The sequence below is a fragment of the Bombus huntii genome, chromosome 1 (genome assembly GCF_024542735.1).
Source record: "Bombus huntii isolate Logan2020A chromosome 1, iyBomHunt1.1, whole genome shotgun sequence".
Lineage (NCBI taxonomy): Eukaryota > Metazoa > Arthropoda > Insecta > Hymenoptera > Apidae > Bombus > Bombus huntii.
Window position 1 is genome coordinate 22,147,522 of NC_066238.1, and position 72,089 is coordinate 22,219,610.

The following is a 72,089-nucleotide window of genomic DNA, read 5'->3' on the forward strand; positions in this document are numbered from 1 at the left end:
AATATATTTCTTTAATTTTTAATACATACATGAGTTAGTAGTTCTAAATTATGAATCATCCTACCTGTGATATTACGCTTTTCCTTATAATATCATCACTCGAGTGAACAACATTAAGATCATGTAAACCATGTCATCCTATCTTACTGTGAAGATACTTAGTTATGTTATCTAACATTATAAAAATATCATCAAATTCAAGTCCTTTTATTCACATCACATGGCCACGACGATCTGGTTCTTCGTTATATAATGTTCTAAAATTTGTCGTATATATAGGATGTACAAACCGTGATATCAAGGTATCAGTTCTTCCTTCCCAAGGGACAGTTTCATTAAAATTCTGATAGAATTAAAAATTAATTATTAATATTCTAACAATCATATATGTTAAATACGTTATAGTCAACGATATATACCTGAGCGAATGTAGGGGTGATTCCTTGATAATTATAAATGTCATCAGCCCACATCATTGTGCCACTTCTTTGTACTCCAGCCTCTAGATTAACAGCCTAAACAAACATACGAAATTTTATAGAAGCTGTACAAAATATAGTATATATGCGCAATATTGAAGCGTTCAAGGGGATATAAAGGTAATGTACATCACATACACGTGTACTCTCATGCAACAAAATACAATTAGATTTAATAGTATAAGCTCTTTTATTCATCATAATAGATTGGAAATTTAAGTGTCTTACGAGGGTGAGTAAAAAGTTACCCGCTCTGTCGGTGTAGAATTTATTTTAAGCAATTGTCAAAAAAGACATACATCATTTTTTGACATAATCACTCGATTTCTGTATACACTTTGTCCATTTGCCGAAGGACCTTTGTATTTTCTCATTAAAAAATGTTTTGGGCTGAGCTGCGAACCACGAATGCATCGTCGTCTTCACCTTTTCATCAGCTTTTTCGGCATCCATCTCGCACAAACTTTTTAAAATCCAAATCTGTCGTGCACTATTGCATAAGCAGAGCCGTGGCTGATTTGCAAATGATTTGCCACATTATCCAGTGTCACTCGTCTATTCCATAGAGCATAAGTTCATGAGCACGTTCAATGTTGTCATCGTGGATGTGGACGGGCGTCCAGCTGTTTTTTCATAACACTCGTGCGATCTTCTTTGAACTTTTGTGCCCATTCAAACACACTTCGTGACAAAACACTTTCTCCATAATGTGCATTAAATCTTTGATAAATATAGGCATCAAACATAACCTCCGACCACAAGAAACGAATCACAGCATCCTGCACTGTTTTCCTGCAAATCACCATTGCAAAGCGCCATTACTCGCGCAACGGTCACAAACGAATTGACGTAACACAAAGAAACCTGCGCAGCAGCACTGAACAGATATTGACGTCATACGAAGAGTGCAGATGGATCAATACGGTCGACAGAAGTTTTAACTATCTGGAGTGCGGATAAATTTTTACTGAGAGTCGTATAGGAATCTATAATCTGTAAGTACACCTTTGGCTGAATGGAAATTTCTCTTACATATAGTCAAAAATGCTGAAACTGTGTATTGAATTGGAAAGTGATAAAAAATAAGTGAAGTTTCGAGGTTGCATGTGATTGCATGAGTACACAGGACGTTTTTAGCGAATAAAAAATAATTTTGAAAGACACGAGACTTATCTTGTATTTTATGCACTCTCTGTGTCCGAATTTCCAGAAGCTCTCTATCTTATGAAGTGTTTTAGATTAGCCGGAAAATTTTGTACGTACGTACAAGAAGTATACGATCTAAGTGGAATATTCCATTATTCTCTTGATACAACAGAAACGAAATTTACAGAACTTCTCAGAAAGTTGGTTTATTATTACCAAATTAATAGAATTAATACACGTTTATCATCTTTACATACCTAAGTCGTGGAGGTTTATCGTGCGTAAAAAATTAGTGTCGTTTCAAAGTTACATTTCGTACATTTTAAGCCTATAATTTGTAACGTACAAAACAATGTAAATTTGAGCTGTTTCTTATCTCCACAATAAGAAAATCCAACTTTACGTTTTTTACACAATGATATTTATGGAACAGTAATATCATATTATTGCATCGCTTGGAGAATGAAGTCAAGGTACGATGTGACCCTAGTGTAAACGCTGGGATACCCAGCTGTGCCGCACTTATAAGCATAAGACACAATACCTATTAAATACGAGGTTAATTCATGTTGTATCAGCAGTGGTCCGCCGCGGTCAGCCTGAAAGGATCGTTAAATTTTTAATCAAAGATACTGAAATATATCGATCGAATTGTATTGAAATTATACTTATATACAGTAATAATCTTCTATTGATTTGTGTATTGAAATACTCCAATTTATAACGTACATGTTATATGTATTTTGAGCAAAACTAAGATTAGAAGGAAATTAGATTAAATACCATAACGAGGTGTGAGAAGTGGGCAAAACTATTAAATTGTGTTTATCTATTATTTTTAATGTTTAAGACGTCGATTTGATGTTAATTCGAATCGACGTGTCTTCAGATACCGTATAGTTTGTAGTAACTCTGTAACTTAATTACCGTACAAGAATCCTCTCCACCCTGAGCATGTTCGGCGCATATTATACCATCAGTGATATCAGGTGCATTAGGAAATTTGGAATAAGCTATTTTGCATTCGGCGTTCTTAATCACTGGCATTTGTACTTCCATTAATGCATTACGTCGTGGTCGTCCTACGAAGAAAATAAGAAAGATATTTAAGACTGGAACTATTTAATTTTATTATAAAATTGATATCACTTACTATATCTTAATGCTCCCCATCCAGCAACAAGGGGGTTATAGCCGACGAAGTTGCTCTTTCGTAGGGGCTCTTTTGTACAAATGGGATATACGTACCCTGAAAAATAAAAAAATAAATGAAAATGCAGGAAACGAATGACCAAAAGTATGAGAAAGAATTATACACGCTTTATGACACAATATATGTGTACAGTAAGAAATTTCAGGATATGATACTTCAGTAATACTCAATAGCATATATATATATATATATATATATATATATATATATATATATATATATATATATATATATATATATATATATATATATATATATATATATATATATATATATATATATATATATATATATATATATATATATATTTGAGGACTTACTCGAAAATGGCACCTCCTCCACCAATCTAAGAATGACAATATTATGATTGTGTATGTTTTCTATTCCATCCATATGTGCACAATGTGCTGCGGTCAAAACATGCCTAGCCGATATCAGGGAACCTCCGCACTTCCATAGTGGTTTGTCTGGGTTTCGGGGATTACGAAAACCTAATGCAGCGATCCATGGCCAAGCGCCTAAAATGCAATAGTCATAGTTGTGAATATACATAATTTTTTCTCACATAACGGGTAACAACGATTATTACCTATTCGATATTCGATCATACAGCAGACGATAAGTACATACGTACAAATACTCTGAAATAGAGATTTGATAAAGACAGAAATTAAATTTTTATTCCAGTGGAATACAAATTATTAAATAATTCTATATAATTTCTATTTGAACTATACTGAACTATAAAGTTCAAACGTGTAATTTCTGCCCTAACAGTTTTTGATCTCTATCCATATTATTACTCCTATATCAATTTTTTATTTCAAGCAAAAAGATACTCTTCCTAACATGAAGTAAAAGAAAGAAATAATTCAAGTTAATAAGTAAAGTTACTACCGATAAAATCATAGCATTATTATTTAGTCTAATTGAAATGTACATTGATGTGCTGTTTAATGCCTTTAAAGTTCATTCTTTGCAGTAAATGGCTTATTATTAATCGGAAAGAAAGACATAAAACGTACCAAGTTCAGCTGGTTTACCATCGACCACCCTGGTATGAGAGACGTTGCTAAAACCACAGTATGGTGGTCGCAAAGCCTTATACTTATACACAGTTTTTATTAAAATTTCTCTCTTCTCTTTGTTTGGATCGTTCGGACAGCAAACGATCGTAACATTGCCCTGGTATCTGCACACTGATCGTCTATAAAAATCGGTGGCTGTACGGTACTGTATCTGCCATATTTCTTGCAGAGGTTTACATTTTCTGTAGTCAAGGCACCTGCCTTCTTGATTGTTCGGTGTGGTACATTCTGGATCAAACAATTTTAAAACATTTATACAGTTCAAAGATGCGTAAGAAAGCGACACCGATTACTCAACTTTCGAAGTAAAAAGCCGATCAAGTCCACCGGATTGCCCTACAGACACGTATTAATCCGTAAGAGTGAGTCATCATGTTGATAATAATTATCTAAAGAAACTTTTCACGTGAAAATATAAAATTTTAATTGATTAGATATTGTGTTAGCCATACTTAAGAAAGAAAATGAAAATGAATGAAATGAAAGAAAAGGACTACCTTCAACCTCATTTTTTAAATAAACACTTTGTCAGTTTTTCGGTAAATAAATTCTTAGGAATTCAGGACAGTTTTTAGTGAATCATTTTGTTTCGACCGTTCGCGGAGAGACGCGATCGCGAGATAGCACGTCAACGAGAGTTGTAAGTTCCCATTACGATTAAATAATCGACGCCACGAACTGATCGATCCCCTTATTTCGATTATGATAATAAGGGTAGTTCAACGAAATTCCACAGAATTAACACAAATAAATTAATGTTTATTTCAACAACTTATTAACTAGAAAGATATAAATGGAACAAAAAAAATGTAACTGCGTTTTGGTTGATAAGTAATGCGCGACATACCACATGTGTTGACGGTTCGACATCTCGAAAAGTTCTGAACGCCTTTCGATTTTTTTCGTTTTTTCTGGAAGGCGACCCCCACTACGTTCGGATCACGCCACATTCTTTTACGCGAGGTAAAATACGGGCCACGAGTCGACGTTTCTGGAAGTCGCCCTGCTTAATGAACCATGCGCTTGCCACTACAATGTTTGTTTGCCGGGCAGACACGACGATCCGTCTGCGACATTATAGTGCCGCGATCGATAGTTAAGAATATGACCTATTGTAAGCCGCATGGCGTAACATTCTCCCCCCGTTGAGAGGGTACCGATCAAACTAGCGAGGTGTGGTTGAAGTTCCCATCTTATTTCGTCTCGGTGGCTAGTTGTTCGGGTTTCTCGAGATCGGGTTGAATTGGCAGTGGGACAAGCCTTTTGACGCCCCGATCCAAAATGCTCTTTGCCGTCTGAACTGTAGCTGTCCGGATGACACCATCGGCGCCTGGTTGAACCTTGATAACTCGGCCCAGAGGCCAATGCATGGAGGGAACGTTGTCCTCTCTGAGGATGACGATTGTGCCCTTTTGGATGCTGTGTCCACCCTTGCTCCATTTATTGCGGTTGGTTAGCTCGTTCAAATACTCCTTATGCCAGCGGTTCCAAAAATGTTGTTTAAGCTGTTGGATATGCTGCCATTTGGAGAGTCGGTTCGATGGAATGTCTCTGAAATCTCGATCACGTAAGCACATTAATGAATCGCCAATGAGGAAATGTCCGGGAGTGAGGGCTAGGAGATCATTTGGATCGGTGGAGATAGGAGTTAGCGGGCGGGAATTGAGGACTGCTTCTATTTCTATGATAAGAGTATTACGGTGTTAAGCTCATATGTTTCTGTTTCTCCACTCGCGCTGCGCCATAATATCCTTTGATATTTCCGATCCTCTGGTCGTACGAGGAATTGCCGATACATTTTCTCGATGTCGCCAGTGAGTACGTACTGATGAGCGCGGAATCTAATTAATATACAAAATAAATTGTGAATTGATTCGAGAATATAGGATTTCCCCATTTTCATGATTATCGTGATTTTTGTATAAATATATTTTTTAAGATACTAATAATTAGGTACTTATAAATTAGTATTATCAATTATTTTGCATTTATAATTCCGCCTCTAGTATAAGTGTTAATTGAAAACTAACTTTATGTTTCAAAAAGTACTAGCAAAGTCGTTGAGTAACAAGCCACTGATGCTAACACAAATAGCATTGTCGTAATTAAATATTTCTAAATATTCATTTTTCATTTTGAACCTGTAGAAACAATTTATTATATATACTATTAGCTAAGTAATTGCATATTTAATTAAGTCGAAATATAAAACTTAGTTATTTTAATAATTTAAAAAATAAAAAACTGACAAACATTTCAATTTAATTTATGGTTGGAACAAAAGACAGTTATTTTTCATTAATTGAAATATTGCAATGCAGAGTACTTTCCAAAATACGCCGAGAGTATTCCTGATGGTGAAACGAGCGTTGCTTCATCGAACGCAGCTAAAGAAAACAACATCTATGTAGTTGGTGGTACGATGCCTGAAATAGAGGGCGCTAAATTGTACAATACCTGTACTATTTGGGGTCCCGATGGAACTTTGATAGCAAAACACCGAAAGGTAAGTAATATATTCCTTTATGGCTTTGAATTTGAAAATATTGGGGCGAAGAAAGTGACTCTATCTAGGAATAATTTAGGAATATACATATGTACATACGTATACTATAACCAATTCTATAATTTACGGTTTATAAAATACGTTATGATACGGGAAACGCCCATTTTTGTTGTAATGTGTTTGTGTTGTATAAATTTTTCACATACTTAAAATATTATTATACTTATTTTTTCTCCTTTTTAAACATTATTAAATGATAGGATTTTTTAATAAAAGAAAGTGATAAAAACGCTGTCAGTTATTAAATAAAAAATAATTAAAGTTTAGGAGTTGGTAACTTTGATATTAAATTACAAAAGTTGCAGCAATAGAATTAGCGACTACATTTTTATGTTATTAGGTACATCTATTCGACATCGACATTCCTAATAAGATTACTTTTCGAGAGAGTGATTCACTCAGTCCTGGTAACTCCCTAACGACGTTCGATGTGAAGGGCTGCAAAATAGGTATTGGCATTTGCTATGATATTAGATTCGAGGAAATGGCACGCATTTATCGGAACAAAGGTACAGTAACTTAATCGATCAATACTTAACTAGCAAAAAATTAAATATCTTTCTTAAATATATTCTATATAAAATTAATATAATCTGTAACTCTGTATAAAAAGAAGCTTAATTTAAAAAACCAGTATATTTGCTGAAAATGAAACAAATAAAAGAATTAAAAGCACAATAAGAGGACTGTCCTCGCATATTCAGAAATGATGGAATGTGAACCGTGCAACTACGAAGTTAATTGGTATTCGGTGGCTTCATATTTCCTGCTTCTCTGGGTTAGGTTGCCAAATGCTGATATATCCAGCGGCATTCAATATGACCACTGGACCACTGCACTGGTCATTACTTCAGCGTTTCAGAGCGAATGATAATCAATTATACGTTGCCTGCATATCACCGGCTCGTGTTCCTTAAGCAAGTTACGTCGCATGGGGACATACACAGTTGACCAATCCCTGGGGAAAGATTCTTTACGATTTGGAAACTCAAGAGAATATGGCAGTCACCGATATCGGTAATTTACAGCTTAAAATTAAAAGCGAGAGATCCATGATGTAATTAATTTTTAGTCTCGTTAATTTATCGATTTAGCCATCTTCCTCTGTATTTGTTGAATTTATTAGTAAGCATTACTTATTACTTCGTATGTTTCTTTTTTCTATCAGATCTAAAAGTTGTTGAGGAAGTAAGGGCTCAGATACCTACATTTTCTCAGAGACGTACAGATTTGTACGACACTGTCCGTAAGAAGGAGTAACTCTACACTAAAACAGAAAATGTTTTTTTATAATATTTCTACTACGATATCCTTTTTTTTGTGAATTATTACTAATTTCTTATCATTTGTACTAAATGAATGACTCAATTAAGAAAACCAAAACGTTATAAATAATAATCTGTATATCTTGTGTATCAACATGTAATTGGATATTATAATAATATAGGAATGCTATAATAATATAGGATAATAATATAGGAGAATAGTAATATAGAAAAAAACTACATGCTTTTAAACACCTTTAATATCGATCACATAAATTGTTATAATTCACAATGATTACGCATACATAAAAGACCCCTTGATAGTAAAATTTACGATCAAAAGGCAATTACGTATCGTTTAACAACATTTAATTTATAACACCTTTTAAACATTTAGACAGATTAACACATAACACTTCTTATATATAAACATCAATTCGAAGTTATCAGCTTGGAGAAATTGGTCGATTAATACCTGTAGATTGTCTGTCTCGATGAAAGACTTAAAGAGAGCAAAAACATGATAATGCCGCTAATATAATATTCCTTCTTTCTTGTATCTGTCTGCCTCTCAGGTCGTTTTACTAATTACAATAAGTAATTTCGCCTTCTTTGCGCTCTCTTTTAACGCATTCGAGACCGAAAGAAATTCATATCAGTCAGTAGGCAAGGGTATAGTATACATATTTTATATATAACTTATGTAGTAATGTATATATCATGTTAATTTCATATTTTTTTCAATATAGAATTATTATATATATATATATATGACTGTACATAATACATTATAGAATAACATAGTATATAATTTTATATTTTAAAAATATGAGGCATACTATTTAAGATTGTCATCGATTTAAAATCAAAGTATGAAAAGGATACCCTGGAGAGAGTAAAACACAGAATCATTCTAACTAAACATTCAGATCGTACCGACACCTAGGTATCGTCTTACAATTAAATCTCGGTCTCGAATGGATTAAAATGAAATACATACTTACAGCTTCAACATCTTCAATATCGAGAAGATTCAAACTTTACAAATAAATGTAAATTGCGATGTAAAACAACGCGATGTAAAAAGGGAAAAAGGAGGAAAGAAGGAACAGGGAAGCAAAGAGAAGAAACGAATTTTTCATTTTCTCTTGCCAGGAATATAAGATGCTAAGTAATCTTCCTAAGTAATCTCCTCCAGCTTTTTCTAGTTTGATCAATAATTATTAGTACATGTTAGGAAAACAAATAGAATTTTTGTTCTCAAGCGAGGTATAATCTAAATTTTGTATGTACACAAAAATGTTAAATATCTGTAATAAACATGGTATAATCAATTTTTTTACATAAAATTATATTGTATAGGCTATTGTTATTTAAACATTTTAAATTGGATGAAGAAAAAAAATGACGCAAATAAAACGTAGGACATTTTAATTAAAGAGACTAATATAGAGATTTATCTACTTAACTGTGATTAAATCATCTCCACTTAACGCTCTACCTCTTCTATTAATTATGCTTCGTTAAACTATGATTACAGAGGATGGGTTTTTTGATAAAATGACATTCTGACAAATATATATAGATCGATATATATAGATATAGATAGACAAATATATAGATTCTTACAACAGTAGTTATGAATGAACAGTAGTTATTGTATCAATTCCGTTCTTCAGAAGCTTCATTTGTGAAAAGACAATTCGCCAGAATATGGATTCACTGTAGTTATAGCTATAGGATTTCAATCTAGTTGACAGACTTGCTTTACGTAGAGAATATCTGTCTCTTGTTCTACCTTATCGCGATTCTCTCCTCATCTTATACGCTTTGTCGAGCAAAGTAATATTGGCATATATCTCGGCTCTGGTTACAATCATTAGTTTCCGCCTAAACGGTTAGAATCACATAGCTCGCGCTCTACTCTCGTTTATTCAACATTCAGGCCATATGGTCGCATGCGACGAGTTTTATGTTAATTCCGACCGATTACAATACCTTTCTTTCGTTTACAAGGAACGACGAGACTGGCAGTTGCGTGATTTCCAATGCAAAAGCCGCGATATCTGCACGATAACCTAACCTCAACCGATTTTGTTGTACTATTCTTACGTGGACTTCGTTTGTACCACTTTCGTAACAAAAATAGAATACGTAGAACACAGCATTCCGTTATGCGATATTGTCGATTCCTAACATCCGAAAAATCAGAGATAATTATTTCCCTACAGTTGTACATTTGTGTGAAAAATTACGAACGTAAAGTTGTTTGGTGCATGCACAGTCCTCCCCTCCGCTGCATTTGCGTGGACATGCTAGAAAGATTCACTTTTCCACGGTGAAACTGTATGTATTATAATTTCATTTTTACAAAGGTCGAACATCCTACTATGCATAAATTTAATATTAATATAAGCAGGTTTCGTGTTAAGTATTACATCTGACGTATAAGCACACGTGTGTACGAGCCTTGGTTTTAAATGTCTTATAGTAGACACCGAAAAGATTATTCAGTTGGATATCTGACTCAATATCAATATTTTACTAGGAGATAACATGTTAAGAACACGTTGGTGGATGGCATGGGAGATGATGAATGAAGACATACTTCTGTGAGATACATAAAATAGTAGTCAGAACGTATTTTGGCGCTTGGGGACAGCAACAGCTTTTTTTTTTTTTTATTTATTTGTTGGAATTACAATCAATTCTCGCGTTGAGAATTTTCAGTAATTTTTCTGGCGTGGCGCAGTGACATGGCTGTTTATTTACAATAAGTTAATACTTATTATAGATAGGTATAATTTATAAGTATTATAAGTAAGTGCATTAGCTTAATTTGGATAATTAAATGAATCTAACGTTTAGGTCTAGCGGGTAGTGCCTCTTCAGCCTGCGAATCTGGTCCGTCGTATCGAGTAGTCCAGTGATTAGGGGGTTTCGGTGTTTCTTGACTCTTTTGCTATATCTGTCGCTATATTTTGCTATTTCCTCTTTGACTGTAGGTATCTTGAGGTCGCGATGGATGGTTTCGTTGGTAACATACCAAGGTGCGTCTATTAAGGCTCTTAGCGTTTTCGATTGGAATCGTTGTAGTATTTCGATGTTGGAGTTACTTGCTGTTCCCCATCGCTTCCTATATCCCTATATTCCGTACTTGCTTCGCTTGGTACTTTTATAATTTTCGCAGTTACAATAAAAAATTTAATTCTTAACAGATTAAAGATTTAACCTCTTGCTTTATAGTGTACAATAATTTTTTTTTTTTTTTTTTTTTTGTATAGGTTATGTGATCCATAGTTTGAGTAAGCAGTACACACACACACACACACACACACACACACACACACACACACACACACACACACACACACACACACACACACACACACACACACACACACACACACACACACACACATTTACGTGACAAGCTTTCATTTCAATCTATATTTAAGATTAATATTTTATCAGTTTCTGTTCGTAACAACATCGAAGTAGTCAATAAGTTTGAGGAGTATAATTAAGGAAGCTATGAAGCAAGAGGTTAAGAACAAATTCTGAAAGAGGTTATGTACAACTCAGTAGTACTGCTTTACATTACTTTGCGAATTACTTTTCAAGCATAAAAATAGTTTAACAGCCACTTATAGTTACTTCCTTACCATTACATTCATTAAATTCGTTTGATTTTGTAAACTAAATAACCACGCTGACCAGCCTCTTATTTAAAATAGAATTATTTTGTCATATATCCAACAGTTTACTTTCTCTTCGTAAATATTATTAATAATTTTATCAATTTCGTATACTTCCATCCTTCGTATAAGTGACAATAAATCAGAAGAGCTTCATAGCAATATTGAACAACATACAGTCAACTACAGCACCATTAGATACATCCACCATACAGTCAACTACAACACCATTAGATAACAGCAATACAATAGATTATTATTTTCTACGTGTCATTGATTCATCATCATCATTTTCCATTTTTTTAGCATATGTAAAAACGTATCTGACGTAATCTTACCTCGCTCTTTGAGTACAAAAATCCATTCAAATGAAACAAAGGGAAAAGAAATAAGAAAACAAACACTCACATACGAATCTTCATTACATAACTGTATGTACTCCTCGAGGTATAATTACTCAGACACGTTACAGCGTACCTTCTTCGTTCCCTGATGGCTGATGTTGATCGTTGACGTTTATAGTGAAAGAATTTCGTCAACGGCGCCATCTGGATCCCTGTTGAAAAATTAAACTAGCCGCAACAGCACCATTAAGCTCATCACCCAGAGTAGCTTTTGTTGCTGAGTCGTGGAGGAATTATTATCATCAACGACATAAACTTTACCAGTTCCGGTAATGTTCTTCATGTGATCCAGGCATTCGAACTCGCAACATCGCTTTCCAAGACGAAATTTTTTGCATGTCTGTAGTAAAAAGAAATCGAATCTGGTCCGTCGTATCGAGTAGTCCAGTGATTAGGGGGTTTCGGTGTTTGTTGACTCTTTTGCTATATCTGTCGCTATATTTTGCTATTTCCTCTTTGACTGTAGGTATCTTGAGGTCGCGATGGATGGTTTCGTTGGTAACATACCAAGGTGCGTCTATTAAGGCTCTTAGCGTTTTCGATTGGAATCGTTGTAGTATTTCGATGTTGGAGTTACTTGGACAGCAACAGCTGGTGATACTGTCATACACCTCCATTTATAAACTTTCGAAAATCGATGTGACCTTCAAACTTTAGTGTATTCTGTTTCACAGCACAAAATGTTTCCGAAACGTACGTTTATTGTTACAATAAACTTGACTAGTGGCTCTGAAATACTATCCTTGAAAAAACAATGGGGAAATTGGAGCAAAAGCAGAAGGAAATAAACAAAGACCTTGTTGGTTCGTAAAAATAAAATATGCTACAGGAAAAACTTTTTCCAACGGATTGAGATGCGACAAGCTTTAAAAGCTATGACGCGAATCGAGCGTTTGTCTACAAGAGCGCATTTTCGGTGGATATATATGTCGGAATGACATTGATTTCTTTTTACTACAGACATGCAAGAAATTCCGTGTTGGAGAGCGATGTTGCGAGTTCGAATGCCTGGACCACATGAAGAACATTACCGGAACTGGTAAAGTTTATGTCGTTGATGATAATAATTCCTCCACGACTCAGCAACAAAAGCTACTCTGGGTGATGAGCTTAATGGTGCTGTTGCGGCTATTTTAATTTTTCAACAAGGATCCAGATGGCGCCGTTGACGAAATTCTTTCATTATAAACGTCAACGATCAACATCAGCCATCAGGGAACGAAGAAGGTACGCTGTAACGTGTCTGAGTAATTATACCTCGAGGAGTACATACAGTTATGTAATGAAGATTCATATGTGAGTGTTTGTTTTCTTATTTCTTTTCCCTTTGTTTCATTTGAATGGATTTTTTTACTCAAAGAGCGAGGTAAGATTACGTCAGATACGTTTTTACATATGCTAAAAAAATGGAAAATGATGATGATGAATCAATGACACGTAGAAAATTATAATCTATTGTATTGCTGTTATCTAATGGTGTTGTAGTTGACTGTATGGTGGATGTATCTAATGGTGTTGTAGTTGACTGTATGTTGTTCAATATTGCTATGAAACTCTTCTGATTCATTGTCACTTATACGAAGGATGGAAGTATGCGAATTGGGAGAAGTCAGGTTGAGAGATGCAAGATTTATACGCTCGTTCTGTCAGTTATCCCAGTGTCTGTTACGCGATAGAAAATGAACGAACTGAATAATAAATGCATTATCGGCATGAAGATTGCTTGATGTAGGCCACCGCTTTTTTTCTATCCTTCCGATACCATTTTTCTTTTTTTTCTTTTTTTGCGAAACACTTTGCTAGTCGTGAGAAGCAGCAATTCCCTTCTGCGAATCAATTACGGTTCACGAGAAATTGTATTATAGCCTGGAACGTATTCAAATTATCTTCAATTATTCTCGGCTGTTTCCATTTCCATTCGTCTCTTACGTAAGTACTCGTTTGATGTACGTACATAGTGAGACAATAATCGTTAACACCTTTAATGTCTTCAGTATTATAGAATAAGACGCGAAAATACGTTGAAACCTGACTTTTAGATTCGCGAGACTCTATAAGGCTTCGAAAGTCTCTTGTTTCAGGCCGAATAAAAAATTGTAGATGAAGAATTACATTGCGAGGTCTGTTAAGGAAAATTTTAAATCGTATCGTTGTAATAGGATTATTTCAGCGAGGGAAATTACGTGTTGCGTGCGAAGCCACGAGCTTTCTTTCAGGCTAATATACATAATTGTCCTATCGAACTTTCCATCTAAACCGTTGCGCTCACACGTGGATTTTGCATTTCAATTTTCTTACTTACAGTCCAGTCCAGTGAGACCAAGTTAAATTTTTCAGCCCTCCGAGGTAGAATATGTTTTATAGAGAGACGTACAACGCCATGAAGGGGAGACAGATCAATAAATTGGGTTATCTTTAAATTACTGACAATCATTTCATCGACGCGGTTTCACCGACACCGAGTCCCCCGGCAACGTCTGTCAAAGCTTATTTACCGATACACTGAAATCAACCACAATCATTTTACCGACCTCTTCCTTTGCTGACAGTTATTATACTCGCTGTCATATGTTATCGTTGATTATACATCTTTATTTACAAATTCGTTCCTGTGTATAACGAAACAAAGGAAGAAACGAAAATGATACGTTTCATGACGCATTGTTAAATTATTAATTAACGAGAGTTACATATCTACATGAATGCTTTGAAATGTCAGTTATAATTCATGAAAATGGATACAAGCCATTTTACTATACATAAATAGAATTATAAAGACATGTTACGTACTAATGCTTTTACGAAATATATTTCTGTATACGTTTGACGTTTCTGTATTATTCCTTATGTGCTTTCTGCTCTTGTGTTTAGCTCGTCGGAAGTAAAAATACGTTAAGCGAATCAGCTAATCTATTCGAGCGTTTCAACGGCTCAGTCTTCTCTTATGCAACTACCAAAAGAGAAGATAAGTCTTTGGTTATACAACATTTCATAACGTCCAAAGTAACGGGGCACTAATTAGTTGCAACTTTAAGACAGACCAGATATCAGTCATCGTCCGTAAATACATTTATTACGATCGTTTAAAGTTTAAAGAAACACCGTTATAAAGTCGTAATACGAGACAAAGCGAAGAGAAAGTAAACTGTTGGATATATGACAAAATAATTCTATTTTAAATAAGAGACTGGTCAGCGTGGTTATTTTGTTTACAAAATCAAACGAATTTAATGAATGTAATGGTAAGGAAGTAACTATAAGTGGCTGTTAAACTATTTTTATGCTTGAAAAGTAATTCGCAAAGTAATGTAAAGCAGTACTACTGAGTTGTACATAACCTCTTTCAGAATTTGTTCTTAACCTCTTGCTTCATAACTTCCTTAATTATACTCTTCAAACTTATTGACTACTTCGATGTTGTTACGAACAGAAACTGATAAAATATTAATCTTAAATATATATATATATATATATATATATATATATATATATATATATATATATATATATGTACTACTTACTCAAACTATGGATCACATAACCTATACAAAAAAAAAAAAAAAAAAAATTATTGTACACTATAAAGCAAGAGGTTAAATCTTTAATCTGTTAAGAATTAAATTTTTTATTGTAACTGCGAAAATTATAAAAGTACCAAGCGAAGCAAGTACGGAATATATGCGGAATATGAATCGCTCAACGAACCAAAGAGCGGCTCAGTGACAAAATTAGTAAAGTAAAGACCACAAATATTACAACATTATATTCTACCACAAAATAATTCTCTATACAAAAAAGGTACACAACGAATCGATTTTTCACAACGATAAGAGTCAACAGAACCAATCAAGACCAGACGAGACTCTCATAAGACAACGATATCAGAGGGATCAAATCAGCGACTTCAATCTATGTTACAGAGTATAGTTATCAAGAAAAATTGCTCTTTTCATGAAAAGTATGGTAATGATACTCTTATAACACATTGTATATCTGGCAGTCGGATGTGCCCGTGGCCATCGGAAATGTAAAGACGACGCTTTTAGAAAGTGATAGCGTCATCGCGTATTAAAAACGCGTTAGAAGAAGGACGGTTTCGCTATCCAAGGCGAATCGAAAAGTGTGCGTGTTGCGAGAATCAGAGTTGATCGAGACGTCGAAGCATAGAGTCGTTAGAATTGAGTTGCGAGTGTTGTCGAGTGTTAGAGTTGCTAGTGAGAGAGAGAGAGAGAGAGAGAGAGAGAGAGAGAGAGAGAGTTACCAAATAGTTGTCAAGTTATTTGTTGTAAATACGAGCGTTGCATTTAGTTTTCCTGTTAATCAAACATCGTTTCTCTGTCTAACTAATATCTGTATTTTCAATCCATTATTAATATATTCCGATATTACAAGTGGGGGCTCGTCCGGGATTGAATAAGACAGAGAAACGATACGATTTAACGGAGCTATTTCTGCGGGAGTAGAAAAGAATAGAATAAAATGGCAAACGTTGAAGACGAACGATTGTCGGGTGAAGAGGATTTGACGCTGGAGGAGCTGAGGAGTAAGCTCGCACAGATGAATCTGCCTATATCCGGTGCGAGATCAGTGCTGGTTGCCAGGTTGAACAGAGCGTGCAAACCTGGTCGATCTACTCCTAAGGATTCGAAGCGTGGCGAAGAACCAACAAACCAGCGAGATCTAAGAAGCAAGCAGAGAGCCGAACGCAGTCAAGAGGGAGAGGAAGACCTCGAGAAGCTGAGGACGAAAGAGCTGAGAGCGCGTCTCGTTAGCTTGGGGTTGAAGGTAACGGGAAGAAAATCCGAACTACGCGCGCGGCTACAGGCGGCCCTAGAAGGAGACGATGTATCGTCGGAAGAAGAGAGCTCCGACGAAAGTGAAGGCGAGGACGATAAACAAGGCGCGCGAGAATACAGGAGAGGCACGCGAGCGGTGTATCAGGACCGCGATGAGTAGCAGCAGAAGGTATGCGTCGGTTCGATGTTGAGTCTTAAAGACGTGGAAGACTCATTAGAGAAATTCAGCGGGGATGATCTGCTGAGGGTAAATCAGTGGGTGGAAGACTTCGAGGAAATGGCAGAAGTGTGGGGTTGGTCAGACGCCCACATGGTGGCCTATGCTAAGAAATTACTCGCAGGCTCCGCTCAGGCCTTCGTACGACAAAAACGATGCGCGAAGTCCTGGGCAAAGCTAAAAAAGGCGTTGAGGAATGAGTTTGAAAATGTAGTAAGCGACCAACAGATACATGGCGAGTTATCCCATAGAAGCAGATGAGAGTCTGCAACAATATATGTATCACATGTGCGGGATTGCAAAACAAGGAAGGGTTGATACGCAATCCTTGATAGACTACATTATTCAAGGCATTCCCGACGAGGTCGCGAACAAGACTGTGCTATACGGAGCCAGGAATATCGAGCAATTAAAAGAGCGTTTCAGGCGCTACGAAGCGATAAAAAGAGATATGGAGATGAGGACGAAATTTGAGGAGCCGAAGAGTAACAGGGTAAAGCCGGTGGCGAAGCTGTCCGAAACCGAGAGGAACAAGGAACCCGGTCGATCTGGAGATGCGAGGAAGACGCGATGCTACAATTGCTTCAAATGTAGGGAGTACGGACACATCGCATCAAGTTGCGACAATTTGGGTGAGCCCTCAAAAAAAGTTTACAGCGTGTTTCGGTCGTTACAAACAAGGCGTGGTAAGGATGTTAAGATGGAAAATTTCAAATTGAGCGCGTTGATAGACACCGGTAGTGAGCTGACTCTAATGCGAGCAGATCAGCATGTGAAAATCGGAGCGCCCAGATTAAGTCGGGAAATCGTTGGATTTGGCGGTGTCGGTTCCGGAAGGAATTTTACGCTCGGGAAATTTTCCACGAACATTATTATAGACAATGAGTCGTACTGTATAACCATACACGTAGTTCCAGACACAGTGATGCAACATTCGCTTATTATTGGCGCAGACTTTTTGGACACTGTTGAAATAAGTATAAAAGGGGGAGAATCTTTTATTAGTAGAATAAAGGACGAAAATCCCGATGAGTGTCCGGAAGTCCTCAAGATAGATGTAGAGACACAGGCGAGTGAGATAGATTTGTCACACGTTAAGGACATGCAACATAGGCTAAAAAGAGATTTGAAGAGAACCAAAGCATTGCTAAGAGACGCTCAAACGATGCTGGAGAGATCGAAAGGTGACTCGACGGGTAAAGCAGCTTTACGACAGCTGAAGAACCAGTTAGAAGATGCAGAATGCGCTAGAGCAGTTGCAGTTAAAGCGAAACAGGCACTGGAGCAAGAACCGAATGAGACGCAGGCTTCGTTGCAGGAAGTACTGCGGCAACGTTCCGAAGCAGAAGATCGTGTTAATGTAGCTAGTCGCGAACGAACTGAGCTACTGTCGCAATTGGAAGAAAATAAAGAAGAGTTAGCAGAAGTTTTGAAGAAGTATCGGGCAGCTGTGCAGCAAGTGTCGGAGGAACGGAGAATAGTGGCAAGACACGTGGTGATTGGTAAAGTGGACCACGAGATGGTGTCCTCGTCGGATTCTTGCGGCCAGCAGGAGGACTTAGCGAACATCACGAGGAGGAAGAATCTGGCTAAACAACAGCAACAGGATGTTGTTGATGATATTTGCGAATTTACTGAGAAGGATAGCGTTGCGGATGTGAGGGTTGTTTCAAGTTTTCGGATAGACTCGAAGAGAGTGAATGCAAGGCGAACGAAAAGACAAGGGAAGTCGCACGTGCGGAATCCCTCCAATAATATCGATATACAGAGGATGTGGATGACGAGGACGACGATGGGATTGTCGAGGACACGATGAACGTGAAGACCTTCGAAAAAGAAGAGATCATAGTCTCGGTAGATGGTAAGTTGTTAACGTCTTCCATGTACGAACCGAGCCTACGAAAATGTCACGATGCTGCCACGACGATCAAAGCCCCTGACAAGAGTGAAATGGGTAAACAAACAACGGAGAGGAAGATAGAGGAAGAGCGAAAGAGGAGCAGTAGCATCGAGGACGAACAGGCCGCGGTGTTCCAAGAGGAACGAGATCAGCTGCGTGCGGACGCAAAGAGACGGATTGAGGAGATCCAAATCCGAAACAAGCGGGCGTATAACAGGAGACGCAAGAAGGCGACAGCATACAGGACGGGAGATCTAGTGGCAATCGAGAGGATGCAGAGGGGTCCCGGGCTAAAGCTGCATCCGAAGTTTCTTGGACCGTATCGGGTGATAAAAGTCCTGCGAAATGACCGATGCATAGTGCAGCGAGAGGGGGAGCACGAAGGGCCACGTACAACTTCCACGGCAGCCGATCACATGAAATGGTGGAATGCTGACGATAGTGATGTAAGTGCGAGCGGCGATGATGAGCACATCTGAGGGCAGATGTGATTGTCAGGAAAGGCCGATTGTAATATCGTAGAATAGCTTTGATTGGAGATCGGCTGAAAATAGAAAAACCGTGTACGTCGTGTTTCTGTGGTTCGTTTACATTTAAGAGTGCCTACGTGACTAAAGGCACGTAGTTGGTAGTTCTTACATAGGTATGAGGGAAACAATAGACAACGTTAGAAGAAGGACGGTTTCGCTATCCAAAGCGAATCGAAAAGTGTGCGTGTTGCGAGAATCAGAGTTGATCGAGACGTCGAAGCATAGAGTCGTTAGAATTGAGTTGCGAGTGTTGTCGAGTGTTAGAGTTGCTAGTGAGAGAGAGAGAGAGAGAGAGAGAGAGAGAGAGAGAGTTACCAAATAGTTGTCAAGTTATTTGTTGTAAATACGAGCGTTGCATTTAGTTTTCCTGTTAATCAAACATCGTTTCTCTGTCTAACTAATATCTGTATTTTCAATCCATTATTAATAAATTATAATTAATCGAACAAAATTACACCTTTAATATATTCCGATATTACATTACCGTGATGTAATATTTATCATGCTTATTTTGTACGTAAAACGAATCGTTGGAATATTCCCGAAGCTAACGAAGCATTTCCCAAAAGTTAAACCGAAGAGATTAACGCGAATAGTTAAGTGAAATTTTTCCATTAACTTGCTGACCAACCGGCAAATAAAAAATCATAAAAATTGTTTCAATGTGTTGAGGTCACGCATAACTTCTTTTTTCATTGACGATTACCAAACAGGTAAAATTTCGAAATTGTACGAAGGCCACGTGACCAGATCGTATTGGAATTTGAAGTGCATGGAAAAAGACAACTCGAAGTACAAACCTTGAGCTGTACTACTCGAAGTACAAACGTGAACTAATGGATGCAGAAAAGCAATTAACGCCAAACATCCGAACAGCATCTTGGAGCCCGTCATTGTTCTGAAATAAAAGAAGTGACGAATTAAAAAGACGCAGGACTAATAATAATAAAGGAAACTTAGTTCGTATTATAAATTGAATTTACATCAGAAAAGAAGCACGATCAAGCGAAACAGATCGTAGAAATGACAAATATCATCGATATACGTTTCAGTGTAATTTCACTTTTGAAAATTATTTAGTTTAATACGATCGTATTCATCGCTCCGAAACTTTCATTGTGCTGCAATTTGTGCTGCGTCTTTTTAATTTCTCTATCTTTCTGTGTTTTCGGAAAAATTACTTGAAAGATTAAGAATTGCTTGCCTTATTTTATTTTCGATTAGTTAGGATTTGATTATTCCAGGTAAGGTTTATTATTTATAACAGGTTTTATCACTTGTTTATTATTTAGGAGTTTGTTATTTTAGGATTAGTACCTTTTAGGATTTCTTATCCTTCGAGTTTCTGTTTCAGATATCTAGGTCTATTTCAAGATGTTTTATTACATTAGGATTATTTATTCGATTAAGATAATTTAAGAGTTTCACAATGTACAAAGAAATAATCGCGTGAAATTTAGATTTATGCTTTAAACGTATTAAACACGCGGTAATTTCAATGTCTATAGCCTCGAACGTGTTCTGATTAGTTGTGTCATTGTCTGTGACATTGAAATCACAAAAATCCATTGCAAGTGTGCTGTCATGCAATGTGGATGTAATTGGGTTTTTTGGGGTTAGGTTGGGGTTAGGTTGTATCATCTGATTTGTACAGTACTATTTTAACGCAAGGACAGGAAAGTTATTATATATTTCCCGTCCATTATTTGAATCGTTGTGAAGTGTAACGAATTATATTCGATTCGAAGAGATGTTAATGAATTAGCCATTTCATATGTAATTACATGGAAATAAAAATCATTGCAAAAGTAATTGATCTAATGACAACGGAATTTCCAATATTTTTTTGTTTCGTCACCTCTTTTTCGTAATATATCTTTTATAGGTACGTGATTTATTAATCGTTCGAATGGAAATAATTATTCGTATAATATTCAAACGATTCTAGCCATAAAATAAATTAAAACGATACCTGTCAATGATATGCAATCTGCGTATGACGTCAACCTCGATCTATGCTTATACAAGAAATTTTATCAATCAATGACTAGATATACAATAATCAAATATTATAAAATTTCCTGAAAACCTTTAGGTGTTAATATCTTTAATATTTGCAAGTTATTGTTTAGCGCTAATTAGTTAAAATGTAACAAGTGGTGTACCAGAATTGAGATAATTAAGCCACACGAACAATCTTATTTAGATCTTTTTAATTTTTTAATTCTCTTTTGCTCTAATACTTCGTAAAATTAATCTTCATTAGCTACTACACTTCATAGAATAACAAGAGATAATTTTTCTTATATAACGTTTCATTCATAAAATCTATCATTAAAGTATATCTTCATAAAAATATCATTCCATACTAACGGTATATTTGGTGTCATACGAGATAACAGTTACCAGTGATGACATATGTAACTTTATAAAGATATCTCGTTTTATTATATATTAAAAGAATGTACTCATTGCTGCTATATTTCAGATGAAAAAAAGGCGGCAACGATTTTACAGTAAAATCGTTCGTTTACAACTGATTCATTTACATTTCATGATAATACTGTGCATTCTGAATATGCTATGATTTGGTTTAAAATAATAAATAGTCCATTCTTGCATACTATTGCTCCAGCTTTACTTGTATTTTCGATATTGGTATAAATAGAAAGACAATTAATGTCGTTCGAGTCTATTTTCGGATCATTTATATTACGTTTAATCCATATAGTTATCATATGAGACATAGTATCGTAAAATTTGGAAGAATAAAACGTTCGTACAGGAAGTACATTTTATAAGAACTCCAACAAATCTGCGTGTGCACCTAAAATACAAACTGATAGTGATAGTGATTGTTCATAAGTTTATATACATTATCTAATGTCAATCGAAGGTATCAATTCTTTTTCTCCATAAGAGTACTTTTTCATTTATATGTGTTCAAAAATACATGTGTTCAACCGTGAAGCATATGTCACCTACAACGAAAAAGAGTTTTCCTATACTTAATATTTCCTTTATATACCTATGAAAGTCTATTCTTCGCGTAGTATGAAATTATGAATAAATCTGGAATATTGTTCAATCTGAAAAGAAAAATAACTTATTGACATCATTCATTGATACGAGATTCAGAATGTTTGTTTTGTCTTGCAGAAAAAGAAGGCAGCCCTCCCTTTCTTTTAATGTGAAATAGAAAGCGAAAATTTGAAAACAGATTTTTTGGAAATTTACTTGCAAATATCGTTTTCAATATCGTGATTTTCTTCCCAATGGTACTGTACTTTCAAATTTTCCAGTATCCCTCTAAAAACAAAAAGTCGAACCTCGTTATTGTTAACGTAGGCATTACAAGGAAGCGAAGTATTAGAAAGCAGCTCCTTTTTATTATGGATTTCTCTATAATCATGTAAATAAGAAATTCCGGAAATTTTTTCCTCAAGAATTTAATTCTTGTGTTTTGATTGATAATTATTACACTGCATACTAACTTTTCGCATACTGTTCGCGTCTAACAGTTTCCTAATAATAACTACTTCAAAATTACATATGTTCTTGCACGAATTCAAAAGTACGTATGATACAATTACAATTGATTCTAAAATAATAATTATTTAAAGATATTAAGATACTAATTAAACGTTTCACTGTATTTCAAAATCTGGAACAACAAATTTTTATTTATAAAAAATGAAACTGTCTTTATATATTCTTTGTCATGATGCTATTTCTTATTACCGTGTCGACATTTTTTAAAATTCATTTTGTTATCTCTACGCAATAGGAAAATTCATATACTGCTTAATATTTTTTGCATATTATCCATCCACCGCATGATATCTTCTGAAAAATCAAAATATTAATGTTATATTATTACAATGCTTCTTAAATATCAATTTTTGACAAATTTGAAATCCAATATATTTTGCACAATTATTATTTATCAAAAAATTCCAAGTTAGTAACTTTCTTTTCAAATGGCAAATAACATATACTTTGACTTACCTGTAAGTTTTTGTTCCTAATCATCATTTCCTCTTATAGAACATCATTGTTGTTCTTATAATTACTACCAGTGTCATAGATATTGTAGTGGCTACAACTGAATTAATAGAAAATGATAAATAACTGTGTATAACACTAACACATAATTGTGTATAACAATGACACATAACTTTTACTTACATATCTGTCGATAAGGGATTACTTACTGTGATATCCTGTTGATGTTTCTTAAGGCACTTGATTAGGTGCGATACGGTATCATTCCTTATGATATACTGTAGATAAGTATTTTAGAAAATAACAAGAATAAATCTAAATTATTCAGAGGTTCCAGTTTCGGCTTAGACATAAATACAGGACCATTTGCAAAGAAGAAAGGGTGCGTTTCTACAGCCTCGTTATAGTAACCATGAATACCAATCTCTGAATTACTGGTTACTAAACATAAATATCCTATAAAATTTAATATATTTCTTTAATTTTTAATACATACATGAGTTAGTAGTTCTAAATTATGAATCATCCTACCTGTGATATTACGCTTTTCCTTATAATATCATCACTCGAGTGAACAACATTAAGATCATGTAAACCATGTCATCCTATCTTACTGTGAAGATACTTAGTTATGTTATCTAACATTATAAAAATATCATCAAATTCAAGTCCTTTTATTCACATCACATGGCCACGACGATCTGGTTCTTCGTTATATAATGTTCTAAAATTTGTCGTATATATAGGATGTACAAACCGTGATATCAAGGTATCAGTTCTTCCTTCCCAAGGGACAGTTTCATTAAAATTCTGATAGAATTAAAAATTAATTATTAATATTCTAACAATCATATATGTTAAATACGTTATAGTCAACGATATATACCTGAGCGAATGTAGGGGTGATTCCTTGATAATTATAAATGTCATCAGCCCACATCATTGTGCCACTTCTTTGTACTCCAGCCTCTAGATTAACAGCCTAAACAAACATACGAAATTTTATAGAAGCTGTACAAAATATAGTATATATGCGCAATATTGAAGCGTTCAAGGGGATATAAAGGTAATGTACATCACATACACGTGTACTCTCATGCAACAAAATACAATTAGATTTAATAGTATAAGCTCTTTTATTCATCATAATAGATTGGAAATTTAAGTGTCTTACGAGGGTGAGTAAAAAGTTACCCGCTCTGTCGGTGTAGAATTTATTTTAAGCAATTGTCAAAAAAGACATACATCATTTTTTGACATAATCACTCGATTTCTGTATACACTTTGTCCATTTGCCGAAGGACCTTTGTATTTTCTCATTAAAAAATGTTTTGGGCTGAGCTGCGAACCACGAATGCATCGTCGTCTTCACCTTTTCATCAGCTTTTTCGGCATCCATCTCGCACAAACTTTTTAAAATCCAAATCTGTCGTGCACTATTGCATAAGCAGAGCCGTGGCTGATTTGCAAATGATTTGCCACATTATCCAGTGTCACTCGTCTATTCCATAGAGCATAAGTTCATGAGCACGTTCAATGTTGTCATCGTGGATGTGGACGGGCGTCCAGCTGTTTTTTCATAACACTCGTGCGATCTTCTTTGAACTTTTGTGCCCATTCAAACACACTTCGTGACAAAACACTTTCTCCATAATGTGCATTAAATCTTTGATAAATATAGGCATCAAACATAACCTCCGACCACAAGAAACGAATCACAGCATCCTGCACTGTTTTCCTGCAAATCACCATTGCAAAGCGCCATTACTCGCGCAACGGTCACAAACGAATTGACGTAACACAAAGAAACCTGCGCAGCAGCACTGAACAGATATTGACGTCATACGAAGAGTGCAGATGGATCAATACGGTCGACAGAAGTTTTAACTATCTGGAGTGCGGATAAATTTTTACTGAGAGTCGTATAGGAATCTATAATCTGTAAGTACACCTTTGGCTGAATGGAAATTTCTCTTACATATAGTCAAAAATGCTGAAACTGTGTATTGAATTGGAAAGTGATAAAAAATAAGTGAAGTTTCGAGGTTGCATGTGATTGCATGAGTACACAGGACGTTTTTAGCGAATAAAAAATAATTTTGAAAGACACGAGACTTATCTTGTATTTTATGCACTCTCTGTGTCCGAATTTCCAGAAGCTCTCTATCTTATGAAGTGTTTTAGATTAGCCGGAAAATTTTGTACGTACGTACAAGAAGTATACGATCTAAGTGGAATATTCCATTATTCTCTTGATACAACAGAAACGAAATTTACAGAACTTCTCAGAAAGTTGGTTTATTATTACCAAATTTATAGAATTAATATACGTTTATCATCTTTACATACCTAAGTCGTGGAGGTTTATCGTGCGTAAAAAATTAGTGTCGTTTCAAAGTTACATTTCGTACATTTTAAGCCTATAATTTGTAACGTACAAAACAATGTAAATTTGAGCTGTTTCTTATCTCCACAATAAGAAAATCCAACTTTACGTTTTTTACACAATGATATTTATGGAACAGTAATATCATATTATTGCATCGCTTGGAGAATGAAGTCAAGGTACGATGTGACCCTAGTGTAAACGCTGGGATACCCAGCTGTGCCGCACTTATAAGCATAAGACACAATACCTATTAAATACGAGGTTAATTCATGTTGTATCAGCAGTGGTCCGCCGCGGTCAGCCTGAAAGGATCGTTAAATTTTTAATCAAAGATACTGAAATATATCGATCGAATTGTATTGAAATTATACTTATATACAGTAATAATCTTCTATTGATTTGTGTATTGAAATACTCCAATTTATAACGTACATGTTATATGTATTTTGAGCAAAACTAAGATTAGAAGGAAATTAGATTAAATACCATAACGAGGTGTGAGAAGTGGGCAAAACTATTAAATTGTGTTTATCTATTATTTTTAATGTTTAAGACGTCGATTTGATGTTAATTCGAATCGACGTGTCTTCAGATACCGTATAGTTTGTAGTAACTCTGTAACTTAATTACCGTACAAGAATCCTCTCCACCCTGAGCATGTTCGGCGCATATTATACCATCAGTGATATCAGGTGCATTAGGAAATTTGGAATAAGCTATTTTGCATTCGGCGTTCTTAATCACTGGCATTTGTACTTCCATTAATGCATTACGTCGTGGTCGTCCTACGAAGAAAATAAGAAAGATATTTAAGACTGGAACTATTTAATTTTATTATAAAATTGATATCACTTACTATATCTTAATGCTCCCCATCCAGCAACAAGGGGGTTATAGCCGACGAAGTTGCTCATTCGTACAAATGGGATATACGTACCCTGAAAAATAAAAAAATAAATGAAAATGCAGGAAACGAATGACCAAAAGTATGAGAAAGAATTATACACGCTTTATGACACAATATATGTGTACAGTAAGAAATTTCAGGATATGATACTTCAGTAATACTCAATAGCATATATATATATATATATATTTGAGGACTTACTCGAAAATGGCACCTCCTCCACCAATCTAAGAATGACAATATTATGATTGTGTATGTTTTCTATTCCATCCATATGTGCACAATGTGCTGCGGTCAAAACATGCCTAGCCGATATCAGGGAACCTCCGCACTTCCATAGTGGTTTGTCTGGGTTTCGGGGATTACGAAAACCTAATGCAGCGATCCATGGCCAAGCGCCTAAAATGCAATAGTCATAGTTGTGAATATACATAATTTTTTCTCACATAACGGGTAACAACGATTATTACCTATTCGATATTCGATCATACAGCAGACGATAAGTACATACGTACAAATACTCTGAAATAGAGATTTGATAAAGACAGAAATTAAATTTTTATTCCAGTGGAATACAAATTATTAAATAATTCTATATAATTTCTATTTGAACTATACTGAACTATAAAGTTCAAACGTGTAATTTCTGCCCTAACAGTTTTTGATCTCTATCCATATTATTACTCCTATATCAATTTTTTATTTCAAGCAAAAAGATACTCTTCCTAACATGAAGTAAAAGAAAGAAATAATTCAAGTTAATAAGTAAAGTTACTACCGATAAAATCATAGCATTATTATTTAGTCTAATTGAAATGTACATTGATGTGCTGTTTAATGCCTTTAAAGTTCATTCTTTGCAGTAAATGGCTTATTATTAATCGGAAAGAAAGACATAAAACGTACCAAGTTCAGCTGGTTTACCATCGACCACCCTGGTATGAGAGACGTTGCTAAAACCACAGTATGGTGGTCGCAAAGCCTTATACTTATACACAGTTTTTATTAAAATTTCTCTCTTCTCTTTGTTTGGATCGTTCGGACAGCAAACGATCGTAACATTGCCCTGGTATCTGCACACTGATCGTCTATAAAAATCGGTGGCTGTACGGTACTGTATCTGCCATATTTCTTGCAGAGGTTTACATTTTCTGTAGTCAAGGCACCTGCCTTCTTGATTGTCCGGTGTGGTACATTCTGGATCAAACAATTTTAAAACATTTATACAGTTCAAAGATGCGTAAGAAAGCGACACCGATTACTCAACTTTCGAAGTAAAAGGCCGATCAAGTCCACCGGATTGCCCTACAGACACGTATTAATCCGTAAGAGTTAGTCATCATGTTGATAATAATTATCTAAAGAAACTTTTTACGTGAAAATATAAAATTTTAATTGATTAGATATTGTGTTAGCCATACTTAAGAAAGAAAATGAAAATGAATGAAATGAAAGAAAAGGACTACCTTCAACCTCATTTTTTAAATAAACACTTTGTCAGTTTTTCGGTAAATAAATTCTTAGGAATTCAGGACAGTTTTTAGTGAATCATTTTGTTTCGACCGTTCGCGGAGAGACGCGATCGCGAGATAGCACGTCAACGAGAGTTGTAAGTTCCCATTACGATTAAATAATCGACGCCACGAACTGATCGATCCCCTTATTTCGATTATGATAATAAGGGTAGTTCAACGAAATTCCACAGAATTAACACAAATAAATTAATGTTTATTTCAACAACTTATTAACTAGAAAGATATAAATGGAACAAAAAAAATGTAACTGCGTTTTGGTTGATAAGTAATGCGCGACATACCACATGTGTTGACGGTTCGACATCTCGAAAAGTTCTGAACGCCTTTCGATTTTTTTCGTTTTTTCTGGAAGGCGACCCCCACTACGTTCGGATCACGCCACATTCTTTTACGCGAGGTAAAATACGGGCCACGAGTCGACGTTTCTGGAAGTCGCCCTGCTTAATGAACCATGCGCTTGCCACTACAATGTTTGTTTGCCGGGCAGACACGACGATCCGTCTGCGACATTATAGTGCCGCGATCGATAGTTAAGAATATGACCTATGGTAAGCCGCATGGCGTAACATTCTCCCCCCGTTGAGAGGGTACCGATCAAACTAGGGAGGTGTGGTTGAAGTTCCCATCTTATTTCGTCTCGGTGGCTAGTTGTTCGGGTTTCTCGAGATCGGGTTGAATTGGCAGTGGGACAAGCCTTTTGACGCCCCGATCCAAAATGCTCTTTGCCGTCTGAACTGTAGCTGTCCGGATGACACCATCGGCGCCTGGATGAATCTTGATAACTCGGCCCAGAGGCCAATGCATGGAGGGAACGTTGTCCTCTCTGAGGATGACGATTGTGCCCTTTTGGATGCTGTGTCCACCCTTGCTCCATTTATTGCGGTTGGTTAGCTCGTTCAAATACTCCTTATGCCAGCGGTTCCAAAAATGTTGTTTAAGCTGTTGGATATGCTGCCATTTGGAGAGTCGGTTCGATGGAATGTCCCTGAAATCTCGATCACGTAAGCACATTAATGAATCGCCAATGAGGAAATGTCCGGGAGTGAGGGCTAGGAGATCATTTGGATCGGTGGAGATAGGAGTTAGCGGGCGGGAATTGAGGACTGCTTCTATTTCTATGATAAGAGTATTACGGTGTTAAGCTCATATGTTTCTGTTTCTCCACTCGCGCTGCGCCATAATATCCTTTGATATTTCCGATCCTCTGGTCGTACGAGGAATTGCCGATACAGGAATTTTCTCGATGTCGCCAGTGAGTACGTACTGATGAGCGCGGAATCTAATTAATATGCAAAATAAATTGTGAATTGATTCGAGAATATAGGATTTCCCCATTTTCATGATTATCGTGATTTTTGTATAAATATATTTTTTAAGATACTAATAATTAGGTACTTATAAATTAGTATTATCAATTATTTTGCATTTATAATTCCGCCTCTAGTATAAGTGTTAATTGAAAACTAACTTTATGTTTGAAAAAGTACTAGCAAAGTCGTTGAGTAACAAGCCACTGATGCTAACACAAATAGCATTGTCGTAATTAAATATTTCTAAATATTCATTTTTCATTTTGAACCTGTAGAAACAATTTATTATATATACTATTAGCTAAGTAATTGCATATTTAATTAAGTCGAAATATAAAACTTAGTTATTTTAATAATTTAAAAAATAAAAAACTGACAAACATTTCAATTTAATTTATGGTTGGAACAAAAGACAGTTATTTTTCATTAATTGAAATATTGCAATGCAGAGTACTTTCCAAAATACGCCGAGAGTATTCCTGATGGTGAAACGAGCGTTGCTTCATCGAACGCAGCTAAAGAAAACAACATCTATGTAGTTGGTGGTACGATGCCTGAAATAGGGGGCGATAAATTGTACAATACCTGTACTATTTGGGGTCCCGATGGAACTTTGATAGCAAAACACCGAAAGGTAAGTAATATATTCCTTTATGGCTTTGAATTTGAAAATATTGGGGCGAAGAAAGTGACTCTATCTAGGAATAATTTAGGAATATACATATGTACATACGTATACTATAACCAATTCTATAATTTACGGTTTATAAAATACGTTATGATACGGGAAACGCCCATTTTTGTTGTAATGTGTTTGTGTTGTATAAATTTTTCACATACTTAAAATATTATTATACTTATTTTTTCTCCTTTTTAAACATTATTAAATGATAGGATTTTTTAATAAAAGAAAGTGATAAAAACGCTGTCAGTTATTAAATAAAAAATAATTAAAGTTTAGGAGTTGGTAACTTTGATATTAAATTACAAAAGTTGCAGCAATAGAATTAGCGACTACATTTTTATGTTATTAGGTACATCTATTCGACATCGACATTCCTAATAAGATTACTTTTCGAGAGAGTGATTCACTCAGTCCTGGTAACTCCCTAACGACGTTCGATGTGAAGGGCTGCAAAATAGGTATTGGCATTTGCTATGATATTAGATTCGAGGAAATGGCACGCATTTATCGGAACAAAGGTACAGTAACTTAATCGATCAATACTTAACTAGCAAAAAATTAAATATCTTTCTTAAATATATTCTATATAAAATTAATATAATCTGTAACTCTGTATAAAAAGAAGCTTAATTTAAAAAACCAGTATATTTGCTGAAAATGAAACAAATAAAAGAATTAAAAGCACAATAAGAGGACTGTCCTCGCATATTCAGAAATGATGGAATGTGAACCGTGCAACTACGAAGTTAATTGGTATTCGGTGGCTTCATATTTCCTGCTTCTCTGGGTTAGGTTGCCAAATGCTGATATATCCAGCGGCATTCAATATGACCACTGGACCACTGCACTGGTCATTACTTCAGCGTTTCAGAGCGAATGATAATCAATTATACGTTGCCTGCATATCACCGGCTCGTGTTCCTTAAGCAAGTTACGTCGCATGGGGACATACACAGTTGACCAATCCCTGGGGAAAGATTCTTTACGATTTGGAAACTCAAGAGAATATGGCAGTCACCGATATCGGTAATTTACAGCTTAAAATTAAAAGCGAGAGATCCATGATGTAATTAATTTTTAGTCTCGTTAATTTATCGATTTAGCCATCTTCCTCTGTATTTGTTGAATTTATTAGTAAGCATTACTTATTACTTCGTATGTTTCTTTTTTCTATCAGATCTAAAAATTGTTGAGGAAGTAAGGGCTCAGATACCTACATTTTCTCAGAGACGTACAGATTTGTACGACACTGTCCGTAAGAAGGAGTAACTCTACACTAAAACAGAAAATGTTTTTTTATAATATTTCTACTACGATATCCTTTTTTTTGTGAATTATTACTAATTTCTTATCATTTGTACTAAATGAATGACTCAATTAAGAAAACCAAAACGTTATAAATAATAATCTGTATATCTTGTGTATCAACATGTAATTGGATATTATAATAATATAGGAATGCTATAATAATATAGGATAATAATATAGGAGAATAGTAATATAGAAAAAAACTACATGCTTTTAAACACCTTTAATATCGATCACATAAATTGTTATAATTCACAATGATTACGCATACATAAAAGACCCCTTGATAGTAAAATTTACGATCAAAAGGCAATTACGTATCGTTTAACAACATTTAATTTATAACACCTTTTAAACATTTAGACAGATTAACACATAACACTTCTTATATATAAACATCAATTCGAAGTTATCAGCTTGGAGAAATTGGTCGATTAATACCTGTAGATTGTCTGTCTCGATGAAAGACTTAAAGAGAGCAAAAACATGATAATGCCGCTAATATAATATTCCTTCTTTCTTGTATCTGTCTGCCTCTCAGGTCGTTTTACTAATTACAATAAGTAATTTCGCCTTCTTTGCGCTCTCTTTTAACGCATTCGAGACCGAAAGAAATTCATATCAGTCAGTAGGCAAGGGTATAGTATACATATTTTATATATAACTTATGTAGTAATGTATATATCATGTTAATTTCATATTTTTTTCAATATAGAATTATTATATATATATATATATATATATATATATATATGACTGTACATAATACATTATAGAATAACATAGTATATAATTTTATATTTTAAAAATATGAGGCATACTATTTAAGATTGTCATCGATTTAAAATCAAAGTATGAAAAGAATACCCTGGAGAGAGTAAAACACAGAATCATTCTAACTAAACATTCAGATCGTACCGACACCTAGGTATCGTCTTACAATTAAATCTCGGTCTCGAATGGATTAAAATGAAATACATACTTGCAGCTTCAACATCTTCAATATCGAGAAGATTCAAACTTTACAAATAAATGTAAATTGCGATGTAAAACAACGCGATGTAAAAAGGGAAAAAGGAGGAAAGAAGGAACAGGGAAGCAAAGAGAAGAAACGAATTTTTCATTTTCTCTTGCCAGGAATATAAGATGCCAAGTAATCTTCCTAAGTAATCTCCTCCAGCTTTTTCTAGTTTGATCAATAATTATTAGTACATGTTAGGAAAACAAATAGAATTTTTGTTCTCAAGCGAGGTATAATCTAAATTTTGTATGTACACAAAAATGTTAAATATCTGTAATAAACATGGTATAATCAATTTTTTTACATAAAATTATATTGTATAGGCTATTGTTATTTAAACATTTTAAATTGGATGAAGAAAAAAAATGACGCAAATAAAACGTAGGACATTTTAATTAAAGAGACTAATATAGAGATTTATCTACTTAACTGTGATTAAATCATCTCCACTTAACGCTCTACCTCTTCTATTAATTATGCTTCGTTAAACTATGATTACAGAGGATGGGTTTTTTGATAAAATGACATTCTGACAAATATATATAGATCGATATATATAGATATAGATAGACAAATATATAGATTCTTACAACAGTAGTTATGAATGAACAGTAGTTATTGTATCAATTCCGTTCTTCAGAAGCTTCATTTGTGAAAAGACAATTCGCCAGAATATGGATTCACTGTAGTTATAGCTATAGGATTTCAATCTAGTTGACAGACTTGCTTTACGTAGAGAATATCTGTCTCTTGTTCTACCTTATCGCGATTCTCTCCTCATCTTATACGCTTTGTCGAGCAAAGTAATATTGGCATATATCTCGGCTCTGGTTACAATCATTAGTTTCCGCCTAAACGGTTAGAATCACATAGCTCGCGCTCTACTCTCGTTTATTCAACATTCAGGCCATATGGTCGCATGCGACGAGTTTTATGTTAATTCCGACCGATTACAATACCTTTCTTTCGTTTACAAGGAACGACGAGACTGGCAGTTGCGTGATTTCCAATGCAAAAGCCGCGATATCTGCACGATAACCTAACCTCAACCGATTTTGTTGTACTATTCTTACGTGGACTTCGTTTGTACCACTTTCGTAACAAAAATAGAATACGTAGAACACAGCATTCCGTTATGCGATATTGTCGATTCCTAACATCCGAAAAATCAGAGATAATTATTTCCCTACAGTTGTACATTTGTGTGAAAAATTACGAACGTAAAGTTGTTTGGTGCATGCACAGTCCTCCCCTCCGCTGCATTTGCGTGGACATGCTAGAAAGATTCACTTTTCCACGGTGAAACTGTATGTATTATAATTTCATTTTTACAAAGGTCGAACATCCTACTATGCATAAATTTAATATTAATATAAGCAGGTTTCGTGTTAAGTATTACATCTGACGTATAAGCACACGTGTGTACGAGCCTTGGTTTTAAATGTCTTATAGTAGACACCGAAAAGATTATTCAGTTGGATATCTGACTCAATATCAATATTTTACTAGGAGATAACATGTTAAGAACACGTTGGTGGATGGCATGGGAGATGATGAATGAAGACATACTTCTGTGAGATACATAAAATAGTAGTCAGAACGTATTTTGGCGCTTGGGGACAGCAACAGCTTTTTTTTTTTTTTATTTATTTGTTGGAATTACAATCAATTCTCGCGTTGAGAATTTTCAGTAATTTTTCTGGCGTGGCGCAGTGACATGGCTGTTTATTTACAATAAGTTAATACTTATTATAGATAGGTATAATTTATAAGTATTATAAGTAAGTGCATTAGCTTAATTTGGATAATTAAATGAATCTAACGTTTAGGTCTAGCGGGTAGTGCCTCTTCAGCCTGCGAATCTGGTCCGTCGTATCGAGTAGTCCAGTGATTAGGGGGTTTCGGTGTTTCTTGACTCTTTTGCTATATCTGTCGCTATATTTTGCTATTTCCTCTTTGACTGTAGGTATCTTGAGGTCGCGATGGATGGTTTCGTTGGTAACATACCAAGGTGCGTCTATTAAGGCTCTTAGCGTTTTCGATTGGAATCGTTGTAGTATTTCGATGTTGGAGTTACTTGCTGTTCCCCATCGCTTCCTATATCCCTATATTCCGTACTTGCTTCGCTTGGTACTTTTATAATTTTCGCAGTTACAATAAAAAATTTAATTCTTAACAGATTAAAGATTTAACCTCTTGCTTTATAGTGTACAATAATTTTTTTTTTTTTTTTTTTTTGTATAGGTTATGTGATCCATAGTTTGAGTAAGCAGTACACACACACACACACACACACACACACACACACACACACACACACACACACACACACACACACACACACACACACACACACACACACACACACACACACACACACACACACACACACACACACACACACACACACACACACACACACATTTACGTGACAAGCTTTCATTTCAATCTATATTTAAGATTAATATTTTATCAGTTTCTGTTCGTAACAACATCGAAGTAGTCAATAAGTTTGAGGAGTATAATTAAGGAAGCTATGAAGCAAGAGGTTAAGAACAAATTCTGAAAGAGGTTATGTACAACTCAGTAGTACTGCTTTACATTACTTTGCGAATTACTTTTCAAGCATAAAAATAGTTTAACAGCCACTTATAGTTACTTCCTTACCATTACATTCATTAAATTCGTTTGATTTTGTAAACTAAATAACCACGCTGACCAGCCTCTTATTTAAAATAGAATTATTTTGTCATATATCCAACAGTTTACTTTCTCTTCGTAAATATTATTAATAATTTTATCAATTTCGTATACTTCCATCCTTCGTATAAGTGACAATAAATCAGAAGAGCTTCATAGCAATATTGAACAACATACAGTCAACTACAGCACCATTAGATACATCCACCATACAGTCAACTACAACACCATTAGATAACAGCAATACAATAGATTATTATTTTCTACGTGTCATTGATTCATCATCATCATTTTCCATTTTTTTAGCATATGTAAAAACGTATCTGACGTAATCTTACCTCGCTCTTTGAGTACAAAAATCCATTCAAATGAAACAAAGGGAAAAGAAATAAGAAAACAAACACTCACATACGAATCTTCATTACATAACTGTATGTACTCCTCGAGGTATAATTACTCAGACACGTTACAGCGTACCTTCTTCGTTCCCTGATGGCTGATGTTGATCGTTGACGTTTATAGTGAAAGAATTTCGTCAACGGCGCCATCTGGATCCCTGTTGAAAAATTAAACTAGCCGCAACAGCACCATTAAGCTCATCACCCAGAGTAGCTTTTGTTGCTGAGTCGTGGAGGAATTATTATCATCAACGACATAAACTTTACCAGTTCCGGTAATGTTCTTCATGTGATCCAGGCATTCGAACTCGCAACATCGCTTTCCAAGACGAAATTTTTTGCATGTCTGTAGTAAAAAGAAATCGAATCTGGTCCGTCGTATCGAGTAGTCCAGTGATTAGGGGGTTTCGGTGTTTGTTGACTCTTTTGCTATATCTGTCGCTATATTTTGCTATTTCCTCTTTGACTGTAGGTATCTTGAGGTCGCGATGGATGGTTTCGTTGGTAACATACCAAGGTGCGTCTATTAAGGCTCTTAGCGTTTTCGATTGGAATCGTTGTAGTATTTCGATGTTGGAGTTACTTGGACAGCAACAGCTGGTGATACTGTCATACACCTCCATTTATAAACTTTCGAAAATCGATGTGACCTTCAAACTTTAGTGTATTCTGTTTCACAGCACAAAATGTTTCCGAAACGTACGTTTATTGTTACAATAAACTTGACTAGTGGCTCTGAAATACTATCCTTGAAAAAACAATGGGGAAATTGGAGCAAAAGCAGAAGGAAATAAACAAAGACCTTGTTGGTTCGTAAAAATAAAATATGCTACAGGAAAAACTTTTTCCAACGGATTGAGATGCGACAAGCTTTAAAAGCTATGACGCGAATCGAGCGTTTGTCTACAAGAGCGCATTTTCGGTGGATATATATGTCGGAATGACATTGATTTCTTTTTACTACAGACATGCAAGAAATTCCGTGTTGGAGAGCGATGTTGCGAGTTCGAATGCCTGGACCACATGAAGAACATTACCGGAACTGGTAAAGTTTATGTCGTTGATGATAATAATTCCTCCACGACTCAGCAACAAAAGCTACTCTGGGTGATGAGCTTAATGGTGCTGTTGCGGCTATTTTAATTTTTCAACAAGGATCCAGATGGCGCCGTTGACGAAATTCTTTCATTATAAACGTCAACGATCAACATCAGCCATCAGGGAACGAAGAAGGTACGCTGTAACGTGTCTGAGTAATTATACCTCGAGGAGTACATACAGTTATGTAATGAAGATTCATATGTGAGTGTTTGTTTTCTTATTTCTTTTCCCTTTGTTTCATTTGAATGGATTTTTTTACTCAAAGAGCGAGGTAAGATTACGTCAGATACGTTTTTACATATGCTAAAAAAATGGAAAATGATGATGATGAATCAATGACACGTAGAAAATTATAATCTATTGTATTGCTGTTATCTAATGGTGTTGTAGTTGACTGTATGGTGGATGTATCTAATGGTGTTGTAGTTGACTGTATGTTGTTCAATATTGCTATGAAACTCTTCTGATTCATTGTCACTTATACGAAGGATGGAAGTATGCGAATTGGGAGAAGTCAGGTTGAGAGATGCAAGATTTATACGCTCGTTCTGTCAGTTATCCCAGTGTCTGTTACGCGATAGAAAATGAACGAACTGAATAATAAATGCATTATCGGCATGAAGATTGCTTGATGTAGGCCACCGCTTTTTTTCTATCCTTCCGATACCATTTTTCTTTTTTTTCTTTTTTTGCGAAACACTTTGCTAGTCGTGAGAAGCAGCAATTCCCTTCTGCGAATCAATTACGGTTCACGAGAAATTGTATTATAGCCTGGAACGTATTCAAATTATCTTCAATTATTCTCGGCTGTTTCCATTTCCATTCGTCTCTTACGTAAGTACTCGTTTGATGTACGTACATAGTGAGACAATAATCGTTAACACCTTTAATGTCTTCAGTATTATAGAATAAGACGCGAAAATACGTTGAAACCTGACTTTTAGATTCGCGAGACTCTATAAGGCTTCGAAAGTCTCTTGTTTCAGGCCGAATAAAAAATTGTAGATGAAGAATTACATTGCGAGGTCTGTTAAGGAAAATTTTAAATCGTATCGTTGTAATAGGATTATTTCAGCGAGGGAAATTACGTGTTGCGTGCGAAGCCACGAGCTTTCTTTCAGGCTAATATACATAATTGTCCTATCGAACTTTCCATCTAAACCGTTGCGCTCACACGTGGATTTTGCATTTCAATTTTCTTACTTACAGTCCAGTCCAGTGAGACCAAGTTAAATTTTTCAGCCCTCCGAGGTAGAATATGTTTTATAGAGAGACGTACAACGCCATGAAGGGGAGACAGATCAATAAATTGGGTTATCTTTAAATTACTGACAATCATTTCATCGACGCGGTTTCACCGACACCGAGTCCCCCGGCAACGTCTGTCAAAGCTTATTTACCGATACACTGAAATCAACCACAATCATTTTACCGACCTCTTCCTTTGCTGACAGTTATTATACTCGCTGTCATATGTTATCGTTGATTATACATCTTTATTTACAAATTCGTTCCTGTGTATAACGAAACAAAGGAAGAAACGAAAATGATACGTTTCATGACGCATTGTTAAATTATTAATTAACGAGAGTTACATATCTACATGAATGCTTTGAAATGTCAGTTATAATTCATGAAAATGGATACAAGCCATTTTACTATACATAAATAGAATTATAAAGACATGTTACGTACTAATGCTTTTACGAAATATATTTCTGTATACGTTTGACGTTTCTGTATTATTCCTTATGTGCTTTCTGCTCTTGTGTTTAGCTCGTCGGAAGTAAAAATACGTTAAGCGAATCAGCTAATCTATTCGAGCGTTTCAACGGCTCAGTCTTCTCTTATGCAACTACCAAAAGAGAAGATAAGTCTTTGGTTATACAACATTTCATAACGTCCAAAGTAACGGGGCACTAATTAGTTGCAACTTTAAGACAGACCAGATATCAGTCATCGTCCGTAAATACATTTATTACGATCGTTTAAAGTTTAAAGAAACACCGTTATAAAGTCGTAATACGAGACAAAGCGAAGAGAAAGTAAACTGTTGGATATATGACAAAATAATTCTATTTTAAATAAGAGACTGGTCAGCGTGGTTATTTTGTTTACAAAATCAAACGAATTTAATGAATGTAATGGTAAGGAAGTAACTATAAGTGGCTGTTAAACTATTTTTATGCTTGAAAAGTAATTCGCAAAGTAATGTAAAGCAGTACTACTGAGTTGTACATAACCTCTTTCAGAATTTGTTCTTAACCTCTTGCTTCATAACTTCCTTAATTATACTCTTCAAACTTATTGACTACTTCGATGTTGTTACGAACAGAAACTGATAAAATATTAATCTTAAATATATATATATATATATATGTACTACTTACTCAAACTATGGATCACATAACCTATACAAAAAAAAAAAAAAAAAAAAATTATTGTACACTATAAAGCAAGAGGTTAAATCTTTAATCTGTTAAGAATTAAATTTTTTATTGTAACTGCGAAAATTATAAAAGTACCAAGCGAAGCAAGTACGGAATATATGCGGAATATGAATCGCTCAACGAACCAAAGAGCGGCTCAGTGACAAAATTAGTAAAGTAAAGACCACAAATATTACAACATTATATTCTACCACAAAATAATTCTCTATACAAAAAAGGTACACAACGAATCGATTTTTCACAACGATAAGAGTCAACAGAACCAATCAAGACCAGACGAGACTCTCATAAGACAACGATATCAGAGGGATCAAATCAGCGACTTCAATCTATGTTACAGAGTATAGTTATCAAGAAAAATTGCTCTTTTCATGAAAAGTATGGTAATGATACTCTTATAACACATTGTATATCTGGCAGTCGGATGTGCCCGTGGCCATCGGAAATGTAAAGACGACGCTTTTAGAAAGTGATAGCGTCATCGCGTATTAAAAACGCGTTAGAAGAAGGACGGTTTCGCTATCCAAGGCGAATCGAAAAGTGTGCGTGTTGCGAGAATCAGAGTTGATCGAGACGTCGAAGCATAGAGTCGTTAGAATTGAGTTGCGAGTGTTGTCGAGTGTTAGAGTTGCTAGTGAGAGAGAGAGAGAGAGAGAGAGAGAGAGAGAGAGAGTTACCAAATAGTTGTCAAGTTATTTGTTGTAAATACGAGCGTTGCATTTAGTTTTCCTGTTAATCAAACATCGTTTCTCTGTCTAACTAATATCTGTATTTTCAATCCATTATTAATATATTCCGATATTACAAGTGGGGGCTCGTCCGGGATTGAATAAGACAGAGAAACGATACGATTTAACGGAGCTATTTCTGCGGGAGTAGAAAAGAATAGAATAAAATGGCAAACGTTGAAGACGAACGATTGTCGGGTGAAGAGGATTTGACGCTGGAGGAGCTGAGGAGTAAGCTCGCACAGATGAATCTGCCTATATCCGGTGCGAGATCAGTGCTGGTTGCCAGGTTGAACAGAGCGTGCAAACCTGGTCGATCTACTCCTAAGGATTCGAAGCGTGGCGAAGAACCAACAAACCAGCGAGATCTAAGAAGCAAGCAGAGAGCCGAACGCAGTCAAGAGGGAGAGGAAGACCTCGAGAAGCTGAGGACGAAAGAGCTGAGAGCGCGTCTCGTTAGCTTGGGGTTGAAGGTAACGGGAAGAAAATCCGAACTACGCGCGCGGCTACAGGCGGCCCTAGAAGGAGACGATGTATCGTCGGAAGAAGAGAGCTCCGACGAAAGTGAAGGCGAGGACGATAAACAAGGCGCGCGAGAATACAGGAGAGGCACGCGAGCGGTGTATCAGGACCGCGATGAGTAGCAGCAGAAGGTATGCGTCGGTTCGATGTTGAGTCTTAAAGACGTGGAAGACTCATTAGAGAAATTCAGCGGGGATGATCTGCTGAGGGTAAATCAGTGGGTGGAAGACTTCGAGGAAATGGCAGAAGTGTGGGGTTGGTCAGACGCCCACATGGTGGCCTATGCTAAGAAATTACTCGCAGGCTCCGCTCAGGCCTTCGTACGACAAAAACGATGCGCGAAGTCCTGGGCAAAGCTAAAAAAGGCGTTGAGGAATGAGTTTGAAAATGTAGTAAGCGACCAACAGATACATGGCGAGTTATCCCATAGAAAGAAGAAAGCAGATGAGAGTCTGCAACAATATATGTATCACATGTGCGGGATTGCAAAACAAGGAAGGGTTGATACGCAATCCTTGATAGACTACATTATTCAAGGCATTCCCGACGAGGTCGCGAACAAGACTGTGCTATACGGAGCCAGGAATATCGAGCAATTAAAAGAGCGTTTCAGGCGCTACGAAGCGATAAAAAGAGATATGGAGATGAGGACGAAATTTGAGGAGCCAAAGAGTAACAGGGTAAAGCCGGTGGCGAAGCTGTCCGAAACCGAGAGGAACAAGGAACCCGGTCGATCTGGAGATGCGAGGAAGACGCGATGCTACAATTGCTTCAAATGTAGGGAGTACGGACACATCGCATCAAGTTGCGACAATTTGGGTGAGCCCTCAAAAAAAGTTTACAGCGTGTTTCGGTCGTTACAAACAAGGCGTGGTAAGGATGTTAAGATGGAAAATTTCAAATTGAGCGCGTTGATAGACACCGGTAGTGAGCTGACTCTAATGCGAGCAGATCAGCATGTGAAAATCGGAGCGCCCAGATTAAGTCGGGAAATCGTTGGATTTGGCGGTGTCGGTTCCGGAAGGAATTTTACGCTCGGGAAATTTTCCACGAACATTATTATAGACAATGAGTCGTACTGTATAACCATACACGTAGTTCCAGACACAGTGATGCAACATTCGCTTATTATTGGCGCAGACTTTTTGGACACTGTTGAAATAAGTATAAAAGGGGGAGAATCTTTTATTAGTAGAATAAAGGACGAAAATCCCGATGAGTGTCCGGAAGTCCTCAAGATAGATGTAGAGACACAGGCGAGTGAGATAGATTTGTCACACGTTAAGGACATGCAACATAGGCTAAAAAGAGATTTGAAGAGAACCAAAGCATTGCTAAGAGACGCTCAAACGATGCTGGAGAGATCGAAAGGTGACTCGACGGGTAAAGCAGCTTTACGACAGCTGAAGAACCAGTTAGAAGATGCAGAATGCGCTAGAGCAGTTGCAGTTAAAGCGAAACAGGCACTGGAGCAAGAACCGAATGAGACGCAGGCTTCGTTGCAGGAAGTACTGCGGCAACGTTCCGAAGCAGAAGATCGTGTTAATGTAGCTAGTCGCGAACGAACTGAGCTACTGTCGCAATTGGAAGAAAATAAAGAAGAGTTAGCAGAAGTTTTGAAGAAGTATCGGGCAGCTGTGCAGCAAGTGTCGGAGGAACGGAGAATAGTGGCAAGACACGTGGTGATTGGTAAAGTGGACCACGAGATGGTGTCCTCGTCGGATTCTTGCGGCCAGCAGGAGGACTTAGCGAACATCACGAGGAGGAAGAATCTGGCTAAACAACAGCAACAGGATGTTGTTGATGATATTTGCGAATTTACTGAGAAGGATAGCGTTGCGGATGTGAGGGTTGTTTCAAGTTTTCGGATAGACTCGAAGAGAGTGAATGCAAGGCGAACGAAAAGACAAGGGAAGTCGCACGTGCGGAATCCCTCCAATAATATCGATATACAGAGGATGTGGATGACGAGGACGACGATGGGATTGTCGAGGACACGATGAACGTGAAGACCTTCGAAAAAGAAGAGATCATAGTCTCGGTAGATGGTAAGTTGTTAACGTCTTCCATGTACGAACCGAGCCTACGAAAATGTCACGATGCTGCCACGACGATCAAAGCCCCTGACAAGAGTGAAATGGGTAAACAAACAACGGAGAGGAAGATAGAGGAAGAGCGAAAGAGGAGCAGTAGCATCGAGGACGAACAGGCCGCGGTGTTCCAAGAGGAACGAGATCAGCTGCGTGCGGACGCAAAGAGACGGATTGAGGAGATCCAAATCCGAAACAAGCGGGCGTATAACAGGAGACGCAAGAAGGCGACAGCATACAGGACGGGAGATCTAGTGGCAATCGAGAGGATGCAGAGGGGTCCCGGGCTAAAGCTGCATCCGAAGTTTCTTGGACCGTATCGGGTGATAAAAGTCCTGCGAAATGACCGATGCATAGTGCAGCGAGAGGGGGAGCACGAAGGGCCACGTACAACTTCCACGGCAGCCGATCACATGAAATGGTGGAATGCTGACGATAGTGATGTAAGTGCGAGCGGCGATGATGAGCACATCTGAGGGCAGATGTGATTGTCAGGAAAGGCCGATTGTAATATCGTAGAATAGCTTTGATTGGAGATCGGCTGAAAATAGAAAAACCGTGTACGTCGTGTTTCTGTGGTTCGTTTACATTTAAGAGTGCCTACGTGACTAAAGGCACGTAGTTGGTAGTTCTTACATAGGTATGAGGGAAACAATAGACAACGTTAGAAGAAGGACGGTTTCGCTATCCAAAGCGAATCGAAAAGTGTGCGTGTTGCGAGAATCAGAGTTGATCGAGACGTCGAAGCATAGAGTCGTTAGAATTGAGTTGCGAGTGTTGTCGAGTGTTAGAGTTGCTAGTGAGAGAGAGAGAGAGAGAGAGAGAGAGAGTTACCAAATAGTTGTCAAGTTATTTGTTGTAAATACGAGCGTTGCATTTAGTTTTCCTGTTAATCAAACATCGTTTCTCTGTCTAACTAATATCTGTATTTTCAATCCATTATTAATAAATTATAATTAATCGAACAAAATTACACCTTTAATATATTCCGATATTACATTACCGTGATGTAATATTTATCATGCTTATTTTGTACGTAAAACGAATCGTTGGAATATTCCCGAAGCTAACGAAGCATTTCCCAAAAGTTAAACCGAAGAGATTAACGCGAATAGTTAAGTGAAATTTTTCCATTAACTTGCTGACCAACCGGCAAATAAAAAATCATAAAAATTGTTTCAATGTGTTGAGGTCACGCATAACTTCTTTTTTCATTGACGATTACCAAACAGGTAAAATTTCGAAATTGTACGAAGGCCACGTGACCAGATCGTATTGGAATTTGAAGTGCATGGAAAAAGACAACTCGAAGTACAAACCTTGAGCTGTACTACTCGAAGTACAAACGTGAACTAATGGATGCAGAAAAGCAATTAACGCCAAACATCCGAACAGCATCTTGGAGCCCGTCATTGTTCTGAAATAAAAGAAGTGACGAATTAAAAAGACGCAGGACTAATAATAATAAAGGAAACTTAGTTCGTATTATAAATTGAATTTACATCAGAAAAGAAGCACGATCAAGCGAAACAGATCGTAGAAATGACAAATATCATCGATATACGTTTCAGTGTAATTTCACTTTTGAAAATTATTTAGTTTAATACGATCGTATTCATCGCTCCGAAACTTTCATTGTGCTGCAATTTGTGCTGCGTCTTTTTAATTTCTCTATCTTTCTGTGTTTTCGGAAAAATTACTTGAAAGATTAAGAATTGCTTGCCTTATTTTATTTTCGATTAGTTAGGATTTGATTATTCCAGGTAAGGTTTATTATTTATAACAGGTTTTATCACTTGTTTATTATTTAGGAGTTTGTTATTTTAGGATTAGTACCTTTTAGGATTTCTTATCCTTCGAGTTTCTGTTTCAGATATCTAGGTCTATTTCAAGATGTTTTATTACATTAGGATTATTTATTCGATTAAGATAATTTAAGAGTTTCACAATGTACAAAGAAATAATCGCGTGAAATTTAGATTTATGCTTTAAACGTATTAAACACGCGGTAATTTCAATGTCTATAGCCTCGAACGTGTTCTGATTAGTTGTGTCATTGTCTGTGACATTGAAATCACAAAAATCCATTGCAAGTGTGCTGTCATGCAATGTGGATGTAATTGGGTTTTTTGGGGTTAGGTTGGGGTTAGGTTGTATCATCTGATTTGTACAGTACTATTTTAACGCAAGGACAGGAAAGTTATTATATATTTCCCGTCCATTATTTGAATCGTTGTGAAGTGTAACGAATTATATTCGATTCGAGGAGATGTTAATGAATTACCCATTTCATATGTAATTACATGGAAATAAAAATCATTGCAAAAGTAATTGATCTAATGACAACGGAATTTCCAATATTTTTTTGTTTCGTCACCTCTTTTTCGTAATATATCTTTTATAGGTACGTGATTTATTAATCGTTCGAATGGAAATAATTATTCGTATAATATTCAAACGATTCTAGCCATAAAATAAATTAAAACGATACCTGTCAATGATATGCAATCTGCGTATGACGTCAACCTCGATTTATGCTTATACAAGAAATTTTATCAATCAATGACTAGATATACAATAATCAAATATTATAAAATTTCCTGAAAACCTTTAGGTGTTAATATCTTTAATATTTGCAAGTTATTGTTTAGCGCTAATTAGTTAGAATGTAACAAGTGGTGTACCAGAATTGAGATAATTAAGCCACACGAACAATCTTATTTAGATCTTTTTAATTTTTTAATTCTCTTTTGCTCTAATACTTCGTAAAATTAATCTTCATTAGCTACTACACTTCATAGAATAACAAGAGATAATTTTTCTTATATAACGTTTCATTCATAAAATCTATCATTAAAGTATATCTTCATAAAAATATCATTCCATACTAACGGTATATTTGGTGTCATACGAGATAACAGTTACCAGTGATGACATATGTAACTTTATAAAGATATCTCGTTTTATTATATATTAAAAGAATGTACTCATTGCTGCTATATTTCAGATGAAAAAAAGGCGGCAACGATTTTACAGTAAAATCGTTCGTTTACAACTGATTCATTTACATTTCATGATAATACTGTGCATTCTGAATATGCTATGATTTGGTTTAAAATAATAAATAGTCCATTCTTGCATACTATTGCTCCAGCTTTACTTGTATTTTCGATATTGGTATAAATAGAAAGACAATTAATGTCGTTCGAGTCTATTTTCGGATCATTTATATTACGTTTAATCCATATAGTTATCATATGAGACATAGTATCGTAAAATTTGGAAGAATAAAACGTTCGTACAGGAAGTACATTTTATAAGAACTCCAACAAATCTGCGTGTGCACCTAAAATACAAACTGATAGTGATAGTGATTGTTCATAAGTTTATATACATTATCTAATGTCAATCGAAGGTATCAATTCTTTTTCTCCATAAGAGTACTTTTTCATTTATATGTGTTCAAAAATACATGTGTTCAACCGTGAAGCATATGTCACCTACAACGAAAAAGAGTTTTCCTATACTTAATATTTCCTTTATATACCTATGAAAGTCTATTCTTCGCGTAGTATGAAATTATGAATAAATCTGGAATATTGTTCAATCTGAAAAGAAAAATAACTTATTGACATCATTCATTGATACGAGATTCAGAATGTTTGTTTTGTCTTGCAGAAAAAGAAGGCAGCCCTCCCTTTCTTTTAATGTGAAATAGAAAGCGAAAATTTGAAAACAGATTTTTTGGAAATTTACTTGCAAATATCGTTTTCAATATCGTGATTTTCTTCCCAATGGTACTGTACTTTCAAATTTTCCAGTATCCCTCTAAAAACAAAAAGTCGAACCTCGTTATTGTTAACGTAGGCATTACAAGGAAGCGAAGTATTAGAAAGCAGCTCCTTTTTATTATGGATTTCTCTATAATCATGTAAATAAGAAATTCCGGAAATTTTTTCCTCAAGAATTTAATTCTTGTGTTTTGATTGATAATTATTACACTGCATACTAACTTTTCGCATACTGTTCGCGTCTAACAGTTTCCTAATAATAACTACTTCAAAATTACATATGTTCTTGCACGAATTCAAAAGTACGTATGATACAATTACAATTGATTCTAAAATAATAATTATTTAAAGATATTAAGATACTAATTAAACGTTTCACTGTATTTCAAAATCTGGAACAACAAATTTTTATTTATAAAAAATGAAACTGTCTTTATATATTCTTTGTCACGATGCTATTTCTTATTACCGTGTCGACATTTTTTAAAATTCATTTTGTTATCTCTACGCAATAGGAAAATTCATATACTGCTTAATATTTTTTGCATATTATCCATCCACCGCATGATATCTTCTGAAAAATCAAAATATTAATGTTATATTATTACAATGCTTCTTAAATATCAATTTTTGACAAATTTGAAATCCAATATATTTTGCACAATTATTATTTATCAAAAAATTCCAAGTTAGTAACTTTCTTTTCAAATGGCAAATAACATATACTTTGACTTACCTGTAAGTTTTTGTTCCTAATCATCATTTCCTCTTATAGAACATCATTATTGTTCTTATAATTACTACCAGTGTCATAGATATTGTAGTGGCTACAACTGAATTAATAGAAAATGATAAATAACTGTGTATAACACTAACACATAATTGTGTATAACAATGACACATAACTTTTACTTACATATCTGTCGATAAGGGATTACTTACTGTGATATCCTGTTGATGTTTCTTAAGGCACTCGATTAGGTGCGATACGGTATCATTCCTTATGGTATACTGTAGATAAGTATTTTAGAAAATAACAAGAATAAATCTAAATTATTCAGAGGTTCCAGTTTCGGCTTAGACATAAATACAGGACCATTTGCAAAGAAGAAAGGGTGCGTTTCTACAGCCTCGTTATAGTAACCATGAATACCAATCTCTGAATTACTGGTTACTAAACATAAATATCCTATAAAATTTAATATATTTCTTTAATTTTTAATACATACATGAGTTAGTAGTTCTAAATTATGAATCATCCTACCTGTGATATTACGCTTTTCCTTATAATATCATCACTCGAGTGAACAACATTAAGATCATGTAAACCATGTCATCCTATCTTACTGTGAAGATACTTAGTTATGTTATCTAACATTATAAAAATATCATCAAATTCAAGTCCTTTTATTCACATCACATGGCCACGACGATCTGGTTCTTCGTTATATAATGTTCTAAAATTTGTCGTATATATAGGATGTACAAACCGTGATATCAAGGTATCAGTTCTTCCTTCCCAAGGGACAGTTTCATTAAAATTCTGATAGAATTAAAAATTAATTATTAATATTCTAACAATCATATATGTTAAATACGTTATAGTCAACGATATATACCTGAGCGAATGTAGGGGTGATTCCTTGATAATTATAAATGTCATCAGCCCACATCATTGTGCCACTTCTTTGTACTCCAGCCTCTAGATTAACAGCCTAAACAAACATACGAAATTTTATAGAAGCTGTACAAAATATAGTATATATGCGCAATATTGAAGCGTTCAAGGGGATATAAAGGTAATGTACATCACATACACGTGTACTCTCATGCAACAAAATACAATTAGATTTAATAGTATAAGCTCTTTTATTCATCATAATAGATTGGAAATTTAAGTGTCTTACGAGGGTGAGTAAAAAGTTACCCGCTCTGTCGGTGTAGAATTTATTTTAAGCAATTGTCAAAAAAGACATACATCATTTTTTGACATAATCACTCGATTTCTGTATACACTTTGTCCATTTGCCGAAGGACCTTTGTATTTTCTCATTAAAAAATGTTTTGGGCTGAGCTGCGAACCACGAATGCATCGTCGTCTTCACCTTTTCATCAGCTTTTTCGGCATCCATCTCGCACAAACTTTTTAAAATCCAAATCTGTCGTGCACTATTGCATAAGCAGAGCCGTGGCTGATTTGCAAATGATTTGCCACATTATCCAGTGTCACTCGTCTATTCCATAGAGCATAAGTTCATGAGCACGTTCAATGTTGTCATCGTGGATGTGGACGGGCGTCCAGCTGTTTTTTCATAACACTCGTGCGATCTTCTTTGAACTTTTGTGCCCATTCAAACACACTTCGTGACAAAACACTTTCTCCATAATGTGCATTAAATCTTTGATAAATATAGGCATCAAACATAACCTCCGACCACAAGAAACGAATCACAGCATCCTGCACTGTTTTCCTGCAAATCACCATTGCAAAGCGCCATTACTCGCGCAACGGTCACAAACGAATTGACGTAACACAAAGAAACCTGCGCAGCAGCACTGAACAGATATTGACGTCATACGAAGAGTGCAGATGGATCAATACGGTCGACAGAAGTTTTAACTATCTGGAGTGCGGATAAATTTTTACTGAGAGTCGTATAGGAATCTATAATCTGTAAGTACACCTTTGGCTGAATGGAAATTTCTCTTACATATAGTCAAAAATGCTGAAACTGTGTATTGAATTGGAATTGCATGTGATTGCATGAGTACACAGGACGTTTTTAGCGAATAAAAAATAATTTTGAAAGACACGAAACTTATCTTGTATTTTATGCACTCTCTGTGTCCGAATTTCCAGAAGCTCTCTATCTTATGAAGTGTTTTAGATTAGCCGGAAAATTTTGTACGTACGTACAAGAAGTATACGATCTAAGTGGAATATTCCATTATTCTCTTGATACAACAGAAACGAAATTTACAGAACTTCTCAGAAAGTTGGTTTATTATTACCAAATTAATAGAATTAATACACGTTTATCATCTTTACATACCTAAGTCGTGGAGGTTTATCGTGCGTAAAAAATTAGTGTCGTTTCAAAGTTACATTTCGTACATTTTAAGCCTATAATTTGTAACGTACAAAACAATGTAAATTTGAGCTGTTTCTTATCTCCACAATAAGAAAATCCAACTTTACGTTTTTTACACAATGATATTTATGGAACAGTAATATCATATTATTGCATCGCTTGGAGAATGAAGTCAAGGTACGATGTGACCCTAGTGTAAACGCTGGGATACCCAGCTGTGCCGCACTTATAAGCATAAGACACAATACCTATTAAATACGAGGTTAATTCATGTTGTATCAGCAGTGGTCCGCCGCGGTCAGCCTGAAAGGATCGTTAAATTTTTAATCAAAGATACTGAAATATATCGATCGAATTGTATTGAAATTATACTTATATACAGTAATAATCTTCTATTGATTTGTGTATTGAAATACTCCAATTTATAACGTACATGTTATATGTATTTTGAGCAAAACTAAGATTAGAAGGAAATTAGATTAAATACCATAACGAGGTGTGAGAAGTGGGCAAAACTATTAAATTGTGTTTATCTATTATTTTTAATGTTTAAGACGTCGATTTGATGTTAATTCGAATCGACGTGTCTTCAGATACCGTATAGTTTGTAGTAACTCTGTAACTTAATTACCGTACAAGAATCCTCTCCACCCTGAGCATGTTCGGCGCATATTATACCATCAGTGATATCAGGTGCATTAGGAAATTTGGAATAAGCTATTTTGCATTCGGCGTTCTTAATCACTGGCATTTGTACTTCCATTAATGCATTACGTCGTGGTCGTCCTACGAAGAAAATAAGAAAGATATTTAAGACTGGAACTATTTAATTTTATTATAAAATTGATATCACTTACTATATCTTAATGCTCCCCATCCAGCAACAAGGGGGTTATAGCCGACGAAGTTGCTCATTCGTACAAATGGGATATACGTACCCTGAAAAATAAAAAAATAAATGAAAATGCAGGAAACGAATGACCAAAAGTATGAGAAAGAATTATACACGCTTTATGACACAATATATGTGTACAGTAAGAAATTTCAGGATATGATACTTCAGTAATACTCAATAGCATATATATATATATATATATTTGAGGACTTACTCGAAAATGGCACCTCCTCCACCAATCTAAGAATGACAATATTATGATTGTGTATGTTTTCTATTCCATCCATATGTGCACAATGTGCTGCGGTCAAAACATGCCTAGCCGATATCAGGGAACCTCCGCACTTCCATAGTGGTTTGTCTGGGTTTCGGGGATTACGAAAACCTAATGCAGCGATCCATGGCCAAGCGCCTAAAATGCAATAGTCATAGTTGTGAATATACATAATTTTTTCTCACATAACGGGTAACAACGATTATTACCTATTCGATATTCGATCATACAGCAGACGATAAGTACATACGTACAAATACTCTGAAATAGAGATTTGATAAAGACAGAAATTAAATTTTTATTCCAGTGGAATACAAATTATTAAATAATTCTATATAATTTCTATTTGAACTATACTGAACTATAAAGTTCAAACGTGTAATTTCTGCCCTAACAGTTTTTGATCTCTATCCATATTATTACTCCTATATCAATTTTTTATTTCAAGCAAAAAGATACTCTTCCTAACATGAAGTAAAAGAAAGAAATAATTCAAGTTAATAAGTAAAGTTACTACCGATAAAATCATAGCATTATTATTTAGTCTAATTGAAATGTACATTGATGTGCTGTTTAATGCCTTTAAAGTTCATTCTTTGCAGTAAATGGCTTATTATTAATCGGAAAGAAAGACATAAAACGTACCAAGTTCAGCTGGTTTACCATCGACCACCCTGGTATGAGAGACGTTGCTAAAACCACAGTATGGTGGTCGCAAAGCCTTATACTTATACACAGTTTTTATTAAAATTTCTCTCTTCTCTTTGTTTGGATCGTTCGGACAGCAAACGATCGTAACATTGCCCTGGTATCTGCACACTGATCGTCTATAAAAATCGGTGGCTGTACGGTACTGTATCTGCCATATTTCTTGCAGAGGTTTACATTTTCTGTAGTCAAGGCACCTGCCTTCTTGATTGTCCGGTGTGGTACATTCTGGATCAAACAATTTTAAAACATTTATACAGTTCAAAGATGCGTAAGAAAGCGACACCGATTACTCAACTTTCGAAGTAAAAGGCCGATCAAGTCCACCGGATTGCCCTACAGACACGTATTAATCCGTAAGAGTTAGTCATCATGTTGATAATAATTATCTAAAGAAACTTTTCACGTGAAAATATAAAATTTTAATTGATTAGATATTGTGTTAGCCATACTTAAGAAAGAAAATGAAAATGAATGAAATGAAAGAAAAGGACTACCTTCAACCTCATGTTTTAAATAAACACTTTGTCAGTTTTGCGGTAAATAAATTCTTAGGAATTCAGGACAGTTTTTAGTGAATCATTTTGTTTCGACCGTTCGCGGAGAGACGCGATCGCGAGATAGCACGTCAACGAGAGTTGTAAGTTCCCGTTACGATTAAATAATCGACGCCACGAACTGATCGATCCCCTTATTTCGATTATGATAATAAGGGTAGTTCAACGAAATTCCACAGAATTAACACAAATAAATTAATGTTTATTTCAACAACTTATTAACTAGAAAGATATAAATGGAACAAAAAAAATGTAACTGCGTTTTGGTTGATAAGTAATGCGCGACATACCACATGTGTTGACGGTTCGACATCTCGAAAAGTTCTGAACGCCTTTCGATTTTTTTCGTTTTTTCTGGAAGGCGACCCCCACTACGTTCGGATCACGCCACATTCTTTTACGCGAGGTAAAATACGGGCCACGAGTCGACGTTTCTGGAAGTCGCCCTGCTTAATGAACCATGCGCTTGCCACTACAATGTTTGTTTGCCGGGCAGACACGACGATCCGTCTGCGACATTATAGTGCCGCGATCGATAGTTAAGAATATGACCTATGGTAAGCCGCATGGCGTAACATTCTCCCCCCGTTGAGAGGGTACCGATCAAACTAGGGAGGTGTGGTTGAAGTTCCCATCTTATTTCGTCTCGGTGGCTAGTTGTTCGGGTTTCTCGAGATCGGGTTGAATTGGCAGTGGGACAAGCCTTTTGACGCCCCGATCCAAAATGCTCTTTGCCGTCTGAACTGTAGCTGTCCGGATGACACCATCGGCGCCTGGTTGAACCTTGATAACTCGGCCCAGAGGCCAATGCATGGAGGGAACGTTGTCCTCTCTGAGGATGACGATTGTGCCCTTTTGGATGCTGTGTCCACCCTTGCTCCATTTATTGCGGTTGGTTAGCTCGTTCAAATACTCCTTATGCCAGCGGTTCCAAAAATGTTGTTTAAGCTGTTGGATATGCTGCCATTTGGAGAGTCGGTTCGATGGAATGTCTCTGAAATCTCGATCACGTAAGCACATTAATGAATCGCCAATGAGGAAATGTCCGGGAGTGAGGGCTAGGAGATCATTTGGATCGGTGGAGATAGGAGTTAGCGGGCGGGAATTGAGGACTGCTTCTATTTCTATGATAAGAGTATTACGGTGTTAAGCTCATATGTTTCTGTTTCTCCACTCGCGCTGCGCCATAATATCCTTTGATATTTCCGATCCTCTGGTCGTACGAGGAATTGCCGATACATTTTCTCGATGTCGCCAGTGAGTACGTACTGATGAGCGCGGAATCTAATTAATATACAAAATAAATTGTGAATTGATTCGAGAATATAGGATTTCCCCATTTTCATGATTATCGTGATTTTTGTATAAATATATTTTTTAAGATACTAATAATTAGGTACTTATAAATTAGTATTATCAATTATTTTGCATTTATAATTCCGCCTCTAGTATAAGTGTTAATTGAAAACTAACTTTATGTTTCAAAAAGTACTAGCAAAGTCGTTGAGTAACAAGCCACTGATGCTAACACAAATAGCATTGTCGTAATTAAATATTTCTAAATATTCATTTTTCATTTTGAACCTGTAGAAACAATTTATTATATATACTATTAGCTAAGTAATTGCATATTTAATTAAGTCGAAATATAAAACTTAGTTATTTTAATAATTTAAAAAATAAAAAACTGACAAACATTTCAATTTAATTTATGGTTGGAACAAAAGACAGTTATTCTTCATTAATTGAAATATTGCAATGCAGAGTACTTTCCAAAATACGCCGAGAGTATTCCTGATGGTGAAACGAGCGTTGCTTCATCGAACGCAGCTAAAGAAAACAACATCTATGTAGTTGGTGGTACGATGCCTGAAATAGAGGGCGCTAAATTGTACAATACCTGTACTATTTGGGGTCCCGATGGAACTTTGATAGCAAAACACCGAAAGGTAAGTAATATATTCCTTTATGGCTTTGAATTTGAAAATATTGGGGTGAAGAAAGTGACTCTATCTAGGAATAATTTAGGAATATACATATGTACATACGTATACTATAACCAATTCTATAATTTACGGTTTATAAAATACGTTATGATACGGGAAACGCCCATTTTTGTTGTAATGTGTTTGTTGTTGTATAAATTTTTCACATACTTAAAATATTATTCTACTTATTTTTTCTCCTTTTTAAACATTATTAAATGATAAGATTTTTTAATAAAAGAAAGTGATAAAAACGCTGTCAGTTATTAAATAAAAAATAATTAAAGTTTAGGAGTTGGTAACTTTGATATTAAATTACAAAAGTTGCAGCAATAGAATTAGCGACCACATTTTTATGTTATTAGGTACATCTATTCGACATCGACATTCCTAATAAGATTACTTTTCGAGAGAGTGATTCACTCAGTCCTGGTAACTCCCTAACGACGTTCGATGTGAAGGGCTGCAAAATAGGTATTGGCATTTGCTATGATATTAGATTCGAGGAAATGGCACGCATTTATCGGAACAAAGGTACAGTAACTTAATCGATCAATACTTAACTAGCAAAAAATTAAATATCTTTCTTAAATATATTCTATATAAAATTAATATAATCTGTAACTCTGTATAAAAAGAAGCTTAATTTAAAAAACCAGTATATTTGCTGAAAATGAAACAAATAAAAGAATTAAAAGCACAATAAGAGGACTGTCCTCGCATATTCAGAAATGATGGAATGTGAACCGTGCAACTACGAAGTTAATTGGTATTCGGTGGCTTCATATTTCCTGCTTCTCTGGGTTAGGTTGCCAAATGCTGATATATCCAGCGGCATTCAATATGACCACTGGACCACTGCACTGGTCATTACTTCAGCGTTTCAGAGCGAATGATAATCAATTATACGTTGCCTGCATATCACCGGCTCGTGTTCCTTAAGCAAGTTACGTCGCATGGGGACATACACAGTTGACCAATCCCTGGGGAAAGATTCTTTACGATTTGGAAACTCAAGAGAATATGGCAGTCACCGATATCGGTAATTTACAGCTTAAAATTAAAAGCGAGAGATCCATGATGTAATTAATTTTTAGTCTCGTTAATTTATCGATTTAGCCATCTTCCTCTGTATTTGTTGAATTTATTAGTAAGCATTACTTATTACTTCGTATGTTTCTTTTTTCTATCAGATCTAAAAGTTGTTGAGGAAGTAAGGGCTCAGATACCTACATTTTCTCAGAGACGTACAGATTTGTACGACACTGTCTGTAAGAAGGAGTAACTCTACACTAAAACAGAAAATGTTTTTTTATAATATTTCTACTACGATATCCTTTTTTTGTGAATTATTACTAATTTCTTATCATTTGTACTAAATGAATGACTCAATTAAGAAAACCAAAACGTTATAAATAATAATCTGTATATCTTGTGTATCAACATGTAATTGGATATTATAATAATATAGGAATGCTATAATAATATAGGATAATAATATAGGAGAATAGTAATATAGAAAAAAACTACATGCTTTTAAACACCTTTAATATCGATCACATAAATTGTTATAATTCACAATGATTACGCATACATAAAAGACCCCTTGATAGTAAAATTTACGATCAAAAGGCAATTACGTATCGTTTAACAACATTTAATTTATAACACCTTTTAAACATTTAGACAGATTAACACATAACACTTCTTATATAGAAACATCAATTCGAAGTTATCAGCTTGGAGAAATTGGTCGATTAATACCTGTAGATTGTCTGTCTCGATGAAAGACTTAAAGAGAGCAAAAACATGATAATGCCGCTAATATAATATTCCTTCTTTCTTGTATCTGTCTGCCTCTCAGGTCGTTTTACTAATTACAATAAGTAATTTCGCCTTCTTTGCGCTCTCTTTTAACGCATTCGAGACCGAAAGAAATTCATATCAGTCAGTAGGCAAGGGTATAGTATACATATTTTATATATAACTTATGTAGTAATGTATATATCATGTTAATTTCATATTTTTTTCAATATAGAATTATTATATATATATATATATGACTGTACATAATACATTATAGAATAACATAGTATATAATTTTATATTTTAAAAATATGAGGCATACTATTTAAGATTGTCATCGATTTAAAATCAAAGTATGAAAAGGATACCCTGGAGAGAGTAAAACACAGAATCATTCTAACTAAACATTCAGATCGTACCGACACCTAGGTATCGTCTTACAATTAAATCTCGGTCTCGAATGGATTAAAATGAAATACATACTTGCAGCTTCAACATCTTCAATATCGAGAAGATTCAAACTTTACAAATAAATGTAAATTGCGATGTAAAACAACGCGATGTAAAAAGGGAAAAAGGAGGAAAGAAGGAACAGGGAAGCAAAGAGAAGAAACGAATTTTTCATTTTCTCTTGCCAGGAATATAAGATGCTAAGTAATCTTCCTAAGTAATCTCCTCCAGCTTTTTCTAGTTTGATCAATAATTATTAGTACATGTTAGGAAAACAAATAGAATTTTTGTTCTCAAGCGAGGTATAATCTAAATTTTGTATGTACACAAAAATGTTAAATATCTGTAATAAACATGGTATAATCAATTTTTTTACATAAAATTATATTGTATAGGCTATTGTTATTTAAACATTTTAAATTGGATGAAGAAAAAAAATGACGCAAATAAAACGTAGGACATTTTAATTAAAGAGACTAATATAGAGATTTATCTACTTAACTGTGATTAAATCATCTCCACTTAACGCTCTACCTCTTCTATTAATTATGCTTCGTTAAACTATGATTACAGAGGATGGGTTTTTTGATAAAATGACATTCTGACAAATATATATAGATCGATATATATAGATATAGATAGACAAATATATAGATTCTTACAACAGTAGTTATGAATGAACAGTAGTTATTGTATCAATTCCGTTCTTCAGAAGCTTCATTTGTGAAAAGACAATTCGCCAGAATATGGATTCACTGTAGTTATAGCTATAGGATTTCAATCTAGTTGACAGACTTGCTTTACGTAGAGAATATCTGTCTCTTGTTCTACCTTATCGCGATTCTCTCCTCATCTTATACGCTTTGTCGAGCAAAGTAATATTGGCATATATCTCGGCTCTGGTTACAATCATTAGTTTCCGCCTAAACGGTTAGAATCACATAGCTCGCGCTCTACTCTCGTTTATTCAACATTCAGGCCATATGGTCGCATGCGACGAGTTTTATGTTAATTCCGACCGATTACAATACCTTTCTTTCGTTTACAAGGAACGACGAGACTGGCAGTTGCGTGATTTCCAATGCAAAAGCCGCGATATCTGCACGATAACCTAACCTCAACCGATTTTGTTGTACTATTCTTACGTGGACTTCGTTTGTACCACTTTCGTAACAAAAATAGAATACGTAGAACACAGCATTCCGTTATGCGATATTGTCGATTCCTAACATCCGAAAAATCAGAGATAATTATTTCCCTACAGTTGTACATTTGTGTGAAAAATTACGAACGTAAAGTTGTTTGGTGCATGCACAGTCCTCCCCTCCGCTGCATTTGCGTGGACATGCTAGAAAGATTCACTTTTCCACGGTGAAACTGTATGTATTATAATTTCATTTTTACAAAGGTCGAACATCCTACTATGCATAAATTTAATATTAATATAAGCAGGTTTCGTGTTAAGTATTACATCTGACGTATAAGCACACGTGTGTACGAGCCTTGGTTTTAAATGTCTTATAGTAGACACCGAAAAGATTATTCAGTTGGATATCTGACTCAATATCAATATTTTACTAGGAGATAACATGTTAAGAACACGTTGGTGGATGGCATGGGAGATGATGAATGAAGACATACTTCTGTGAGATACATAAAATAGTAGTCAGAACGTATTTTGGCGCTTGGGGACAGCAACAGCTTTTTTTTTTTTTTATTTATTTGTTGGAATTACAATCAATTCTCGCGTTGAGAATTTTCAGTAATTTTTCTGGCGTGGCGCAGTGACATGGCTGTTTATTTACAATAAGTTAATACTTATTATAGATAGGTATAATTTATAAGTATTATAAGTAAGTGCATTAGCTTAATTTGGATAATTAAATGAATCTAACGTTTAGGTCTAGCGGGTAGTGCCTCTTCAGCCTGCGAATCTGGTCCGTCGTATCGAGTAGTCCAGTGATTAGGGGGTTTCGGTGTTTCTTGACTCTTTTGCTATATCTGTCGCTATATTTTGCTATTTCCTCTTTGACTGTAGGTATCTTGAGGTCGCGATGGATGGTTTCGTTGGTAACATACCAAGGTGCGTCTATTAAGGCTCTTAGCGTTTTCGATTGGAATCGTTGTAGTATTTCGATGTTGGAGTTACTTGCTGTTCCCCATCGCTTCCTATATCCCTATATTCCGTACTTGCTTCGCTTGGTACTTTTATAATTTTCGCAGTTACAATAAAAAATTTAATTCTTAACAGATTAAAGATTTAACCTCTTGCTTTATAGTGTACAATAATTTTTTTTTTTTTTTTTTTTTGTATAGGTTATGTGATCCATAGTTTGAGTAAGCAGTACACACACACACACACACACACACACACACACACACACACACACACACACACACACACACACACACACACACACATTTACGTGACAAGCTTTCATTTCAATCTATATTTAAGATTAATATTTTATCAGTTTCTGTTCGTAACAACATCGAAGTAGTCAATAAGTTTGAAGAGTATAATTAAGGAAGCTATGAAGCAAGAGGTTAAGAACAAATTCTGAAAGAGGTTATGTACAACTCAGTAGTACTGCTTTACATTACTTTGCGAATTACTTTTCAAGCATAAAAATAGTTTAACAGCCACTTATAGTTACTTCCTTACCATTACATTCATTAAATTCGTTTGATTTTGTAAACTAAATAACCACGCTGACCAGTCTCTTATTTAAAATAGAATTATTTTGTCATATATCCAACAGTTTACTTTCTCTTCGTAAATATTATTAATAATTTTATCAATTTCGTATACTTCCATCCTTCGTATAAGTGACAATAAATCAGAAGAGCTTCATAGCAATATTGAACAACATACAGTCAACTACAGCACCATTAGATACATCCACCATACAGTCAACTACAACACCATTAGATAACAGCAATACAATAGATTATTATTTTCTACGTGTCATTGATTCATCATCATCATTTTCCATTTTTTTAGCATATGTAAAAACGTATCTGACGTAATCTTACCTCGCTCTTTGAGTACAAAAATCCATTCAAATGAAACAAAGGGAAAAGAAATAAGAAAACAAACACTCACATACGAATCTTCATTACATAACTGTATGTACTCCTCGAGGTATAATTACTCAGACACGTTACAGCGTACCTTCTTCGTTCCCTGATGGCTGATGTTGATCGTTGACGTTTATAGTGAAAGAATTTCGTCAACGGCGCCATCTGGATCCCTGTTGAAAAATTAAACTAGCCGCAACAGCACCATTAAGCTCATCACCCAGAGTAGCTTTTGTTGCTGAGTCGTGGAGGAATTATTATCATCAACGACATAAACTTTACCAGTTCCGGTAATGTTCTTCATGTGATCCAGGCATTCGAACTCGCAACATCGCTTTCCAAGACGAAATTTTTTGCATGTCTGTAGTAAAAAGAAATCGAATCTGGTCCGTCGTATCGAGTAGTCCAGTGATTAGGGGGTTTCGGTGTTTGTTGACTCTTTTGCTATATCTGTCGCTATATTTTGCTATTTCCTCTTTGACTGTAGGTATCTTGAGGTCGCGATGGATGGTTTCGTTGGTAACATACCAAGGTGCGTCTATTAAGGCTCTTAGCGTTTTCGATTGGAATCGTTGTAGTATTTCGATGTTGGAGTTACTTGGACAGCAACAGCTGGTGATACTGTCATACACCTCCATTTATAAACTTTCGAAAATCGATGTGACCTTCAAACTTTAGTGTATTCTGTTTCACAGCACAAAATGTTTCCGAAACGTACGTTTATTGTTACAATAAACTTGACTAGTGGCTCTGAAATACTATCCTTGAAAAAACAATGGGGAAATTGGAGCAAAAGCAGAAGGAAATAAACAAAGACCTTGTTGGTTCGTAAAAATAAAATATGCTACAGGAAAAACTTTTTCCAACGGATTGAGATGCGACAAGCTTTAAAAGCTATGACGCGAATCGAGCGTTTGTCTACAAGAGCGCATTTTCGGTGGATATATATGTCGGAATGACATTGATTTCTTTTTACTACAGACATGCAAGAAATTCCGTGTTGGAGAGCGATGTTGCGAGTTCGAATGCCTGGACCACATGAAGAACATTACCGGAACTGGTAAAGTTTATGTCGTTGATGATAATAATTCCTCCACGACTCAGCAACAAAAGCTACTCTGGGTGATGAGCTTAATGGTGCTGTTGCGGCTATTTTAATTTTTCAACAAGGATCCAGATGGCGCCGTTGACGAAATTCTTTCATTATAAACGTCAACGATCAACATCAGCCATCAGGGAACGAAGAAGGTACGCTGTAACGTGTCTGAGTAATTATACCTCGAGGAGTACATACAGTTATGTAATGAAGATTCATATGTGAGTGTTTGTTTTCTTATTTCTTTTCCCTTTGTTTCATTTGAATGGATTTTTTTACTCAAAGAGCGAGGTAAGATTACGTCAGATACGTTTTTACATATGCTAAAAAAATGGAAAATGATGATGATGAATCAATGACACGTAGAAAATTATAATCTATTGTATTGCTGTTATCTAATGGTGTTGTAGTTGACTGTATGGTGGATGTATCTAATGGTGTTGTAGTTGACTGTATGTTGTTCAATATTGCTATGAAACTCTTCTGATTCATTGTCACTTATACGAAGGATGGAAGTATGCGAATTGGGAGAAGTCAGGTTGAGAGATGCAAGATTTATACGCTCGTTCTGTCAGTTATCCCAGTGTCTGTTACGCGATAGAAAATGAACGAACTGAATAATAAATGCATTATCGGCATGAAGATTGCTTGATGTAGGCCACCGCTTTTTTTCTATCCTTCCGATACCATTTTTCTTTTTTTTCTTTTTTTGCGAAACACTTTGCTAGTCGTGAGAAGCAGCAATTCCCTTCTGCGAATCAATTACGGTTCACGAGAAATTGTATTATAGCCTGGAACGTATTCAAATTATCTTCAATTATTCTCGGCTGTTTCCATTTCCATTCGTCTCTTACGTAAGTACTCGTTTGATGTACGTACATAGTGAGACAATAATCGTTAACACCTTTAATGTCTTCAGTATTATAGAATAAGACGCGAAAATACGTTGAAACCTGACTTTTAGATTCGCGAGACTCTATAAGGCTTCGAAAGTCTCTTGTTTCAGGCCGAATAAAAAATTGTAGATGAAGAATTACATTGCGAGGTCTGTTAAGGAAAATTTTAAATCGTATCGTTGTAATAGGATTATTTCAGCGAGGGAAATTACGTGTTGCGTGCGAAGCCACGAGCTTTCTTTCAGGCTAATATACATAATTGTCCTATCGAACTTTCCATCTAAACCGTTGCGCTCACACGTGGATTTTGCATTTCAATTTTCTTACTTACAGTCCAGTCCAGTGAGACCAAGTTAAATTTTTCAGCCCTCCGAGGTAGAATATGTTTTATAGAGAGACGTACAACGCCATGAAGGGGAGACAGATCAATAAATTGGGTTATCTTTAAATTACTGACAATCATTTCATCGACGCGGTTTCACCGACACCGAGTCCCCCGGCAACGTCTGTCAAAGCTTATTTACCGATACACTGAAATCAACCACAATCATTTTACCGACCTCTTCCTTTGCTGACAGTTATTATACTCGCTGTCATATGTTATCGTTGATTATACATCTTTATTTACAAATTCGTTCCTGTGTATAACGAAACAAAGGAAGAAACGAAAATGATACGTTTCATGACGCATTGTTAAATTATTAATTAACGAGAGTTACATATCTACATGAATGCTTTGAAATGTCAGTTATAATTCATGAAAATGGATACAAGTCATTTTACTATACATAAATAGAATTATAAAGACATGTTACGTACTAATGCTTTTACGAAATATATTTCTGTATACGTTTGACGTTTCTGTATTATTCCTTATGTGCTTTCTGCTCTTGTGTTTAGCTCGTCGGAAGTAAAAATACGTTAAGCGAATCAGCTAATCTATTCGAGCGTTTCAACGGCTCAGTCTTCTCTTATGCAACTACCAAAAGAGAAGATAAGTCTTTGGTTATACAACATTTCATAACGTCCAAAGTAACGGGGCACTAATTAGTTGCAACTTTAAGACAGACCAGATATCAGTCATCGTCCGTAAATACATTTATTACGATCGTTTAAAGTTTAAAGAAACACCGTTATAAAGTCGTAATACGAGACAAAGCGAAGAGAAAGTAAACTGTTGGATATATGACAAAATAATTCTATTTTAAATAAGAGACTGGTCAGCGTGGTTATTTTGTTTACAAAATCAAACGAATTTAATGAATGTAATGGTAAGGAAGTAACTATAAGTGGCTGTTAAACTATTTTTATGCTTGAAAAGTAATTCGCAAAGTAATGTAAAGCAGTACTACTGAGTTGTACATAACCTCTTTCAGAATTTGTTCTTAACCTCTTGCTTCATAACTTCCTTAATTATACTCTTCAAACTTATTGACTACTTCGATGTTGTTACGAACAGAAACTGATAAAATATTAATCTTAAATATATATATATATATATATATATATATGTACTACTTACTCAAACTATGGATCACATAACCTATACAAAAAAAAAAAAAAAAAAAAAAAAAATTATTGTACACTATAAAGCAAGAGGTTAAATCTTTAATCTGTTAAGAATTAAATTTTTTATTGTAACTGCGAAAATTATAAAAGTACCAAGCGAAGCAAGTACGGAATATATGCGGAATATGAATCGCTCAACGAACCAAAGAGCGGCTCAGTGACAAAATTAGTAAAGTAAAGACCACAAATATTACAACATTATATTCTACCACAAAATAATTCTCTATACAAAAAAGGTACACAACGAATCGATTTTTCACAACGATAAGAGTCAACAGAACCAATCAAGACCAGACGAGACTCTCATAAGACAACGATATCAGAGGGATCAAATCAGCGACTTCAATCTATGTTACAGAGTATAGTTATCAAGAAAAATTGCTCTTTTCATGAAAAGTATGGTAATGATACTCTTATAACACATTGTATATCTGGCAGTCGGATGTGCCCGTGGCCATCGGAAATGTAAAGACGACGCTTTTAGAAAGTGATAGCGTCATCGCGTATTAAAAACGCGTTAGAAGAAGGACGGTTTCGCTATCCAAGGCGAATCGAAAAGTGTGCGTGTTGCGAGAATCAGAGTTGATCGAGACGTCGAAGCATAGAGTCGTTAGAATTGAGTTGCGAGTGTTGTCGAGTGTTAGAGTTGCTAGTGAGAGAGAGAGAGAGAGAGAGAGAGAGAGAGAGAGAGAGAGTTACCAAATAGTTGTCAAGTTATTTGTTGTAAATACGAGCGTTGCATTTAGTTTTCCTGTTAATCAAACATCGTTTCTCTGTCTAACTAATATCTGTATTTTCAATCCATTATTAATATATTCCGATATTACAAGTGGGGGCTCGTCCGGGATTGAATAAGACAGAGAAACGATACGATTTAACGGAGCTATTTCTGCGGGAGTAGAAAAGAATAGAATAAAATGGCAAACGTTGAAGACGAACGATTGTCGGGTGAAGAGGATTTGACGCTGGAGGAGCTGAGGAGTAAGCTCGCACAGATGAATCTGCCTATATCCGGTGCGAGATCAGTGCTGGTTGCCAGGTTGAACAGAGCGTGCAAACCTGGTCGATCTACTCCTAAGGATTCGAAGCGTGGCGAAGAACCAACAAACCAGCGAGATCTAAGAAGCAAGCAGAGAGCCGAACGCAGTCAAGAGGGAGAGGAAGACCTCGAGAAGCTGAGGACGAAAGAGCTGAGAGCGCGTCTCGTTAGCTTGGGGTTGAAGGTAACGGGAAGAAAATCCGAACTACGCGCGCGGCTACAGGCGGCCCTAGAAGGAGACGATGTATCGTCGGAAGAAGAGAGCTCCGACGAAAGTGAAGGCGAGGACGATAAACAAGGCGCGCGAGAATACAGGAGAGGCACGCGAGCGGTGTATCAGGACCGCGATGAGTAGCAGCAGAAGGTATGCGTCGGTTCGATGTTGAGTCTTAAAGACGTGGAAGACTCATTAGAGAAATTCAGCGGGGATGATCTGCTGAGGGTAAATCAGTGGGTGGAAGACTTCGAGGAAATGGCAGAAGTGTGGGGTTGGTCAGACGCCCACATGGTGGCCTATGCTAAGAAATTACTCGCAGGCTCCGCTCAGGCCTTCGTACGACAAAAACGATGCGCGAAGTCCTGGGCAAAGCTAAAAAAGGCGTTGAGGAATGAGTTTGAAAATGTAGTAAGCGACCAACAGATACATGGCGAGTTATCCCATAGAAAGAAGAAAGCAGATGAGAGTCTGCAACAATATATGTATCACATGTGCGGGATTGCAAAACAAGGAAGGGTTGATACGCAATCCTTGATAGACTACATTATTCAAGGCATTCCCGACGAGGTCGCGAACAAGACTGTGCTATACGGAGCCAGGAATATCGAGCAATTAAAAGAGCGTTTCAGGCGCTACGAAGCGATAAAAAGAGATATGGAGATGAGGACGAAATTTGAGGAGCCGAAGAGTAACAGGGTAAAGCCGGTGGCGAAGCTGTCCGAAACCGAGAGGAACAAGGAACCCGGTCGATCTGGAGATGCGAGGAAGACGCGATGCTACAATTGCTTCAAATGTAGGGAGTACGGACACATCGCATCAAGTTGCGACAATTTGGGTGAGCCCTCAAAAAAAGTTTACAGCGTGTTTCGGTCGTTACAAACAAGGCGTGGTAAGGATGTTAAGATGGAAAATTTCAAATTGAGCGCGTTGATAGACACCGGTAGTGAGCTGACTCTAATGCGAGCAGATCAGCATGTGAAAATCGGAGCGCCCAGATTAAGTCGGGAAATCGTTGGATTTGGCGGTGTCGGTTCCGGAAGGAATTTTACGCTCGGGAAATTTTCCACGAACATTATTATAGACAATGAGTCGTACTGTATAACCATACACGTAGTTCCAGACACAGTGATGCAACATTCGCTTATTATTGGCGCAGACTTTTTGGACACTGTTGAAATAAGTATAAAAGGGGGAGAATCTTTTATTAGTAGAATAAAGGACGAAAATCCCGATGAGTGTCCGGAAGTCCTCAAGATAGATGTAGAGACACAGGCGAGTGAGATAGATTTGTCACACGTTAAGGACATGCAACATAGGCTAAAAAGAGATTTGAAGAGAACCAAAGCATTGCTAAGAGACGCTCAAACGATGCTGGAGAGATCGAAAGGTGACTCGACGGGTAAAGCAGCTTTACGACAGCTGAAGAACCAGTTAGAAGATGCAGAATGCGCTAGAGCAGTTGCAGTTAAAGCGAAACAGGCACTGGAGCAAGAACCGAATGAGACGCAGGCTTCGTTGCAGGAAGTACTGCGGCAACGTTCCGAAGCAGAAGATCGTGTTAATGTAGCTAGTCGCGAACGAACTGAGCTACTGTCGCAATTGGAAGAAAATAAAGAAGAGTTAGCAGAAGTTTTGAAGAAGTATCGGGCAGCTGTGCAGCAAGTGTCGGAGGAACGGAGAATAGTGGCAAGACACGTGGTGATTGGTAAAGTGGACCACGAGATGGTGTCCTCGTCGGATTCTTGCGGCCAGCAGGAGGACTTAGCGAACATCACGAGGAGGAAGAATCTGGCTAAACAACAGCAACAGGATGTTGTTGATGATATTTGCGAATTTACTGAGAAGGATAGCGTTGCGGATGTGAGGGTTGTTTCAAGTTTTCGGATAGACTCGAAGAGAGTGAATGCAAGGCGAACGAAAAGACAAGGGAAGTCGCACGTGCGGAATCCCTCCAATAATATCGATATACAGAGGATGTGGATGACGAGGACGACGATGGGATTGTCGAGGACACGATGAACGTGAAGACCTTCGAAAAAGAAGAGATCATAGTCTCGGTAGATGGTAAGTTGTTAACGTCTTCCATGTACGAACCGAGCCTACGAAAATGTCACGATGCTGCCACGACGATCAAAGCCCCTGACAAGAGTGAAATGGGTAAACAAACAACGGAGAGGAAGATAGAGGAAGAGCGAAAGAGGAGCAGTAGCATCGAGGACGAACAGGCCGCGGTGTTCCAAGAGGAACGAGATCAGCTGCGTGCGGACGCAAAGAGACGGATTGAGGAGATCCAAATCCGAAACAAGCGGGCGTATAACAGGAGACGCAAGAAGGCGACAGCATACAGGACGGGAGATCTAGTGGCAATCGAGAGGATGCAGAGGGGTCCCGGGCTAAAGCTGCATCCGAAGTTTCTTGGACCGTATCGGGTGATAAAAGTCCTGCGAAATGACCGATGCATAGTGCAGCGAGAGGGGGAGCACGAAGGGCCACGTACAACTTCCACGGCAGCCGATCACATGAAATGGTGGAATGCTGACGATAGTGATGTAAGTGCGAGCGGCGATGATGAGCACATCTGAGGGCAGATGTGATTGTCAGGAAAGGCCGATTGTAATATCGTAGAATAGCTTTGATTGGAGATCGGCTGAAAATAGAAAAACCGTGTACGTCGTGTTTCTGTGGTTCGTTTACATTTAAGAGTGCCTACGTGACTAAAGGCACGTAGTTGGTAGTTCTTACATAGGTATGAGGGAAACAATAGACAACGTTAGAAGAAGGACGGTTTCGCTATCCAAAGCGAATCGAAAAGTGTGCGTGTTGCGAGAATCAGAGTTGATCGAGACGTCGAAGCATAGAGTCGTTAGAATTGAGTTGCGAGTGTTGTCGAGTGTTAGAGTTGCTAGTGAGAGAGAGAGAGAGAGAGAGAGAGAGAGAGAGAGAGAGTTACCAAATAGTTGTCAAGTTATTTGTTGTAAATACGAGCGTTGCATTTAGTTTTCCTGTTAATCAAACATCGTTTCTCTGTCTAACTAATATCTGTATTTTCAATCCATTATTAATAAATTATAATTAATCGAACAAAATTACACCTTTAATATATTCCGATATTACATTACCGTGATGTAATATTTATCATGCTTATTTTGTACGTAAAACGAATCGTTGGAATATTCCCGAAGCTAACGAAGCATTTCCCAAAAGTTAAACCGAAGAGATTAACGCGAATAGTTAAGTGAAATTTTTCCATTAACTTGCTGACCAACCGGCAAATAAAAAATCATAAAAATTGTTTCAATGTGTTGAGGTCACGCATAACTTCTTTTTTCATTGACGATTACCAAACAGGTAAAATTTCGAAATTGTACGAAGGCCACGTGACCAGATCGTATTGGAATTTGAAGTGCATGGAAAAAGACAACTCGAAGTACAAACCTTGAGCTGTACTACTCGAAGTACAAACGTGAACTAATGGATGCAGAAAAGCAATTAACGCCAAACATCCGAACAGCATCTTGGAGCCCGTCATTGTTCTGAAATAAAAGAAGTGACGAATTAAAAAGACGCAGGACTAATAATAATAAAGGAAACTTAGTTCGTATTATAAATTGAATTTACATCAGAAAAGAAGCACGATCAAGCGAAACAGATCGTAGAAATGACAAATATCATCGATATACGTTTCAGTGTAATTTCACTTTTGAAAATTATTTAGTTTAATACGATCGTATTCATCGCTCCGAAACTTTCATTGTGCTGCAATTTGTGCTGCGTCTTTTTAATTTCTCTATCTTTCTGTGTTTTCGGAAAAATTACTTGAAAGATTAAGAATTGCTTGCCTTATTTTATTTTCGATTAGTTAGGATTTGATTATTCCAGGTAAGGTTTATTATTTATAACAGGTTTTATCACTTGTTTATTATTTAGGAGTTTGTTATTTTAGGATTAGTACCTTTTAGGATTTCTTATCCTTCGAGTTTCTGTTTCAGATATCTAGGTCTATTTCAAGATGTTTTATTACATTAGGATTATTTATTCGATTAAGATAATTTAAGAGTTTCACAATGTACAAAGAAATAATCGCGTGAAATTTAGATTTATGCTTTAAACGTATTAAACACGCGGTAATTTCAATGTCTATAGCCTCGAACGTGTTCTGATTAGTTGTGTCATTGTCTGTGACATTGAAATCACAAAAATCCATTGCAAGTGTGCTGTCATGCAATGTGGATGTAATTGGGTTTTTTGGGGTTAGGTTGGGGTTAGGTTGTATCATCTGATTTGTACAGTACTATTTTAACGCAAGGACAGGAAAGTTATTATATATTTCCCGTCCATTATTTGAATCGTTGTGAAGTGTAACGAATTATATTCGATTCGAGGAGATGTTAATGAATTAGCCATTTCATATGTAATTACATGGAAATAAAAATCATTGCAAAAGTAATTGATCTAATGACAACGGAATTTCCAATATTTTTTTGTTTCGTCACCTCTTTTTCGTAATATATCTTTTATAGGTACGTGATTTATTAATCGTTCGAATGGAAATAATTATTCGTATAATATTCAAACGATTCTAGCCATAAAATAAATTAAAACGATACCTGTCAATGATATGCAATCTGCGTATGACGTCAACCTCGATCTATGCTTATACAAGAAATTTTATCAATCAATGACTAGATATACAATAATCAAATATTATAAAATTTCCTGAAAACCTTTAGGTGTTAATATCTTTAATATTTGCAAGTTATTGTTTAGCGCTAATTAGTTAGAATGTAACAAGTGGTGTACCAGAATTGAGATAATTAAGCCACACGAACAATCTTATTTAGATCTTTTTAATTTTTTAATTCTCTTTTGCTCTAATACTTCGTAAAATTAATCTTCATTAGCTACTACACTTCATAGAATAACAAGAGATAATTTTTCTTATATAACGTTTCATTCATAAAATCTATCATTAAAGTATATCTTCATAAAAATATCATTCCATACTAACGGTATATTTGGTGTCATACGAGATAACAGTTACCAGTGATGACATATGTAACTTTATAAAGATATCTCGTTTTATTATATATTAAAAGAATGTACTCATTGCTGCTATATTTCAGATGAAAAAAAGGCGGCAACGATTTTACAGTAAAATCGTTCGTTTACAACTGATTCATTTACATTTCATGATAATACTGTGCATTCTGAATATGCTATGATTTGGTTTAAAATAATAAATAGTCCATTCTTGCATACTATTGCTCCAGCTTTACTTGTATTTTCGATATTGGTATAAATAGAAAGACAATTAATGTCGTTCGAGTCTATTTTCGGATCATTTATATTACGTTTAATCCATATAGTTATCATATGAGACATAGTATCGTAAAATTTGGAAGAATAAAACGTTCGTACAGGAAGTACATTTTATAAGAACTCCAACAAATCTGCGTGTGCACCTAAAATACAAACTGATAGTGATAGTGATTGTTCATAAGTTTATATACATTATCTAATGTCAATCGAAGGTATCAATTCTTTTTCTCCATAAGAGTACTTTTTCATTTATATGTGTTCAAAAATACATGTGTTCAACCGTGAAGCATATGTCACCTACAACGAAAAAGAGTTTTCCTATACTTAATATTTCCTTTATATACCTATGAAAGTCTATTCTTCGCGTAGTATGAAATTATGAATAAATCTGGAATATTGTTCAATCTGAAAAGAAAAATAACTTATTGACATCATTCATTGATACGAGATTCAGAATGTTTGTTTTGTCTTGCAGAAAAAGAAGGCAGCCCTCCCTTTCTTTTAATGTGAAATAGAAAGCGAAAATTTGAAAACAGATTTTTTGGAAATTTACTTGCAAATATCGTTTTCAATATCGTGATTTTCTTCCCAATGGTACTGTACTTTCAAATTTTCCAGTATCCCTCTAAAAACAAAAAGTCGAACCTCGTTATTGTTAACGTAGGCATTACAAGGAAGCGAAGTATTAGAAAGCAGCTCCTTTTTATTATGGATTTCTCTATAATCATGTAAATAAGAAATTCCGGAAATTTTTTCCTCAAGAATTTAATTCTTGTGTTTTGATTGATAATTATTACACTGCATACTAACTTTTCGCATACTGTTCGCGTCTAACAGTTTCCTAATAATAACTACTTCAAAATTACATATGTTCTTGCACGAATTCAAAAGTACGTATGATACAATTACAATTGATTCTAAAATAATAATTATTTAAAGATATTAAGATACTAATTAAACGTTTCACTGTATTTCAAAATCTGGAACAACAAATTTTTATTTATAAAAAATGAAACTGTCTTTATATATTCTTTGTCACGATGCTATTTCTTATTACCGTGTCGACATTTTTTAAAATTCATTTTGTTATCTCTACGCAATAGGAAAATTCATATACTGCTTAATATTTTTTGCATATTATCCATCCACCGCATGATATCTTCTGAAAAATCAAAATATTAATGTTATATTATTACAATGCTTCTTAAATATCAATTTTTGACAAATTTGAAATCCAATATATTTTGCACAATTATTATTTATCAAAAAATTCCAAGTTAGTAACTTTCTTTTCAAATGGCAAATAACATATACTTTGACTTACCTGTAAGTTTTTGTTCCTAATCATCATTTCCTCTTATAGAACATCATTATTGTTCTTATAATTACTACCAGTGTCATAGATATTGTAGTGGCTACAACTGAATTAATAGAAAATGATAAATAACTGTGTATAACACTAACACATAATTGTGTATAACAATGACACATAACTTTTACTTACATATCTGTCGATAAGGGATTACTTACTGTGATATCCTGTTGATGTTTCTTAAGGCACTTGATTAGGTGCGATACGGTATCATTCCTTATGGTATACTGTAGATAAGTATTTTAGAAAATAACAAGAATAAATCTAAATTATTCAGAGGTTCCAGTTTCGGCTTAGACATAAATACAGGACCATTTGCAAAGAAGAAAGGGTGCGTTTCTACAGCCTCGTTATAGTAACCATGAATACCAATCTCTGAATTACTGGTTACTAAACATAAATATCCTATAAAATTTAATATATTTCTTTAATTTTTAATACATACATGAGTTAGTAGTTCTAAATTATGAATCATCCTACCTGTGATATTACGCTTTTCCTTATAATATCATCACTCGAGTGAACAACATTAAGATCATGTAAACCATGTCATCCTATCTTACTGTGAAGATACTTAGTTATGTTATCTAACATTATAAAAATATCATCAAATTCAAGTCCTTTTATTCACATCACATGGCCACGACGATCTGGTTCTTCGTTATATAATGTTCTAAAATTTGTCGTATATATAGGATGTACAAACCGTGATATCAAGGTATCAGTTCTTCCTTCCCAAGGGACAGTTTCATTAAAATTCTGATAGAATTAAAAATTAATTATTAATATTCTAACAATCATATATGTTAAATACGTTATAGTCAACGATATATACCTGAGCGAATGTAGGGGTGATTCCTTGATAATTATAAATGTCATCAGCCCACATCATTGTGCCACTTCTTTGTACTCCAGCCTCTAGATTAACAGCCTAAACAAACATACGAAATTTTATAGAAGCTGTACAAAATATAGTATATATGCGCAATATTGAAGCGTTCAAGGGGATATAAAGGTAATGTACATCACATACACGTGTACTCTCATGCAACAAAATACAATTAGATTTAATAGTATAAGCTCTTTTATTCATCATAATAGATTGGAAATTTAAGTGTCTTACGAGGGTGAGTAAAAAGTTACCCGCTCTGTCGGTGTAGAATTTATTTTAAGCAATTGTCAAAAAAGACATACATCATTTTTTGACATAATCACTCGATTTCTGTATACACTTTGTCCATTTGCCGAAGGACCTTTGTATTTTCTCATTAAAAAATGTTTTGGGCTGAGCTGCGAACCACGAATGCATCGTCGTCTTCACCTTTTCATCAGCTTTTTCGGCATCCATCTCGCACAAACTTTTTAAAATCCAAATCTGTCGTGCACTATTGCATAAGCAGAGCCGTGGCTGATTTGCAAATGATTTGCCACATTATCCAGTGTCACTCGTCTATTCCATAGAGCATAAGTTCATGAGCACGTTCAATGTTG

At 35.6% G+C, this 72,089-nt stretch overlaps 7 long non-coding RNA genes across 7 annotated transcripts in view; 3 read left to right on the forward strand and 4 right to left on the reverse strand.

Moving 5' to 3' along the window:
• The first annotated feature begins 6,806 nt into the window (after positions 1 to 6,806).
• On the forward strand, positions 6,807 to 8,366 carry LOC126865879 (uncharacterized). The gene is made up of 3 exons (XR_007689707.1): positions 6,807 to 7,001; positions 7,276 to 7,509; positions 7,661 to 8,366. It is a non-coding gene; the product is annotated as an uncharacterized LOC126865879 (long non-coding RNA).
• Positions 8,367 to 22,957: 14,591 nt separating this feature from the next.
• On the reverse strand, positions 22,958 to 23,467 carry LOC126865960 (uncharacterized). The gene is made up of 2 exons (XR_007689739.1): positions 23,311 to 23,467; positions 22,958 to 23,148 (listed from the first exon to the last, which is right to left on the reverse strand). It is a non-coding gene; the product is annotated as an uncharacterized LOC126865960 (long non-coding RNA).
• A 51-nt stretch (positions 23,468 to 23,518) lies between these two features.
• LOC126865875 (uncharacterized) lies at positions 23,519 to 26,624 on the reverse strand. The gene is made up of 6 exons (XR_007689706.1): positions 26,553 to 26,624; positions 25,657 to 26,481; positions 24,502 to 25,246; positions 24,194 to 24,289; positions 23,839 to 24,117; positions 23,519 to 23,763 (listed from the first exon to the last, which is right to left on the reverse strand). It is a non-coding gene; the product is annotated as an uncharacterized LOC126865875 (long non-coding RNA).
• Positions 26,625 to 30,455: 3,831 nt separating this feature from the next.
• On the forward strand, positions 30,456 to 31,163 carry LOC126865904 (uncharacterized). Its single transcript, XR_007689723.1, has 2 exons — positions 30,456 to 30,651; positions 30,926 to 31,163. It is a non-coding gene; the product is annotated as an uncharacterized LOC126865904 (long non-coding RNA).
• A 16,023-nt stretch (positions 31,164 to 47,186) lies between these two features.
• Positions 47,187 to 50,263, reverse strand: LOC126865873 (uncharacterized). Its single transcript, XR_007689703.1, has 6 exons — positions 50,192 to 50,263; positions 49,296 to 50,120; positions 48,170 to 48,914; positions 47,862 to 47,957; positions 47,507 to 47,785; positions 47,187 to 47,431 (listed from the first exon to the last, which is right to left on the reverse strand). It is a non-coding gene; the product is annotated as an uncharacterized LOC126865873 (long non-coding RNA).
• Positions 50,264 to 54,042: 3,779 nt separating this feature from the next.
• LOC126865892 (uncharacterized) lies at positions 54,043 to 55,705 on the forward strand. The gene is made up of 3 exons (XR_007689717.1): positions 54,043 to 54,287; positions 54,562 to 54,795; positions 54,947 to 55,705. It is a non-coding gene; the product is annotated as an uncharacterized LOC126865892 (long non-coding RNA).
• A 15,053-nt stretch (positions 55,706 to 70,758) lies between these two features.
• The window catches only part of LOC126865871 (uncharacterized), a 3,077-nt gene continuing 1,746 nt past the window's right edge, over positions 70,759 to 72,089 (reverse strand). The window contains exons 3-6 of the long non-coding RNA XR_007689702.1: positions 71,742 to 72,089; positions 71,434 to 71,529; positions 71,079 to 71,357; positions 70,759 to 71,003 (exon numbers count right to left, since the gene is read on the reverse strand). The exon at positions 71,742 to 72,089 is cut by the window's right edge and continues 397 nt beyond it. This is a non-coding gene — a long non-coding RNA (uncharacterized LOC126865871). The remainder of the gene's footprint in view (positions 71,004 to 71,078; positions 71,358 to 71,433; positions 71,530 to 71,741) is intronic.